Below are 68,178 nucleotides of genomic sequence, written 5' to 3'. Positions count from 1 at the left end.
GGCTAAGTACAGAAAAACACAAGAACGCATATAAGGTATATAACATCAATACAAAAATGGACTAAGATATGCAATTTAGGGTGCTTGAATATGAAATATTTGCGCTTATTAGTACCATAAGAGCAAACATGATATCAAAAATTAAAATTTACCCCTAAATGATCCTAGAGCATACAGGAAGTATTAGACTCTAATAACTTGCTTTTCAAAGGTACTATGCTTCAAAAGTTCGAAATCATTGCCAAATATATCTCAAATCTCAATCATATATTTAAAGCTCAAATTAAAGTAGAATGTAACAAGGCTACCTTACCCCCAAACCTAAACTGCACATTGTCCTCAATGTGCAATGAGAACAATGAAAGAAATGGAAAGAGTATACCGTGATTGCAAAAGTCATTGAAGCTCGGTAATGATCCATTATGAAAGAGTTCTCCCCCAAACTTAGATGTAAAAACCTACTAGAAAAGCCACACTAGCAACCCACATCAAATATCAAATGGGATAAGCAAATCATACATTCCAAAACAATATAGAACAAGATGCAAAGAGATATGAGGCCAAGCCCTTGGGAAGAATGAAAACATGCATAACTATGTAGAAGGGCAAAATGGTAAATTTATTTTTGAATTTTCTGTTTTTTATTTTTATTATATATATATATATATATATAAGCAAAGAAAAAGGTACTGTATATACAACCTACAAAATTAAAAATCAAATGGGCTAAGTTTAACGTCTCTAGCAAGACAGAATGCCACTTTAGAAAATTATTTTTATTTTTTATTTTGAATTGATGAATGCATAAATGTACAAAAAGAAAAGAAAATAAAATAAGAAGAAAAAGAAAATAATTTTTATTTTTTTTTATTTTATAAAAGCATGTATGTACAAAATGAAAGAAAAATAAAGAACAAAATGTATGAACAAAATGTAAAGGAAAATAAAGAAGCCAAAATGCAATAAACAATATGCATAACAATAGGAAAATAAAGAAATGAAAATGCAAGAAAAGACGCAAGAAAGAAGAAAAATGAAAGTAAAACATTTTATTTTATTTTTATTATTATTATTATTATTATTATTATTATTATTATTATTTTTTAAACTACAACAAAGTATATACAAGCAAAATAAAAATGTAAAGAAATGAAAAACAAATAGAAATGAGAGAGAAATAGAGTTGTGAAACTCTACGAAAAATACTAGTGTTTAACGTCTCTAGCAAGACATTGGGTTAACCTACTAGTCAAAAGAATCAAAGACTGGATATGAGACATCCTCATTGATCCGTTTGTCTATTTTCCCAAGTGGATCCTCTCTCATAACAATGTAATTATCCTTCCAAAAGAATTACTTGAAAAGAAATGATGTAAGATGTAATTTGTTTCCTTTCATCCATGATCTTGAAAATGAAATCAATAATAGGAGGCCTTGCACTTGGCAAAGCAATGTCTTTCAAAGACTCAATTGAATTATTAGGAAATGCACTTTTTGCATCCTTTTTCTCTTCCTCAACGATCACCATCTCTTCACTTTCAAGTTAGCTATGGAGTTCATTAGAGAGTTCACTTCATATATGGAGCTTTCAATGTCAAAACCACATCCTTCATACATTTTCAAAAGGCACGCCCTTAAAAGGGTCGTTGGAGATAATAAAAGAAAGGTTCTCTTTTACAAGTTCTTCCTTTTTTTCTCCTGCCTCTATAATGGTCAACAACTCCTCACTCTCTAAGGTATCAATGGCCTTATGCTCAAGATTATAAGGAATGTCCTTATAATTCATTCTATGCTCTATTGGATTAGTCACTAGCTCACTTGCTTCACCCTCTGCTATTATCATGTTTTGCTCACTTTGATTAGTCATTAATTGACTTGCCTCTTCTTCATCTTCCTCTTGATGAGAAAGAGTATTTACAATTTGCTCAACTTCAACTTTTAGCATGGCTAGCCTATGAGAATGAGAATGGATAAGTTGTCTCCTTTCATTAAGTTCATCAACTAGAGCTAACATTTTATCTTCAAATCTGGGAGAGTAAGGTGATGGAAGTGGTTCTTCATATAATGGTGGGGGAGGGTAGTAGTCATAAGAGGGATCATAAGAGTAAACAAGTCCATTATATGATGATGATTCATGAAATGTATTGGACTCACTCTCATAATGATCATGATATGATGGAGGGTCATAAGGATAATGGGTAAAAAATTTCCCCAAACTTGGATCAAACAAGGGCTCCATTCACATTCACAATCCAAAATAATAATAATAATAAATAAATAAATGCCTCCACACGGGCCGATGCTTTCAACTAGAAAGTATGCTTGGACTTAAAATAAAGCAATATAATGAGCCTCAAAAAGGGCTATCTCAAGCATAAAAAGAAGTGAGCAATTAAGCTACAAGAGTTCCAAGAATTGTTCACAAAGGTCCTTAAGCAACTTCAAAATCCAATGATAATATTAATCTCCAATGATTGCTTTAATCTCCAATGTTCGCCTTTCTTGTAGTCAAGTACCTAATTGAACAAATAGTAGTTAGAATGATAGAAGAATGGACAAAATAAAAATAAAGAAAATAGAACAAATATACAAATAATCAAATGAAAACCAATATCTAATTTATCTCTAATTAAACCAAATGATCTCCGGCAGCGGTGCCAAAATTTGATCAATCCCCTTTGTGGGGGTCATTTTTCCTTTAATCAAAATGAGATGTTTGAATGTGTGGTTTAGAAAAAGCCTTTTTGAAAGAATTATCAAAGAGTTAAATTTAAATTTATAAAAACTACTGCTACTATAATGAAGTATATAGTGAGAAGGGATCGAACCCAAGAGACCTTTCTTTGGCTTGGATTTAAATAAGACAATTGGTTTTAACAAGTGATTACCATAAGAGAGAGAAAATAAAAGAGATGGTTGGTTAATTAATCTAGTGAACAATAAAATTAAAATGCAATGAAAATAAACTAAGTTAGACTTAGGAGTTTAAGAGATAGAAGAGAATTCTCAGGGTTTGTTGGAATCACCACTAAGCTCATGCAATTAACCACTTGCTTCCATTAATGGGGAAAACATTATTGCAATTTAAATGTAGCTTCAATCACTAAATCAACTTGCAATCAAGTATGCATGAATTATTAAATGCAAGTATGAATTGTCTACCTAATGACATATAAACTAGGGTGTAGAACAACCCATCAAGCCTAAGCATACTCCATCAAACTAACGACCATTGCATCTAATGAGAGCATACATTAATCAACATGGTAATGGAATTTGTATATAATAAGTGTGGATTATCAATTCATGCATAGATTGTCTACCTAATGATAAGTAAACTAATATGTAGCACAACCCATTAAGATAAAGTATAACCTATTAAATTAATCAACAATCCCATTCAATAAAAATCATGCCATGGCCATCACTAAACCCAAATAACAATGGAATCTAGTGCTGAGTATAATCCTCTAATCACACATAAACATGCAATTAACATAGAGAATTAATGAAAGAATTAATCTTTAACATCTAATCAAGAGCATAACCCTAGATTAATCACACATAGACATGTAATCAACATATAGAGTTAATGAAAGAATTAAACCAACACAAGCCATAATTTGTTAAATCAAGCATGTAAATATGAATTACAATGCCATAACATCAACTATAACAATATATTAATCTCCCCAAAAATAAAAATTGCAAAGGTTTAGATTACAAGAGACTTAGGGCTTAACCAAGTCCTAAGTGGAGAGCTAGCCCATCATGGTTGTGGTGGTCAAGTGTCAACAAGATTCTCCTCCATGCTTTGCTCCTTCTTCTTCTTCTTCTTTGATGCTCAAGAGAGATGAGTGTGTAGATGCTCTTGAAACCCTTGTGCCTCCATTCTTCTTTTTCTTCTAACCCTCCTCTCTCACTTTTTTCCAGAGAACGTGATATGTCCATTATAGAATAAAATAAAACTTAATAAAACATAATAAAAACTAACCCTCTAAATAAAGGCCCTATTTTCCCTTTAATACAAAACCTAATAAAGCCCATAGGTTACAAAAATCAGCCCAAAAGGTTAAAACCCGTAGCCATAAAAACAGGTCAAACCAGTAACTAAAATTGTTACCAGTAGCATGGCGTTCTGGCGCAGCTTTTGGCGTCCAGACATAGTGTATAAAAGACTTGTGTCCGGACGTGAAAGATGGCGTTCGGACACAATGCATTCTGCTGCATCCTTGCTTTCTTCTGGAATTTGTCCTGATGCTCTAGCTTGACTCTAAAAGGCCATAATGGACCATTCTTAGCTCATTTTAACTTTATTGCCCTGAAATACACATAAACATAAATTAGGACTAAAATATGAAAGTAAGATAGATGCAAGGACTGAAATACCCTAGCTTAGGTGCTAAAATGTGCAACATTTAAGTACTTATCAGGGGGAAATTACATCCCTTCACCTTATGCTCCTCCATCATATTTTAATCCTTATGAGATTGAGTCTAATGTTCAATATGTATCATCTTATTATGGACTTGATCACTCTTTTTATCTTTCTTATGACTATTGCCCTCCTCTACCATTTTATGATGAACCAACTCCACCACCTTATAGGTACTCACCCGAATTTTAAGAAAAAAGTGTTAGTTCTATTTGATGTGCTTAATTCACAAACTCAACTTATTCTTTCGCATTCTCAAATCTTAGCCAAGCTTGATGCTCAAGTTGAGTAGCAAATGAAAAAATGGCTAGAACTTTAATTCATATAGATGAGGATGATGAGAGTGAAGAGGAAGAAGTAGCAAGTGAGCAATTTGAAGAATTAATGAGTCCACCAATGGCTAGAACTTTAATTCATATAGATGAGGATGAGAGTGAAGATATGTTGACCACTATAGAGGTAGGAGAGGAGGATGAGGAACTTGTTGAAGAGAGCCTTCCTTCTAATATCTCCAAAGACCCTCTTGAGACATGCCTTTTTGAAATGTATAAAAATTGTGATTTTGACCTTGAAAGCTCAAAAAATGAAATAAACTCTTTAATGGACTCCTTAGCTAACTTGGAAGGTGAGGAGATAGTGATTTTTTAGGAAGAGAAAAAAGATGAAGAGAAGGTGTTTCTTGATATTCCAAATGAGTCTTTGAAAGACATTGACTTGCCAATTTACAAAGGAAGTGATTCTTTGAATACACTTCAAGAGCACAAAAATGAGGCAAGGCTAACCATAATTGATTTTGTTTTTAAGACCGTAGACAAAAGGAATGAAATCATCTCTTTCATTTCTTTTCAAGTCATTCTTTTGGAGGATGATTTCATTGTCGTAAGTGAGGCATTAAATGAGAAAATTGAAAAGAGGGTCAATAAAGATGTTTCATATCCGGTCTTTGATACTTTCGACTAGTAAGTCTACCCAATGTCTTGCTAGAGACGTTAAACACTAGCATTCGTAGAGTTTACAACTCTATTCCTTCCCCATTTCTTTTTATTTTTCACTTTTTGCGGTGTCTAGATATGTTCCATTGCACTTCCTTGTCAAAAAATCAGGTTTTTAGACCATATTCATGCATTTTGGGGCCTTAGAAAAATTTCTTCCTTTGATTTTTTTTTGAAATTCAGCATTTTGTGCCTAGGCAACGCCTAGTTCGATCGATTGAAAACTTTCTCGATCTATCAACGCTTATTCCGATCAATCGAAAATGGTCTCAACTGATCTAAAATTTTTGATCCCAGGGCAATAATGTTCATGTTTTCGATTGATCTTGCCCCAGATCAATCGATTGAAGTAAATTTCGATCAATCAAAGTAAAAAAAAAAAAAAAAAAGGAGCAAATTTTTTTTTATTTTTCATTATTTTGTTTTTGCATCATTTCTTACTTTTTGCATTGTATATATCTTTCATTATATTCTACCTTCTTTATTTTTATTTTTCTTTTTATATTTTATTCTTTATTTTTCTTACATTTTGTCTATGCATTCCTTTCATAAAAAGAAAAACATAAAAACTTTTTACCATTGTGCCCTTGTGTGTATTCATGCTTTCATACTTGGTGTAGGGCTTGCTCTCTTATCTCTTCTATCTTGTGGTATATTGCCTTAGAGTGTATCATTTCATTTGTCTCTTATCCCATTTGATATTCGAAGTGAGTTTGCTAGTGTGGTTATTCAAATAGGTTGTTGATTCCAAGTTTGGAGGTGCACTCTTTCCCAATGGATCATTACCGAGCTTCATGTCTTTGCCACCACGGTATATTTTTTCCATCTTTTCCATTGTTCTCATTACATATTGAGGACGACATGCGGTTTAAGTTGGGGGGTAAGGTGACCTTGTTGCATTCTACTTAAGTTTGAGACTTAATTGAATGATTGAGATTTGAGATCAATGTTTGCGATGATTTTGATCTTTTGAGGACCATGATACTTAGAATTTAAAAATTGTTTGACTAGAGAGTTTAATACTCCTTGTATGCCTTGTGGATGTCATTTGGGAGTAAATTTTTTCGAAAGATTGATATCATACTTGCATTTGTGGTCCATATCATTCTGATTTGGTAATTGTTTTGAGATTCACTCTAGGATTCTACACTAGCATAGTCGCACACTAGCTTTCATTTGTGAGGTACATGCTTTGTTGATTATTGATGTGGTTATATCCCAATTAAGCTAGAAGTGTATTGAAAACTTTCATTCTTGACAAAGGTGGATAACAAACCCTTTTCACTAAGTAGCCGGGATTTTAGCCTCATCAAGCACTGAATTTCTCACGTCGAAAGGTAGAGGACACAAACTCTAGGTTAAAAATAAAAAAATAAAAAAAATGCAAATTTGTAAAAGCAAACAAAGTGAGGACTTCTCCCAAAAGGTGAAAAGTGGGAAATGATTAGATGGAGGTTGTTTTGATTTGTAGCCTAGTTGATTTGAGTTTGTAAGTCCTTAGGGGTGTTTTAACGCCTAGTACCCTAAAGCCGTCCAGTTTAGGAGTCATTGGCCTAACGCACTACCTCATGAATTGCTAAAAAGCTTAATAAATCAACATATTGCACCATACTTCCATCTTTGATCCTAAAAATAAAATTAAAAAAAAAAATCAAGTGAAAAGAATAAGTGCACCTAGATGAATAAAGTTTTAATAAAAGGTCCATTCTTTGTCTTGATGATCGGTACTAGATTTGTATGCTAGTTTGAGGGCAGATGTGATCATTTCTTTAGTTAGCTTAGATAGCAATATATTTGATGCCGGTTCACTTAAAAAGGATTCTAGATTTATTTTAATTTGCATGATCATTGTCTTAATATGTGGAGGACCATACTTGTTTGCTTGGTGTTGAGATTTTGGAGAATTGCTTAGAGATGGTTGAAATATTGCATACTTGAGGTAGTTTTCTCCCAATACTTGTTTTGTATGTTGGTGCCTCTTAAGTGAGAAAGAGCTTAATAATTGTGGGTATCATTTCCAAAAACCCTCATGAGACTTCACTTGTCCACTAGGGGTAACCTAGGGGTTTAAAAGGCTTGTCACATATGCTAAATGCAACCGTGTTCCCTACGAAAGTGGCGTTATCCTTTCATTGCTTTCTAGTTCATAGTTATATAGTTGTTTATTTCTTTATTTTCTTTATAGTTTATTGTTAGGGACTAGCAATATCTAAGTTTGAGGATGTGATGAGTGCGTAAATGTGATGCATTTTTGCACCTAATTAAGCTAGGGTATTTTAGTGCAATCATCTATCTTACTTTCATGTTTTAGTACTTATTTCTGTTTTTGTCTATTTCAAGTCAATAAGGTTCAAACAGGCTAAAAAGAGCCTTTTAGCTCAGTTTTGGAGCTAAGGAGAAGATCCGGAAGAAGTCAGAAAAATTGTTCTGAAGGAACTTTGATCGATCGAAGGAAGTCCCAATCAATCAAAGATATCTACAATCGATCGAGATCAAGTCAGTGCCAGCTCAATGGATAAGGTTGTTAGGTGTCAAAAGTGTCTTGCCACGTCAGTTTCGATCGATCGAAACAAGTGTTAGATCGATTGAAGTGACGGCTGGCAGTGTGCTGTCTAATTCCCGAGCACGTCCAGACTTTACCAACCTTTGTAGCTGTGAATTCCACCAATCAAATGCAGTATTTCTGACTTGTTGCTTACTCAAAGAGGCTTGTATAAAGGGGGAATTGAACCATTTTGTAAAATATCTTTTATCTTCAATTTTATTTTGTTTTTACATTGAAATAGTTAGTTTTTCTCTCTAGAAAAGTTAGAGATTAGGGTTAGACAGAAAAAAGAAGAGTTGAGGCACCAAGAACACATCTCAAAATCAACACACTCTCTTTCTAGAATTCAAAAAAGAAGGAGAGGAAAAAGATGGAGCCATGTTTGGGGATTGCCCTTGAGGGTTCTATGATGAAATTCACCTCCTCCATGATTGGCTAAACTTCTCCTTGGGGCTTGGATGAGTCCCAAGTTCGTTATCGAAACCTCTATCTCTTTCATACTTCTTGGGGAATAATATCTTGTGATTAGTGTTTTAGCCTTGTGAATTTAATGAATCTTGGGTTCTCCTTTAATTTTATGGATTAATTCTTTCCATTGATTCTCTATGTGATTACATGTTGTCTTATGTGTGATTATTTGAGAATTGATCTCTACACTAGTTTTTCTATATTAATTGCATGTTTATGAGTGGTTGATTGAGAATCTAGTGATGGCTAGACATGGTTTTTACTAGATGGGTTTGCCAATTAATTTGATGGATTATACTTATGCTTGATGGGTTGTTCTACAATTTAATTCATATTTGTAGGTAGGTGTAATACCCCTAATTTTAAAAAGGACTTAATTGAAATTAAGTTATTGTATTTGATGTGCTTATGTGGTTATGTTTATCGATTAATTGTTTTATTTTTATTTTTATGTGGATTGGTTGTTTAATTGACTAATTGTTATTTCATTGAATTGTTTGTTTAATTGGTTGTCTAATTATATTTTTATTTCCTTTACTTGAATTAAATTAGTTTTAATTATTTAAATGGTTTGTTTGTTTATTTAAATGAGTTAATTAGGCTTAATTATTGGTATTTTTAATTGTATTATAAAATTAGGGTTTTAGTCTTTTATGGATCACGTATTGGCCAACTAGACTAGGAGTTAATTAGGTTTTCCATCTCTGATTAGAATTGGACCTAGCGTTTTATTGGTGCCTATATATATACTGTGATATGTCTTCAAAAGGGTTTTAGAACCCTATGCACGTACAATATTATAGAGAGAAAATAGAGAGAGGGATTGTGAGGAAAATAAAGGGAGTTCAGCTAGGGTTTTTGGCTGTGGATTAAAGGACGGACAAAGGACGGACCTAGGAGGAGGGAAGGTTGAGTAGAGGATTCCTTGATGACAGTCACGATCGCCGAAAAAGCTTAGGAAGACGGTGGCAAGGTTTTGATTCCAAAAACCAAACAGGCAAGTTCTATTTCTTACTCTCTCTTTTTAACCTGTGTTCTGTGCAAGCCTAGGTAATCTCCAGGAACTAAACGGATGTTAAATGGATTAAGTATGGATGTTAAATCTGTTTTTAAACTGTAAAATATGTTTTGAATGAATAAATTTAATTATTTGAATAACACGGTTAAATTCTATATTAAATTTTTATTAATGATACATACTGTGTTTTAAATATTTTCTGGGCAACCTTGGGATGCAGATGGATTTCTGGGAACTTATAAAAGACATTACAGAGTGTTTATATCCTTGTCGGAGGCGAGAACGATGATAGAATGCAGGGACATAGCTGGCTCTCAAAGGAATGGAGTCGGCTACAAAGGAATTTGGACCACGGCTCTCTGTGAGAGAGAGAGAGCCAGCTCCACAGAACTAGGGAGCCGGCTCCCTAGCTCACAGAGCCGGCTCCCAAGGTAGGGGAGCCGGTTCTCAAGGGTGAGAGCTTGCTTTCTCATTTGTGAGAGCAAGCTTTTTTGCTAAATTTGTTACAAGAACGATTTTTTCTATGCTTTTTAGTAAAAGAGCTTGCTCTGTAGTTTTGAGAGTATGCTCTTTTAGTTGAGAGCTTGCTCTGTAGTTTTGAGAGCATTCTCTGTAGTTTTGAGAGCATGCTCTTTTAGTTGCGAGCATGCTTTATTAGGTTGAGAGCAAGCTCTTTTGCCAAAATACCTACTGGTGTGGTTTTCCTACGGTTTTGATAATTTTTTTATTTATTTCCGAACTGTTATAGGTTGATTAAGTTAGATTCTAAATGGTTCTTATGAGATATTAGGATCCCATTATGCATAATATTTATCAATATGCTAAAGTCTTGAACAGTAGGAAAGTTTAAACGATTTCGCATGCGGTTAACGGATAATAAATATTTAGTTGCTTAACCGTATTTCAGCAACTTAAATGACTGGAAACTAATTTTTAAATCTGTATGGGATGCATAATAGAGTCATATACATATTAGATTTTGTTATGTGTATCTTGGATTTTAATTGAAGAATTAATAAATTATATTCTATCAATTCATGGATATTAGTCTGGATTTTAATTCGACAAATTACTAAATTATATTCTATCAAATTACATGGATGTGAGTCTAGATTTTAATTGAAGAATTGTTAAATTATATTCTATCAAGTACATGGATGTTGGTCTGGATTTTAATCGTAGAGTTAATAAATTATATTCTATCAATTTCATGAATGTATTCTGGATATTTAATTGATGAACTATTCAATTTTGTCTCATCAATTACATGGATGGATTTTGGGTTTTAAACTGACGAACTATTCAATTTTGTTTCGTCAGTTACATGGATTTTGTTATGGATTTTTAGTTGATGAACTGTTTAAATTCTATTTTATCAACTATATGGATTATGTGGGTTGTATTTGATGTACTGTATGAGGTATTGCATCATTACAGATCATTTGCATTATATGCACTGGTATGGGACAGTGCATATGGAGGGACAGATTAGATCAAAATGCTAAATCCTACCCATTCATATATACAGAATGGATTAACTAAAATAGTTAAATCCTACATGATTTTATATCCTGTCAACTAAAATAGTTGAACGACATATTGGATGGTTGTTTATATTTTTGTATTAGGAAGGATAGGGATTTATTAAAACATTTAAATCCTAATTATATGTTTTGTTTTGAGCGACGAATAGTTGACCGGCACAACATTGTATTTGGATGGAATTTATATATATAATTATGGTACCGCGATCTGAGCTTGAGTCTCATAATCGATGGTTAGGGAGCATATATGCAGTAGGATGCATAGTTGGCTATGTTAGTTGAGGTATACCCTATTAGGCTTAGGTAATCATGCCCACTCAGGTGCGTTTTGCATGTTACCTTCTATTCAGGTTGAGGCCCTCATCATAGTTCAGTGAGAGTCCTGTAGTGTGAATATATATATATATATATATATATATATATATATTTGCAGACTATATAGATATGGTTAAGACATCTAAGATGTATCTGCGTATTGGGTCTCTGTTTAGATTATAGTTAGGATAAAACTTGTTCGTGGGCTTGACCCACTATTATTTTTTAGGTAACAGACGGTTTCAGGTCTTAGAGATTGTTCGTGCTGAGCAGAGACGGCTACTCATTCTTCCGGCAACGTAGGAGTTTTTTTCATGGTTTAGCATTGGAGTTCTTCAGTTGTTGTTTGCAGTGTTGGAGTTTTATTAGGGGTCCAGGAGATGGATTCCCGAGTTGTATTAGAAATGGAGAAGTTGAATGTATCAGAATAGTTTCTTATTTATAAAATTTATTCTAAGGTTTCAGTTTTTGGATTATCATTTTAGTTTCTTTTCAGTAATCTTATTTATTCCTGTGTATCTTAATTGTATTCTGTGTTCGTTTATTGCTAATTGGTTTGATATCATCGGTTAATCGGGCATGGGCCTGGCCAACTCGCATCCGAAGAGCCGGGGGTATCACAATTGGTATCAGAGCACTCCAGGTTCAAATGTCCTTAGGAGTGTCTTTCGTTATAGGACTTCCGCATTGCGTCTTTTAAAACTTAGAGCCATATTAGGATTCGTTATACTTTCTTTATGGTTCGTTAGGAGGAGTTGATGTCAATTATATTCCATAGTTATGGAATGGTTGACACTAGGAGGAGGATGGGGTCCAAGGGAAAAGCAATAAAGACCCAAAGGAGTAAATGAGTACGTTATCGAGTTCTTTGGCAAAAGTAGAACTTGGGATCGAAGATTTAATTCTGGGGTTGGTATTACTTAGAAAATATAAGCCAAGGAAGGATTAAGGTGTACGTATTAGGTCGTCGCTTGTCGGGATCAACACGACTTCAGTTGTTCTCAAATAGGAGACAAGTGAGGAGTAAGGTCCGAAGAGGATCCTAATAGAGGAAACTTCAGCGTATCCAAGAAAAAGGATACTAAATCTTGAAGATGAAGGATCACACGAGGGTGATCTTATTCGCTAGTAGTATAGTGAATGATATTAGTAGAGTTGGTGTGGATGAATCTACAAATGCTTAAATTTTCGTATCATCTCTAATGGAGATAGAGAAAAAGGTACTCTTTAGGAGTTTGGGAATTGGATGGAGTTCTTATCAGAACGAAGACGTGATTTTATATCACATTTCGGAGAGTATGGGGATTAGGTTGTGACATTCTAAGTTGCTTTATAAAGCCACGTTAGACGGTTTGCATTCCGCGTATAAGGAGGATGAGGGTTAAGCCCTTTGGTATTTGCTTAGGCAAATGAATGTTACTTTTAAGCTATGGTTAAAAGATATGTTTTGCAGTTGGATGAGTACCTACGAAATTATAAAAGGAACTTTTATGAAGTACTTTTGCAAGTCGTTTTCCAAGGAGGATTTCTTTTCTAGAATGGACAATGTCTTAAGTAAAATTATATTTTGTTCTTTTGCTATGTGGTCTTACGTGTTTCATTTTTGTTAGTTATTCAGGATTTGGATTATGGTTTGGTTAGGGACACAAGTATGTGATCAGCCAACTATTGTTTTAATAACATGGAAAAATAGCGTTATCTACGTTAGGATTGTGAGCATGTGGTCATAGGATTTGGTAGATATACATAATTCTAGCCAATCTATTAGACCTAGATACATATCACTATGGTATGTTACTTGGGATGGGATAGTTAAACTATTAACACGCGTCAAATAATCTGAAATGATTAGTTTGCTATGCTTTACACTAGATATGGATTCGTTTTTGCAACACCCTAATAATGGTGGATGTTAATGTGGTGGTATTCGTAAGGTGGTGGTAGATAAGGATCACTGTAATGCCACTATGGTTTATCAAGGGTGTCAGAGGTGCAGAACATCTTCTTGGAAATTTCAAAACTGGTCACCAAGACGGAAGGAGGATTTTGTGCTGGTAGGTACTTATTAGAATGATGCCGAGAGAGGATAGTGGACTGATTAAATCTTCATCAGTCTATACGTAACCAAGACACTATACACAAGGGTGTCATTTGGAGGGGTTGTTGGTGTTGCACTTGGAGGAGGAACTAAAGTTTCTACACTGTATAAAATGTGAATTTTTTTTTTTTAAGGTCATAGTTCGCAACAATTAGCTATTGCTATGACAGTTATGGCTGTATAGAAGATGAAAAAGTTCCATATTCATTTGAAGCAAGACAAGGAGTCAAATTGACACTTACTTATATTAAAGAAATAGGGTATGTCAAAGACAGAATGGTGAGACTGATAACCTATATCAAGAAGAGGTGCACGGTGTGTGCAAAACTCATAGTTTGTAGACTTTTGATATCGGTTGGTTTATCACGGAATAGTATGTAAGGATTCAGTTGCAGGGTTAACTTTTGATGATGCTCCAATTTAACCAATGGGTGCAGACGAAAGCTGGTGGTACCAGACTAATGGTATTTTCTGTAGAAAAATTGGAGAGAGGATGTAAGGACTGAGGTTCACAAGTCTTAGTTCTTTAATTGTTTTCTAGTGAAAATATGATACTTCACGGTATGAAGCAGACGTTTGGGGGACAGGCCGGATGAGGGACATAATGATTTGGTATCCAAAGTCTAATATTTGTTAGCTAATCGAGATGGACCATCAGAGATTACTAGATCCTTACTGACATTTTCTATACTCAGGTGGAAATGATAGAGCCTTTTCATGGATTTAGTTGAGGCGTTGCTGACTTTTCAAGAGGGTCAGGATTTTGGTTGGGATGTTGGTTGGTTTCTTTATTAAATCAGCTCAATTCTGGTTTATTTCGAACTGGTGGGATATTCGTTCGTATGACTAAAGTGGATTACAAGACGACTTAGATGCATCAAAGTGGTGATTCACACTTTGCATTAAGTTCTGTCTGGTGGAAAGGAATAGGGAAGTAAACGCTCTCAACAACTGATAGGATATTCATATCTTTCGATTCGTTGGGGAGTTCGCAGTTGAAGTTTTAGCCTGTATAATAATGGCACTAGCTGTAATCACGGAAATTATGGAAGTCAACTGCAAATATTGGGGTTGATCTTCATGGAGGTGTTACTTTACTCAACTAGAGCTTAAGGTATTGATGGAGGATTAGTAGTTTTGTTAGTGTTGTCAGGATGAATGCGATTTAAAATCGGCACTTCTTCTCAATGCACTCTGATGATTATAAGGTACACCAAGACATCGAATGTCTGGTCAAGTGAACCGGTTGATGAAGGGACGTGTTTAATTGGTATATCTGGATTGGTTAGTTTTAAATTTATGTCATGCGTATGATATGCATGCTAGGACTATGTGTGATTTAGTTCATGTTGAGTTTAAAATTGGGATATGGTTGAATTAAGGCATGGTTGATTTGCCAAAGTATAACTAAATATACTTCAAGAGGCATGGTTGATTTGCCAAAAGACATGGCTTGAATTGTTAACATGGTTGATTTGGCCAAAGTATAACTATAAATACTCTAGGAGGCATGGTTGATTTGCCAAACGTATACATAAATATACTTGAGGAGGCATGGTTAAGTTGCTAAGGTATGAATAAATATATTCATACTAACAGGGTTGAATTGCTAAATATAGGAACCTTGTTTATTCTGGGATGCATTGGAATTCGGTGGAGCCTATACACAGAGGCTGAGTCCACACGAGAACGGAAATGAATTTTAAAAATACATAATTCAAAGTTTTGTGAATTCTGAGGACGGAATTCCTTTTGTTAGGGGGGAGGAATGTAATATCCCTAATTTTAAAAAGGACTTAACTTGAATTTAGTTATTGTATTTGATGTGCTTATGCAGTTATGTGCTTTATGTTTATTGATTAATTGTTTTTTTTTTTTTTTTTTTTTTTTTTTTTTTTTTTTAATGTGGATTGGTTGTTTAATTGACTAATTGTTATTTAATTGAATTGTTTGTTTAATTGGTTGTCTAATTATATTTTTATTTTCTTTACTTGAATTAAATTAGTTTTAATTATTTAAATGGTTTGTTTGTTTATTTAAATGAGTTAATTAGGTTTAATTATTGGTATTTTTATTTGTATTATAAAATTAGGATTTTAGTCTTTTATGGATCATGTATTGGCTGACTAGACTAGGAGTTAATTAGGTTTTCCATCTCTGAATAGAATTGGACCTAGGGTTTTATTGGTGCCTAGATATATACTGTGATACGTCTTCAAAAGGGTTTTAGAACCCTATGCACGTACAGTATTATAGAGAGAAAATAGAGAGAGGGATTGTGAGGAAAACAAAGGGAGTTCACCTAGGATTTTTGGTTGTGGATTAAAGGACGGACCTAGGAGGAAGGAAGGTTGAGTAGAGGAGTCCTTGATGATAGTCACGATCGTCGGAAAAGCTTAGGAAGACGGCGGCAAGGTTTTGATTCCAAAACCACACAGGCAAGTTCTATTTTTTGCTCTCTCTCTTTGACCTGTGTTCTGTGCATGCCTAGGTAATCTCCAGGAACTAAACAGATGTTAAATGGATTAAGTATGCATGTTAAATCTGTTTTTAAACTGTAAAATACGTGTTGAATGAATAAATTTAATTATCTGAATAACACGGTTAAATTCTGTATTAAATTTTTATTAATGATACATATTGTGTTTTAAATATTTTCTGGGCAACCTTGGGACGTAGATGAATTTCAAGGAACTTATATAAGATATTATAGAGTGTTTATATCCTTGTCGGAGGCAAGAACAATGATAGAATCCAGGGACAGAGCCGGCTCTCAAAGGAATGGAGCTGGCTGCAAAGGAATTTGGACCACGACTCTCTGTGAGAGAGAGAGCCGGCTCCATGGAACTGGGGAGCCGGCTCCCTAACTCACAGAGCTGACTCCCAAGGTAGGGGAGCTAGCTCTCAAGGGTGAGAGCTTGCTCTCTCATTTGTGAGAGCAAGCTCTTTTGCCAAATTTTTTACAGGAACAATTTTTTCTATGGTTTTTAGTAAAAAAGCTTGCTCTGTAGTTTTGAGAGTATGCTCTTTTAGTTGAGAGCTTGCTCTGTAGTTTTGAGAGCATGCTTTTTTAGTTGAGAGCATGCTCTATTAGGTTGAGAGCAAGCTCTTTTGCCAAAATACCTACTGGTGTGGTTTTCCTACGGTTTTGTTAATTTTTTTTATTTATTTCAGAACTGTTGTGGGTTGATTTAGTTGGATTCTAAATGGTTCTTATGAGATATTAGGATCCCATTATGCATAATCTTTATCAATATGCTAAAGTCTTGAACAGTAGGAAAGTTTAAATGATTTCGCATGCGGTTAACGGATAATAAATATTTAGTTGCTTAACCATATTTCAGCAACTTAAATGACTGGAAACTAATTTTTAAATTTGTATAGGATGCATAATAGAGTCATATACATGTTAGATTTTGTTATGTGTATCTTGGATTTTAATTAAAGAATTAATAAATTATATTCTGTCAATTTATGGATATTGGTCTGGATTTTCATTTGACGAATTATTAAATTATATTCTATCAAATTACATAGATGTGAGTCTGGATTTTAATTGAAGAATTGTTAAATTATATTCTATCAAGTACATAGATGTTGGTCTGGATTTTAATTGTAGAGTTAGTAAATTATAATCTATCAATTTCATGAATGTATTCTGCATATTTAATTGTTGAACTATTCAATTTTGTCTCGTCAATTACATGGATGGATTTTGGGTTTTAAACAGACGAACTATTCAATTTTGTTTCATTAGTTACATGGATTTTGTTATGGATTTTTAGTTGATGAACTGTTTAAATTCTATTTTATCAACTATATAGATTATGTGGGTTGTATTTGATGTACTGTATGAGGTGTTGCATTATTACAGATCATTTGTATTATATGCACTGGTATGGGACGGTGGCATATGGAGGGACATATTAGATTAAAATGTTAAATCCTACCCATTCATATATACAGAATAGATTAACTAAAATAGTTAAATCCTACATGGTTTCATATCCTGTCAACTAAAACAGTTGAACGACATATTGGATGGTTGTTTATATTTTTGTATTAGGAAGGATATGGATTTAATTAAAATATTTAAGTCCTAATTATATGTTTTGTTTTGAGCGATGAACAGTTGACCGGCACAACATTGTATTTGGATGGAATTTATATATATAATTATGGTACCGCGATCTGAGCTTGAGTCTCATAGTCGACAGTTAAGGAGCGTATATGCAGTAGGATGCGTAGCTGGCTATGTTGGTTGAGGTATACCTTGTTAGGCTTAGGTAGTCATACCCACTCAAGTGTGTTTTGCATGTTTCCTTTTATTCGGGTTGAGGCCCTCATCATAGTTCAGTGAGAGTCCTGTAGTGTGAATATATATATATTTATTTATTTACGGACTATATAGATATGGTTGAGACATCTAGGATGTATCTACTTACCGGGTCTCTGTTTGGATTGTAGTTAGGATAGAACTTATTCGTGGGCCTGACCCACTATTACGTTTCAGGTAACGGACGGTTCTAGGTTTTAGAGCTTGTTCGTGCTGAGCAGAGACGGCTACTCATTCTTCCGACGACGTAGAAGTTTTCTTCATGGTTTAGCATTAGAGTTCTTCAGTTGTTATTTTTAATGTTAGAGTTTTATTAGGGGTCCACCAGATGGATTCGCGAGTTGTATTAGAAATGAAGAAGTTGAATGTATCAGAATAGTTTCTTATTTATAAAATTTATTCTGAGGTTTTAGTTTCTGGATTATCATTTTAGTTTCTTTTCAGCAATCTTATTTATTCCTGTGTATCTTAATTGTATTCTGTGTTCGTGTAACGAGCCGGTCATTTACCTCCCTTTCCTTTTTCCTGAAATTTTACAAATAAATTTTTTTTTATTTAATTTTCCTTTCTGAACTCTATTTCTTGTCGCTTAGTGTCGTCTTGTGTGCTTGGAAATGATTTCTAAGACTATTTTGTTCGGATTGACAACTTCCCTTAAAGACCGAGTCATTTCTATATTTTTCGTTTTTCGATACTATTCACTTTTTCGTCCTTTTTCCCTATTCTCTCTTTTCCTCGTTTGTCAGTTTTTGGCACAACCTCACTTTTCATGCTCGGAGTTAGTTTTTGACTTCACCTATCTTCATTCGAAGTGGCTTCCATGAAATACGTATCTTCACTTTTTTAAGAAAGTATTCTGGTTGCTCCCGTTGTCCATAGGGGCATGGATGCATAGTTCTTTGGAATTATTTTATTTTCTTGGGGTGTTTTTCGTCAATATCTTTTGAAGATATTTTATTTTAGGGGTTTTTAAGAAAATATTTTTGGAAGATATTTTCATTCTGGGTCATTAGTACAGTTAACCCTTTTTGGAGGGACCATTGTGCAATTAACAAAAGTTATTGCAAAATACCTCGTCTGGAGCCTGGATCCTTGTACGGGATTCATTTTCACATTTTGTCAAGTTGTGTACTCTTAGAATTTCGTTCTGGTCGTTTTTCTCCAGTTTCAGCGTTTCTGACCCTAGTTGCCGCCGAACTTGTTCGGGCCATATCTCTCTGTTCGGGACTTAGTTTTTGACGTCGTTTCTTCCATTATTCATATTTTCTCATTTTGAACCTTTTTCATTCACGGATTTTTGCCATTTGAGCGCATTTTCTCAAAATCCACTTTTCCAGACCCGGCGGGGCCCTTTCGGGGCACTTTTAGGGTTTTTCTATAAGTAGGGGACTTAAAGAGAAAAATCAGAATTTTCTTCTCTCTCTCCTCTCTCTTGGCCGGCAGCCATGGCTGCCAAGGGACTGCCATGCTTCTTCTCCATTTTTCGGCCACTTCCCTCGAGTGAAAACTCTTCGGCCTTAACGTTTAATGCTTGTCTTGACGACGCGCACCTTTCACCCTTATTAGAACCTATTTCTGACCAAATTTTGAGTTTGGGTTTGAAGTCAAGTTGTGATTTTCATGGGGCTTCTTGGGGATTCTTGTTCACCGTGTTGTCCCTGACAAAACCCTTCGGTATTGTCGAATTCGGAGCACTTTTATTTCGGTGGGCCTTTGAGGTTTTCATCTCAAATTGAGGTAGGGGGTGTTATAGTTTATATTCTTGCTATATTACATGCCATGGATGCTTGTACTACTTGTTTACATGCTTGAATGTCAAATCTAGAATTTTTAATTAATTCATTGTGTAAGATTTAATTTTCCTGGTTGCTCATATCTTTGTTTAAACATGTAGCATGATATTAAATTACCCCTTGACATGATCATTGACATATATTAAACCTAGATCATTTGGACAAGTAATGAAGATTTTATTTAATATTTATCTTAGGTAAAAGATTAAATCATGTGGCCTTAACTAGTTTGAAATCAATATGTGTTAGCATATTAAATTAGGCCCTAGCATACTCTTCAACATATGTGAATTTGAGAATATTTGATGATGTTTTAAAATCTAGAGACAAATGATTAATTTGATTAATTAATTTATTCCGAGTGTATTATTCACTCCATTGGATTTCCGACTTGATAATCTTGGTATGCATGCCATATAGTTTCACATATATTTAATCGAGAACATTTAATTAAGTTTTGAAAACCTTTTGTTTAATTATTTTCTAGTATTAAAGTTTAATGCTCATGGTCGTAACTTGCATGTAATTCGCTTGTAATAGGTTATTAAATCAAGTCCTGGCATGTTGTATAACATATATTAATTTGAGATCATTTAGATGAATTTCAAAACCTAGAGATTTTAATTAAATGGAATAATTAAAATCCATTCAATAGCTTCTTGGTCTTGATTAAGTTTCTAAATTGGAATTCATGCTTTTCTTGACAAGTTCCTTCACATATATCAATTGAGAATAATCGGATAAGTTTTGAGACTTACATTTGCTTATTTTTTTTGTATGGAATTTAAATCACATGGTCGTGTCTTGTATGAAATGAACTTGTAACTTGATGTTGGACTTGTATTTCACGAAGCTTTTAGCTTTTCATCATGTATCTAGACCCCTTGTCTCTTGATCTCATTAAGGTAGTTAATGAACTAGCATGGTTGTCTTAGAATGATTTAAGTTACTAATGTGTTGTTAAATAAGTAATTGAATCATGTGTCTTATACTTGTGGTATATGTACTTCAATGGATTTCTTATGCTATATATCTTGGTTATAATCTATATAGATGCATACTATGTTTTCTTGACATTTCACACGCCATTATTGTTGATGAACTTAGGGCATGACTTGTGTGTTCCAAAATCTTGGTTGTGCATGAAACATGGTTAATGCATTTCTTGTATTTTAATACAATCTTGACTTGCACAACTTGTTGATTTTGGGACTTGGGATATCAATCAAGAATTGTCATGGCTAGGACTTGGTTCTAGTACAGGGGAAGGTACCCTTGGGTTGATAGCCCTAAAGTGATCCCAAGAATAGGGGAAGGTACCCTTGGGTTGATAACCCTAAAGTGATCCCATGAGTAGGGGAAGGTACCCTTGGGTTGATAACCCTAACGTGATCCCAAGAGTACGGTTTTAATCCGGGTGATATCCAAGTTTCCACATTGTTTGATTTCACTCTTTAGATTTCAAGCGTTGCATTCCTCGAAATTTTAAAACTCCTTCGTGTTATAGGAAATGTTCCATCCTTAATTAATTACATAGATATTATGCCTTGTTCTCATTTTCGTGTGTTACTCCTATCGTGTTAATTAAAATGCTCTAACCATGTTATTGTATTGATAATGTAATTCTTGTTAACTTGTATCCAAGTATGCTTCTTGTTGTGTTAATTGGTATGTTCCAGTCTTGCTTAATTGTATTGATAATGCAATTCATGTTAATCTATTTTCAAGCATCTTTCTTGTCGTGTTGTATGGATTGTTCCAAACCCTGTTTAACTACATTGATAATGTAATTCATGTTAACTTATAAACTTCTCGTGTTCGTTGGATTACCCCAACCTTGACTTGTTTCATACATGTATATGTATCATGATTCTTGTTGACATTGCTCTAGGATAGCTTAGGATGCTCCCTGAGTGTCACCTTTGACATAGAAGTTAGGTGACATGATCCCTTTTGAACTGATTCATGTTAGTCTAAAAATCTCTAAAGAAATCGAGTTGATGCATGCTCATTCTCTACGAGTAAACTTTTTTACTCACCCCGAAGTTACTGGGGGATTTGTTCAGGTACGAAGACTTGGTTCGTGATGCTTGTCGATCATTCTGTGGATGACTTGTAGCTTTTAAGTTTCCATTTCAGGCAAATGTTAGCAAGAGATGCCTTTTGTAGCTTTATTTGACAAAATGTGTATATTTGATTCCATTTATGTAATGTGTACATAAGTACACCCTTTTCATTGTATTCAACATATATAAGATGAGGCCGAAGGCCAATGACATGTACCTTGTATCCTATGTAACTTTTAACTTCATGAAATATTATGAAAATATTGAAAAATGTCAAGTGTTTGTCTCACTATGGTTGCATCGGGTGTGGGAATTTCATTTTCATTCTTTTATAGGGTCTCATTAATCATGTATGAAGTGTGGCCTAGGGCCAAATGGTAACTTGAAACCATTTCCTAATTTTGGTTTTCACTTTTCTCATTTCAAGTTAATTTTCGCCTTTTTAGCATTTGGGAGGTCCGATTTTGACTCGGCCATTTTTGGGAGCCACGGACCCTTCCCACACACTTAAAATCATCATTTACGTTTGTATGAATGACCGTTTCCATGAAAAACCATTTCGTTTGTGTTTTGAGCCTCCTATGGATTCATTTCACCTTTTTATTGAAAAACTCGGCCCAAGGGCATTTTGGGGATTTCCTTTGGGAAATAAATTCTGTTCTCAACTCCGTCACATAGAAAATGTAATTTTAGGGGGATTTTCTTCATGACATTTTTCCAAAAAATGTCAGCTTGACCTCAAAAATCGTGCTCCAAACTCATTTTTCTGCTAAAACACTGTTTCTGCTGCATTTTTAGCATTCTGTTCAAGTTGAACCAGTTCAAGAATAGTTGAACTGGTTCAAGGTGTCATTTTAGTTCAGCTTGGGCATACTACCAATGTTGAACCGGTTTAAAAATGCTGAATCGGTTCAAGTCTTCCAGAGTTTTCAGTTTTGGACTTCCAATTTCAATCTGACATAACTTCTTCGTTTCAACTTGGAATTAGTCCATTCTTGAGTCTAAACTGACCACGTCGAAGTAAGCTTTTCAATGGTACCAATTTCAACTTCATATTCTTTTCCTATCTTAAGATATCCTCATTTTAGTGAGAGGGTGTTGGATTTGGTTCGAACCGGGATAGGGTTCAACTGGGATTTCAGTTCCTTTAGCCTTGGGACTTCATGTGAAGTTTCCAAAGGATGGTTTTGGATGTTTTTAATCTAATTTGACTTGTTGAAAGTTAAATTCCTTCGTCCTTGGGTAAAATGACCATTTTTACCCTTGGTCCTTCTTCCGGTAGGGTTTTGACACCCTTGTCTCTGTTTTGCTTCCGTTGAGTTTCGAAACTCCTCGAAGGGCCATTCTTGTGTCTTAGGGATGACATACATCTCTAAGGACTTGTCTTTGTTTTGCTTCCACATCAGTTCTTATTGAGTTCCATGACCTCATGGAAGGTCATCTTAGGGTCTTAGAGGTGTTTTGTGCCTTGGGAGACCGTTGTCTTATTTCTAGCTTCCGCATCTTGGATCTAGTTTGGGTCATCATGGTACACATTGGGTTGGAAAAATCTAGGGTCTTTACAGTTCGTTTATTGCTAATTGGTTTGATATCCTCGAGTAATCGGGCGTAGGCCTGGCCAACCCGTATCCGGAGAGCCGGGGGTATCACAGTAGGTAAACAATCTATGCTTGATTTGATATTCCATGGCTTATTATTGCAAATTTCATAATTTTCTAGATTGATGTGTGCTACAATTGTTACTAATTTGATGAGTCATGTTTAGAATTGATGGTTATGCTACACTTAGTTTATTTATCGGTTAGGTAGACAATTCATTCTTGAATTTGATGGTCCATGCTTAATGTAGCAATTGGTAGTCGCATTTTGCTCACAAGAATGTTTTCCCCAATTAGTTGATAGTGTGTCGTTTGGTGAACGAGCTTGTTGGCGATTCCTATGTCCCAATACTTCACTTCTCATCTCTTAAATACCTATCTCAACTTTAGTTTTATTTTAATTGAATTTGAATTTCATTGCACCTTAGTTTAATCAACCAATCTCTCTTTGCAATCTTTTGATCCACTAGAGTTGAAGTTGAATCCCAACTACATGTTTAATCCCTGCGGACGATCCTCTACTCACTATGTTTCATTAGTTGTAATAGTGGTTTTATAAATGTAAATTTGACTTTTAAAAGCTTCCGAAACCACAATCATATTTTGACCTTGTGAAACGACCTCTCGCATTACAAAATTTGTTTTCTAAACACATAGAATGGGGCTCGTCACTTCTCTAGTAATAAAAAGGCTCAAGGCCTTAGTAGTGTTAGTTCTAACTCTGTTTGTAAACAAATAATGTTTTGGCATTTAAGACTAGGACATCCTAGCTTTCCATATCTTAAACATTTGTTTCCTATTTTATTTAAAGGTTTGGATTGTTCATCGTTCTATTGTGAAAGTTGTTACTTATCTAAGAGTCATTGTACTACTTATTTGCCAAACCTTATACTTCTTCAAAACCATTTTATTTAATACATAGTGATATTTGGGAACATTCAAGAGTCACTATTATCTCTAAGAAAAAATGGTTTGTTATTTTTATAGATGATCAAACCCGTTTATGTTGGGTTTATTTGATAAATGAAAAGTCTGAGGTTGAAATTTTTTTTAAAGAATTTTTACACAATGGTTGAAACTCAGTTTCAAGCAAAAATTAGCATTTTTCACACTGATAATGGAACCGAGTATTTCAATGAAATTTTGTGGAGTATTTTGAAAGAAAAGGGTATCTATCATCAATCTACTTGTGTGGATACCCCTAAACAAAATGGAATTGCTGAAAGAAAAAATAAACATTTACTTGAAGTGGCTAGTGCTATAATGTTTTCAATGAATGTCCCAATATATTTTTAGGGGAAAGTTGTTTTAACAGCTTCATTATTGATTAACAAAATGCCTACACGTGTTTTAAAATATAGCATGCCATTAGAATGTTTCAAAAGAAATTTTCCTTTATCAAGGATATACTCGGATTTACCTTCTAAAGGTTTTTGGCCGTGTAGCTTTTGTGCAGATCGGTCCAAACTTAATCCTCGAGCTGAAAAATGTGTTTTCTTAGGATATGGTTCTAATCAAAAGGGATATAAGTGCTATAATCCCTAAACAAGAAAATTTTATGTGAGTATGGATGTCTCTTTCTTTGAAAATAAATCCTACTTTCACAAAAATTCTCTTCAGGGGGAGAATGAGGTGGTGGAAAAAAATATTTGGGATTTATCTCCTACTCCATTACCAAATGTAATTTTGACTACTTCTCCTCATCCTACTTTTATTCCTGAAATTCAAAGTCAAGAACAATGTGATAAAACCAATGAAAACAATGAAAGTAATACTAGTCATATAGTGCCAAACATTACTATATCTGAAACAGGGGAAGAATCTCTACAACCGGGCACAAATGTTCCAAATACTGAGCCTGTGGTTTATACTCGGAGAAGACCTCATGAAAAGAGTCAAAGTCAACTTATTCCTCTTGGAAATGATCAATCTCGATCTTCGGGAATTGGACCTCTAGATATCACAAGTATTTTTGTTCCTAACTCATCTTCAGTTCCTGTTGCTTCTCCTAACCAAGAACCATCAGACCTTGATATTCCTATAGCTGTTAGGAAAGGTATTTGAATCAAATATCCAAATCCAAAATATCCCATTGCCAAATACCTTTCTTATGAAAAACTCTCTCACACTCATAAGGCTTTTACCTAAAAAATCTCATGATCCGAATTGGAAGTTAGCAGTGATGGAAGAGATGAATGCTCTTAGAAGAAGTGGTACTTAGGAGATAGTTGATTTACCTAAGGAGAAAAGAACAGTAGGCTGTAAGTGGGTCTTTACTCTGAAATGTAAAGCTAATGGTAGCATAAAGAGGTACAAGGCAAGACTAGTAGCAAAAGGGTTCACCCAGACCTATGGAATTGATTATCAGGAAACTTTTGCTCCTGTAGCCAAGATAAACTCAATCAGAATCTTGTTATTTTTGGCTGTGAATTTTAGCTGGCCATTACACCAGTTAGATGTAAAAATTGCCTTTTTAAATAGAGATCTTAAGGAGGAGGTCTTTATGAATCTACCACCTGGGTTTGAGGAAAAATTGGAACCTAATAAATTCTATAGACTTAAAATCTTTATATGGTCTCAAACATTCCCTTAGAGCTTAGTGTAAGATATTCTTTAAGATGAGGGATTTGGGTGCATTAAAATACTTTCTTGGAATGGAGTTTGTTAGATCCAAATAAGGTATATTTGTGAATTAATGTAAATATGCTCTTGATTTACTTGGTGAGATAGGTCTGCTAGGATGTAAACCAGCCGAGACACCTATTGAGCCTAACCTTAAGCTGCAACCTTCTAAAGATGAAGAAGTTCGGAATAGAGAGTAGTATCAAAGACTTGTTAGAAGATTGATCTACTTGTCACATACACATCCAGATATAGGTTTTGCAGTCAGCATAATTAGCCAGTTCATGCATTCACTTGGATGAGAACGCTTTGATGTAGTCTACAGAATTCTCAGATACCTAAAAGGGACCCCTAAAAAAGGTCTACAGTTAAAAAACTGTGGGCATTTGCAAGTTGAAGCCTATAGTGATGCGGATTGGGCTGGGAGTGCTACTGCTAGACGGTTAACTTCTGGCTACTGCACATTTGTTGGAGGTAACCTTGTCACCTGGCGGAGTAAAAAACAGAATGTGGTAGTAAGAAGCAGCATAAAGGCTAAGTTTAGATCAGTTGCTCATGGAATTTGTGAGGTGTTATGGATTAAGAGACTATTGGAAGAATTAAAAGTCTCTAGTCCGTTGCCTATAAAATTGTACTGTGACAATAAAGCTGCTATTTCAATCGCTCACAACCTAGTGGTTCATGACAGAACAAAGCACGTGGAGGTAGATAAACACTTCATTAAGGAAAAGCTCGAAAACGGATTGATTTGTATGCCATACATTCCTACTACCGAGCAAGTTGCAGATGTGCTTATAAAGGGACTTCTTACAAGACAGTTCGACAGAATAATTGGCAAGCTGGCTATGGAGGATATCTTCAAACCAGCTTGAGGGGGAGTGTTGAAAAAGAAAGATTCGGTAATACTACCAAATATTATTAGCTGTAAATATAATATTCGGAGGATATTTGCTGTAAATAGAATATTGGTCAATGCTATAAATTAGGAAATTATTAATTAAACAAGCTAGCTATTGTAATAAGTTTTCTGATTTTGTGCTTGTATTTTCTCCTATAAAGAGAACTCGTGTAAACTTGTGAATATTGTGAGCTAATGCAGAAAAAAGGTTTATTCCATATTTCTTTCCCTTTCAAGTTTATACCCCCAAATCGAAGCAATCATTTCCTAATAAACTTCACTATTTTGACTCTTACTAAACTCAGAACTCTCTCCCTATATATATCTTTGGGTAAATTATATCTACCTCCCTTGAGGGTTGGGCAAATCTCATATGGGTGAAGCGTTTGAGGTTTATTACTCTGACCTCCCTTAAGACTATAAAAAGTCAATTATACCCTTATATGTAATATATTTTTATAATACAAAATATATTATAAAATATAAAAAAAATTAATTATTCTATCTCATCTCTTTTATTGCTTTCTCTCTCCTCTCTACCACCGTTACCCTCTCTTAATTAAAAAAAAATCTTGTAAAAATAAAATAAAAAATGAGTGTAAGGGCAACTTGGTCATTTTATGAATTATTTTTACAAGTTTCGATGGAGGGGGGCGGGGGGGTTTGTTGAGCATAAACCCAAATCTCAATGAGGGTCAAAACAATAAATCTTAAATGCTCCACTTGTGTGAGATTTGTCCAAACATCTGGGGACGTCAATGTAATTTACTCTATATCTTTCTAACATTTTTTCTGTAATTTTTTATTTTATTTTATTACTGTTCACACGGCCCCTCCTTTTTTTTTTTTTTTTGACTACATCACTGCTCATGAGTAAATGGAGAGTTGAATTAGTGTTGATGCATGGAAGTCCTTTGGGAACGGGTCAGAAGACATCATACCTTCCATCTTCATTAACAAGAAGAACTCAATAGAGTTATTGGACTGGCCATGGTACGTACAAGATTAATGACTCTTCTTCCCATCCATGTTCTCATATTTTACTGTTCTTGTACTATAGAATTTCACACTGCCATAGACATAATTACATCAACTCAACCCTGAAACTATAATCTCCAATGGTTACACCTTCAAACCCCACAAACCAACTGATAACACTCAAGAAATTAAACAAGAATTACATTACTTACAAAAATTTAAGTGTTTATGTCCATGGTCAAGATCCGGTAAACATTTCATTATGCCACAAATATGAGATTTCAAGGTTTAGCTCCCAAACCTCCCCTCCCTTCTCTCATATCACACTACAAACTCTAACTTTTAGTGTTCTCTCGTATCACACTACAAACTCTAAATGCCTTTACATACTGGGTACAAGAGAATCTATAACATGGATTCACGACATGCAAGAGAAAATAGGTCAATTTTTTCCCTTCAAATTTCCAAATCATAACCGAATAACAACGCGACCCAAGCCAAAACAAAATTAGGACCACAATAGAGATAAACCCCTTAATGATTCTTCTGTGACTCCGACCAACCTTGTAGTACATGTCATAAATGGACAGAAACAGATTGTTTGGTCGTTAAATGTTTCAAAAATATGTGTTTAAAACTTTAAATTACCCAAAGGTTTTTCTCGACAAAATGAAAATTCAAACTACCAATTAGTATTAGTTCATATGGTATAGTCTCTCCACTACAAATGGGAGGTTGGGGCAATATCATCAACGCTTGCGTTTGCTTGAACTTTGAAGGATAAAAAAATTTCAAACCAAGGGCCACCAAGGGCTTCAAGAAATAGATTTGACTATGACTTAGTCCAATCTCAAGATACCATGTATATGGGAAAAAAATACCTAGGGAGGTTGGGGCAATGTCATTGGTGTGCGCTTGCGTTTGCTTGAACTTTGAAGAAGAAAAAAAAAATCAAACCAAGGGCTTCAAGAAATAGATTTGACTATGACTTAGTCCAATCTCAAGATACTTTGTGTATGGAAAAAAAATCCGGATCGTATACAAAATAAAAATATTTGAAAGGAACAAAATGAATTTCTAAAACATTTCAGGGGGCACTTCCCCCCTAAACTCCACTTAGCTAGATCGTTAATTTGACCTTTATACAAACTCATTATTTAACAATTTTTATCATATACTAAGGTCTATATAAAGAGCATTGAAAGGGAGAGCAAGTAAAAGTTTTTATATTTGTTCAGACAATGTATGGTCAAATAGAGACGATTGACATGTACTATGCAACATGGGAGCAAAGATTTTTAAACCTTTAATCTTTCATTTTATTTTCTTAAAAAAATAATCAGGTTGTGAAGACTGTTTCAACCATCAAACCAATCCATTTCATTTGTTGAACCATTTCTAGTTGAAGTATAGTTTAGTTGACATATAACAGAGTCAGATATAGAAACCTTTGCAATTTAAAGATTAAAGGGTCCATTTAGTTAGATAAAAATTATTAGTAAAAAGCCAAAGAAAGTAAAAAAGAGAGAAATAATTGCATAACTCTCTCTCTAGGTCAAATTTAAGTAACTAATTAGTATGTGCTTTCACCATGCTAATTAAGCCTCTTATTACTATTAGTCAAAAAATTGTTAAAAGAGTAGAAGAATTGATTCGTGATTAGATCTCATTGTTTATAATATGGTTTATAAATTAATAATGCTTAAACTGCGCATGATCTTTGATTTATATTGCAGACGACATGAATTTGATAAAATTATCAGTAATGCGCAACCAAACCAATAATGAAAGAACAAAAAATAGTTTTAAATTCACAATATCAAGTATTTATTTATTTGCATAATCGTGTTGATCTAATATATATATATTTTTTTGATATTATTTCTTTTGTTTATAATGTTAATAATTAATAGGTTTGCAACAAATTCTTATCGTGCCACAATAAATATATGGCTTATTTTTTGGTATTTGCCACAATATATATTTTAGGCTATTAAATTAAATTTTATTTTATTAATAATAGAATAGTCATGGATAAACTCCGTGGCCTATTTTGGATAGTTGCCACGACATATATTCGTGGGCAATTATAATTATAGCCACGAATAAACTCTGTGGCCTATTTTGGATATTTGCCACGACATATATTCGTGGGTAATTAAATTAATAACCACAAATAAATTCCGTGGGAAAACACCTATTCTACCACGATAAATATTTTAGTTGCAAAAGGATTGAATTAGCCACGACTAATTCTTATATCGGGATTGCTAATTGCCATGGAAATATTGTTATTTAGTGACGAAATAGCTTGTGGCAATAGAAGGTATTTTTACTACGGGGTCAAATTTGTTGCAAAAGGTTCACATTTTGCCACGGAAATTTATAGTCGTGATTATTGGCATTTTGTGATGGGGCTACACCCACGACCGAGCCACGAGCTATTTCTTGTGGCTAAAAGGCCTTCTCCACGAAATTTGAAAGTTTTTGCCAAGAAGTGTCTTGTGGCAAGAACCCAAATTTATTGTAGTGACTTTTTAATTATTTTTTTTTAATTCTTTTATTTTACACCACAATTTTATATATATACAAATATCAAATCACATCCATATAAAACAAATCAAATAAAATATATGAGATGCAAATGGGTTCAACCAACACCCCCGTACGCGACAATTCTTGTAGTGGGTCCCACACGAGACCGTCCAACCCAAAAAAATGAAAAAAATGCAAAAATGGCAACCTTGGCATTTCAAAGAGTCATAGACTCAATGAAATGTCCCAACCAACTCTCGGACACAACCGGCACACTCCACGGTGTCCGACACGTAAAACGAGAAAAGGCATCACTGTTCAAACGGAAAATGGCGAAAATTCAGAAATATTACATTTTCTATAATTTTTTATTTTATTACTGTTCAAGTGGCCCCTTCTTTTTTCTGACTACGTCACTGCTCATGAGTAAATGGAGAGTTGAATTAGGGTTGATGCATGGAAGTCCTTTGGGAACGGGTTAGAAGACATCACACCTTCCTTCTTCATCAACAAGAAGCACTCAACTAAGTTATTGGACTGGCCATGGTACGTACAAGATTAGTGACTCTTCTTCCCATCCATGTTCTCATATTTTACTGTTCTTGTACTAGAGAATTTCGCACTGCCATAGACATAATTACATCAACTCAACCCCAAAACTATAATCCCCAATGGTTACACGTTCAAACCCCACAAACCAACTCATAACACTTAAGAAATTAAACAAGAATCACACTACTTACGAAAATTTAAGTGCCTATGTCCACGGTAAAGATCCGGTAAACATTTCATTATGCCATAAGTATGAGATTACAAGTTTTAGCTCCCAAACCTCCCTTCTCTCATATCACACTACAAACCCTAAATGCAATTATACACTGGGTACCAGAGAATCTACAACCTAGGCTCACGACCTGCAAGAGAAAATAGGTCAATTTTTTCACTTCAAATTTCCAAATCATAACCGAATAGTAACGCGACCCAAGCCAAAACAAAATTAGGACCACAATAGAGATAAACCCCTTAATGATTCTTCTGTGACTCCGACCAACCTTGTAGTACATGTCATGGATGGACACAAACAAATTGTTTGGTCGTCAAATGTTTCAAAAATATGTGTTTAAAATTTTAAATTACCTAAAGGTTTTTCTCGACAAAATGAAAATTCAAACTACCAATTAGTATTAGTTCAGGTGGTATAGTCTCTCCACTACAAATGAGAGGTTGGGGCAATATCATCAGCGCTTGCGTTTGCTTGAACTTTGAAAAATAAAAAAATTTCAAACCAAGGGCCACCAAGGGCTTCAAGAAATAGATTTGACTATGACTTCCAATCTCAAGATACTATGTATATGGGGAAAAAATACATAGGGAGGTTGGGGCAATATCATCAATGTGCGCTTGTGTTTGCTTGAACTTTGAAGGACAAAAAAAAAAAAAAAAATTCAAACCAAGGGCTTCAAGAAATAGATTTGACTATGACTTAGTCCAATCTCAAGATACTATGTGTATGGGAAAAAATCCGGATCGTATACAAAATAAAAATATTTGAAAGGAGCAAAATGAACTTATAAAACATTTAAGGGGGCACTTCCCCCCTAAGCTCCACTTAGTTCCATCGTTAATTTGACCTTTATACAAACTCACTATTTAACAATTTGTATCATATACAAAGGTCTATATAAAGAGCACTAAAAGGGAGAGCAAGTAAAAGTTTTTATATTTGTGCTGACAATGTATGGTCAAATAGAGACGATTGACATGGGAGCAAAGATTTTAAAACCTTCAATCTTTCATTTTATTTTCTTAAAAAAATAATCAGGTTGTGAAGACTATTTCAACCGTCCAACCAATCCATTTCATTTTTTGAACCATTTCTAGTTGAAGTATAGTTTAGTTGACATATAACAGAGTAAGATCTAGAAACCTTTGCAATTTAAAGACTAAAGGGTCCATTTGGTTAGATAAAAATTATTAGTAAAAAGTGAAAGAAAGTAAAAAAGAGAGAAATAATTGCATAACTCTCTCTCTAGGTCAAATTTAAGTAGCTAATTAGCATGTGCTTTTACCATGCTAATTGAGCCTCTTATTACTATTAGTCAAAAAATTGTTAAAAGTGTAGAAGAATTGATTCGTGATTAGACCTCATCTTTGTTTATAATATGGTTTATAAATTAATAATGCTTAAACTGCGCATGATCTTTGATTTATATTGCAGACAACATGAATTTGATAAAATTATCAGTAATGCGCAACCAAACCAATAATGAAAGAACAAAAAACAGTTTTAAATTCACAATTTGTCTTATATAGCATCATAGCATACTGCTTCCGCTTACCGGGATTTCCATTCAAAGCTTATGACTGGTCGTAGATTTGAATCCTTCCATGCAATATGTATTTGTGATGTGGAGAAGTATGAGGAAAGAATAATGATTTTTATGGAGAGTTGAATTACTGTTGATGCATGGAAGTCCTTTGGCAACAGGTCAGAAGACATCACAGCTTCCATGGTCACCAACAAGAGCCACTCAACTGAGTTATTGGACTTAATTGCCATGGTACAAGCCACTCTTTTTCTAACCCTTGTTCTCATATTTTACTGTTCTTGTTGTACTAATGAATTTTGCACTGCCATAGACACAATTACATATACTCAACCCATCAGTGACACTGAAACTATAATCTCCGATGGTGACACCTTCAAATTGGGATTTTTTAGCCCTGTTAATTCTAGTAAAAGGTACGTTGGTATCTGGTACAATGAGATCTCTGCGACGGCTGTGGTATGGGTAGCGAATCGGGATAAACCTCTTAATGATTCTTCTGGTACTGTGACAATATCCAAGGATGGCAATCTTGTGGTCTTGGATGGACAGAAACAGATTGTTTGGTCATCAGGTGTTGCACATTCTTCTGTGAGTTCAAGTGCCCAGCTTTCTGATTCCGGAAACCTTGTATTGCGAGATGACTCTAATGGAAACATAATGTGGGAGAGTTTTGAACACCCTTCTGATTCTTTCTTGCAGGGGATGAAACTTAGTACCAACAGGTTTACAGACAAGAAGACTCAGCTGACCTCATGGAAAAGTCCTTCAGACCCATCCAATGGAAGGTTCACTTTGGGCATCAATCCTCAGAATATTCTGGAAATATATATATGGAACGGCAGTCGTCCATACTGGCGGAGCGGTCCATGGGATGGGCAGATTTTTATCGGCATACCTGAAATGATTTCGGTGTACCATTTTAGCACATATGATGTTGCAGAGGATAAAGAAGGGAACATGCACATGAGTTATACGTATTTAAAAGTGTCTCCTCTGTTATATATTGCCTTAAGTTCTGATGGAAATCTAATGAAGAAGAACAAGAGTTGGGAAAATGTGTGGTCGGCTCCAAATACTGAATGTGAAGTTTATGGCAAGTGTGGTCCATTTGGGAGCTGCAATGAGCACGGTTTACCAATTTGCACCTGTTTACAAGGGTTTGTTCCAAAGCATATCGAGGAATGGAGTAGAGGAAATTGGACCAGTGGATGTGTAAGGAGGATACAGAGACAATTGCAGTGTGAGAGAAACAACAGTGGTGGTGAAAAGGGCAAAGAAGATGGGTTTATAAAGCTAATGATGGTGAAAGTGCCGGCCTTAGCTGAGTTGCTGCTATTTGCTCCTGAAGACAAGTGCAGAAGTCAGTGCTTGAATAATTGTTCTTGTATAGCTTATTCATATAAAATTGGCATTGGTTGTATGCAGTGGAGCGGAGACTTAATTGACATACAGGAATTCTCCTACGGTGGAGCAGATCTTTACATCCGTGTTGCATATTCAGAACTCGGTAAGTGTTTTTCATCATCCTTCAAAATATAAGCAAATAACAATAATATGTGCTTCAAATCCTCTTTTTTTTCTTCAAAGTTTAAGCAAATATCACTTGAATTTGAACCATTGCATATTCTAAACATGTTAGCCACCCGACATTTGTACTTTAGTTCAGAAATGCGTTTGTTGTCTATATTAATAGCTTAAGTATAAAACCTTTTCCCATTTGCCCACAGAAAAAGAAAGCCACGGAAAGTGTCTAAACTCCCAATTCTTTAATCTGTATTAACACGAGTACTCTCTCAAAGTTTGTTGTGTTTTACAGAAAAAAAGAGAATAACAAAACTAGATATCACAATTGGAGTGCTCATAGGCTCATTGACCATTGCAATCTGTACCTTTCTTTCCTGGATGTGGATGGCTAGACCACGAGGTATATGCCCATTAAAATTAGCTCAAGAGATTTGCACATATTGCTGTTATTATATAGATTACTTATTACTAAATTTTGAATCAGGAAGGAAGAAAAAGAGGGCGAAGTTATTATTTAAAAGAGGGGTAGTGAATCCAGATTGTTCAAATGAAAGAATGCTTGGAGATAATCTCGGCCAAATTAAACTTGAAGAGCTACCTCTTTTCAGTTTTGAGAAACTAGCAATTGCAACAGACAATTTTGATGTGGCCAATAAGCTTGGGCAGGGTGGTTTTGGTCCCGTGTACAAGGTAATGTTTGTTCATCGAAGCTCTATGCTGTTTAAAATATAAAAAAAATTCACTTTCATCTTTAATTTCAGGGAAAACTATCTAGCGGACAAGATATAGCTGTCAAACGGCTTTCGAGATCCTCTAGACAAGGGCTGGAGGAGTTTATGAATGAGGTTGTGGTAATTTCCCAACTCCAACATCGCAATCTTGTTAGACTTCTTGGCTGCTGTGTGGAAAGAGAAGAAAAAATGTTGATCTATGAATACATGCCAAATAAAAGCTTGGATGCATTTCTCTTTGGTTAGTTCATGATAAAGCTTTTTTTTGTTATTTCAATTAGCAGGAACTTCATTGTTTTGAGAAGACAGAAAGCCTTTTCTTTTGTAGTGTTTGTGAACATATTGATCTACTATAAGTCTAAAACTATAAATCTTATCTCAACATCAATTTTAATTTTCCAAAAAACTTTCACATACTTGTTTTTTCTTTTCTTCAATATTGTTTCAGATCCAATCAAGCGAAGACTCCTAGATTGGAGAAAATGTGCTATCATTATTGAAGGGATTGGCCGAGGCCTTCTTTACCTTCATAGGGATTCTAGATTAAGGATTATACATAGAGATCTGAAGACAAGTAACGTTCTGTTGGATGAAAATTTAAATCCAAAAATTTCAGATTTCGGCTTGGCAAAGATTTTTGGAGGCAACCAAGAACAGGCCAACACTAGAAGGGTTGTTGGAACCTAGTAAGTAGCTTTTGCTTTAATTTGTCCAAAATGATTAATTATTCATGTGATAATTTGTCTTTCTCATGGCAAACTTCAACTCAAATAATTTTACTATTCGGGCTGTCATGATGCAATGTAGTGGCTATATGGCCCCCGAATATGCAATGCAAGGAAGATTCTCAGAAAAATCTGATGTCTTTAGCTTTGGAGTATTGTTGTTAGAGATAGTAAGTGGGCGAAAGAACACTAGCTTTTACCATGATGAGCACTCTTTAACCCTTCTAGGATTTGTAAGTTCACTCGAACTATTGGCTCAGTTACTACGTATAATTCATTTTAATCTTTCTAATTTCAACTTTTGGTGGTTGTGTCATTGTGTCCAGGCCTGGAAGTTATGGAATGAAGATAGGATCGTAATGCTAATAGATCCAACAATTTTCGATCCATGCTTGCAAGTTGAGATCTTGAGATACATACATATAGGATTGTTGTGTGTGCAAGATTCTGCCACTGATAGGCCAACTATGTCGACCGTTCTTTTGATGCTTAGTAGTGAAATTGCAAATCTTCCAACTCCAAAGCAACCTGCATTTACTGAAATATGCAGGTCTTCTCAACAGAGCCAAAGGGGATGTTCTGCGAACAATGTAACTATTACAACCATGTATGGCCGTTAGCACGCAACTTCTTCTAGTATTCCTCTTACTATCATCCATTAAGTACACTTTAATTGGTTATGCAAAATGTTGTTTTGTTTTACAAAATGTGTTCATCAACTCTATGAATTGGTGTAGGTATTTATACTATTGAAATGTAGTCTCCTTCTTGAGATGTGCCTAGGTTGTCTTTGAAGAAATGCTAACATTCAATGATTGGTGTGTTGATTGTGTCAAAATCGATTTGGTCTATGGAGCTATGCAAGAAAAGTAAGCAAGGGTTTGGAACCTTTGGGAGCCCTAAACCTGAGTGGTTGTGTCACGTGGCTTGTGAAGCTGATGAAATTTAATTACTTAATTTATCATTGTTAATTACTTATTTTATTGAGACATGTAAAAGCAGGAGATTTTAACTACTTTATTTATTTGATTTAATTTTATTTTATTTTGGATAGTTGAATGCTCAATTTTAAATATTTTGATGTGTCTGGGGTTAGATTGGAGTTATATAAATAAATTGGGCATTGGAATGTCAGTATGAATTGCACTTGTGAAATGACTATTACAAGAGATGAGTAAATTCTTGGATTTATAGAGGTAATGGGATTATGTGACCTGAGAAATCTATACCATCACACATATGAATAATAATAATATACATGGTCACTTGTATTTTTATATCTGTGTGTGTAGGTTGCAATTATGTATCATATACAAGGTATAGAAGTTAAATTCAAATATAGAATAATTGAAATATAAATATCATAGAATTATTAAAATTATCTACTAATCCCCTCAAGTACATAAACTATTATATTACCCAATCACGTTTTTTAAAATATATCATATCAACCCCTCCCTGTTAGTTGACCATCTAAAATTAATGGGATCTTATCACGCGACCATCACGTGCACCATATATTGCATTATAATGGCCAAAATACCCTTGTTCTCTTGAAATGACAAAATTGCCTTTCTCTACAGTCTTCTTTCTTTCTCTCTATCTATCTTTCTCTCTCTCTCTCTCACTCACACCCAAACACAAAGATACGACTTATAGAAAGCTCCTTTCTATTAAGATCGTCTTATCATTATCATATATATCGCTTTGTTTTGATCTTTTCTCTCTACTTTAACCCCTAAAACATATCCAAAACCCTAAAAATTGAATCTTATTTTTATTCTCCTTTCCCAACTTTTTACTCTGGCTGTATATTGGATTTTCCTATTTACCACCATCGTCCACTCGACATAACCCCTCTCCGCACCGGTCGTCGGCCGAGATGAATGTTGGCAGTGATGAAGTCAGTAAAGTTGACGACTTCGCCCCACCATCATCAACATGACGACGATAACTATATCAGCTGATTGCGAAGCCGCCAGTGGAGGTAGAGCCGTACTGGCACCGCCGTCATCGTAGTGGTGTCATTGCTCATTGCCACTGCCGCATGGCTATCATTTTTCTTTTCTGGGACCACCACACCTCGCTGGTACAGCTTCTTGTGCTGGGAAGGAAGCCCTAATGGAGTAGAAGGATTGGGGAGAGTGAGGGATGAAGATGGGCAGCAAGAAGGCCCAATTGCCTGCATGCAGGTTATAAATATTGAATAATGGGTTGGGGTTTAAAAAGGGGAGTGAATAATTAGAGATCACTTTCGGAGTGAAAGGAATTAGGTTGTCGCCATATACAAGAATTATTATATGTAAAATTTAAAGAGAGAAAGGGACATACAATTTCCATACATACCAGAGAGAGAGGGAGGGAGAGTCAAGTAGACCACGTGGAAGACCTCCAAAGATGATGAAGAAGGCTGCCCAATACTACATCGTTTCACACAGGGGCATAATTGTCATTTTAAATTCACAATTTCATTTTAATATAATATTAATATAATATCAAGGGCATTCGTGTCATTTCACAGTCACTTAACGGTTCTGTAACGGAAAGGGGGGCAATGTGATAGTTTATGTTAGTTTAGAGAGTTTTTTTAATAATTGAGGGTGTTATATGTAGTTGTTGTAAATAATAGGGTTTTTTATTTATTATTATTTTTTAAAATGTTTTTAGCCCTTATTAAAAAGAAAGAAACAATAAGAGTGACAAAATTTTGTACGAGCCTCCCCCGTTCCCGTGCATGAAAAAGCTATACAGTTTCAAGATACAACCCAACTTGTGAGTTGTTTTCTTAAAAAGTGTTTGAAGAAGACAATTGGGTTAGTCAAAATTCCCCTCAAAATATGTAAACTATATAAGATTGCTAGAGAACATTAAAAGAGAAAGCAGTGTGTTCATTTGATTTGTGAATCTGACCCATGTTGTTCATACTATCGGTCCGGTCGCAGTTTCATAAATAAGTGATGCATAGGAATCAGTTTGATTCATGAATTGGGGTATAGAAAAACTTATTTCATCTATGAATCTGATCCTATTTGTTACTCATATAATATATATGAATATATATAATACTATTTAACCCAAAACATAATAGGCTAACCCCCATCCCCTTATAATATATATTTCTATAATATACATAAATTATATTACTATATATTTATGTAATTCATGAATCAAAGTTCAGTATTGTTTTTGAGCTTATTTTCTATTTCTCCAATTATGGGAGGCCACTGAAATAATTTGGTGAGTATAAACCACATGATTTATAATTCTTCATCATGTAGTTACAACTTGCAGTCACTATATTGTCTTAATTCTTTCATTTCAATCTTATATCTTGGGATAAATTGCGTTGTTTATAAAAGTCTAATTCGTAAAATCAATCCGATGTTTCACAAATTGGGCTGGCGTTATTTACAAAAACACAATTCAAAAATCAATGTGATGGTTTACTAATTGTGTTGATTCAAATTTAGACTCTCATCGGTGCAGTTAGAATTAGTTTTGGTTTTTATGAAAGCGTGGGACATGATTGGTTTTGATTTTAGGTCTAAGTGGAACCAATCCGATCCGTCTACACCACTAAAAAATGGGGATATTGTGAATTTGCGAGAGAGAATATATATATATATATATATATATATATATATATATATATATATATGTGTGTGTGTGTGTGTGTGTGTATGTGTGTGTGTGTGTGTGTGTGTGTGTGTGTGTGTGTGTGTGTGTATGTGTGTAAAGCCTATTTGATAGCCCACCTTATATATTACATTTGATTTTTTCAACATGAATCTACCTTATGATTCATGTGTAGTAAAAAGAAGCATCTTTTAGCCTGGATGCAAATTTGGGCTTCAGGCATGACCCCTTGGCCCGCTGAAAAGTCAAAACCTAATAGGCTCGGGCCTAAGTTCCCTAAACTGCAGGCCTTGGATGGACCTAATGTATTATATTTTGCTTGCATAACAATATATATATATATATATATATATATATATATATATTTCATATCATAATAAAATACTATGTTGTACGCTAGGAAGCATGGATAATTTTACGAAGGAGCCGTACCCATGCCGGAGACACACACTCTGTGTCCGACACTTCATATACGTGTCGATAAATAAAAATTATGTTTTCTTTTTCTTAATTGATACTCACACGCACATACATCCATCGAGACTCGAACCTTTGACCTTCCTTTGGAAAGTAAGAGCCTGGTACTGCTAGGCCATTGGCATATTGGTCAACATAATTATGTTTTCATCAACCAAACCTCCATGACACATATTAAAGATATACACGCTAATTTGTGTCTAATAACTAGAACATGGATAGAAGTCCATCTTGAATTGTGGTCAGAAGTTACGATCTTGAATTATGGTCACAACCGTCGGTAAAGGGAGTTGTTGGTACCATCACCATGACCGTCCCTTGCCATATATCAGCCTGTCATGAAAAAATTTGAATTTTGATACTCTCAACTGTAACTTTAAGTTCTAGTCTAACCAAAATCATGAATGTAACTTTAAGTTCTAGTCTAACCAAAATCATGAATGTCCTAAGGCAGAGAAGGTTTTTTTTTTTTTTTTTTTTTTTTTTTTTTTTTTTTAGGACTTAAATTCAAGGAATTTTAAATTTGTATGCTCAATCTTCATTTAAACCTTTATGGAAATATTGCAGAACAGACTCCTAAAAGGTTGATCCTTATAATTAAGATGCATAGCAACATTTCTGTTTTGCTAGTTTTTGCCTGTTGGTAAGAAAATGAATGATACTTTGGGAATAAATAAATAAAAAAGAATGAAGTCTATAAACATCTCCAAGAATAAATCAACAATGATCACTTTTTAACTACAATTAAAACGACCCTAAAATGCTACCGGTCATAACAAAAAATATTCGGCATGACCTCTGCTAAAAAGGGTCCTACCACAACCTGTTGAAATGCATAAAAAAATATAATCACCTCAATTGGCCATAAACTAATCTATCATGTCCTAACGTAGAACGCAAATAATATAAAACATTCCCAAAACATCAATATACATATAAAAAGAGTCCCGTTCCTCCAATTCCATCAAAAAAAAAAAAAAAAAAAAAAAAAAACATAGAAGCACCAGTCTACTACCTAGTCCCATACTTCTTTACAAGGGACATACTCTAATTCCATCAATTTACAGTTCGTGAAATATAGCTGAAATCAAAAGTCCATAATTTATAACATTATACAAATTATACTGAATTTTTATAGAATAGTCAAGATTTACATTTACAAAATATTAAAATTCTAAACAAAAATAGTAAAAATATAAATGTCCAATCCCGTCTAATCTTGTTGTGGATGGTCATCCGCCACCTCCTTCCCGTGTCCTGAAAAATATTAATAATAAAGGGGTGAGCACAATGACTCAATAGGACGTGCCTAAGACACACCTCTTGTGACTCTGTGAATCTAAACAAGGAATAAGAAAAAGAACCGAGATCATGCCATTTCCAAAAAAAAAATAGAACCATAACATCAACAACATAATCCAAGTTATAAACGAACTATGTCATGCAATGTCGCTCCATATTTCCAAAACATTTTTCCGTCATCATTTTCAAACCGTTAGTATAACCCGTCCCATGGCATCATTTGGGCCCAGGTAACTCAACCACACTAGAAAAATCACCCCAGTTCTCTCTAGGCCATACTAACGGCGCGATCCCTAGGCAACTCCTAGGTGGCCGGGTTTTCGCAAATCCTTTCAAAACTTTTTTTCCAAAACCTTTTTCATTCCATTTCAAAATAACTTTCCCATTTTCCTTACCCAATGCCTATGCATGAAACGCATCATGCCTTTTCATACCATGCCAATACTCATTTTCATATAATTAATTCAACTGAAAGCACATAGCATGCTTTACAAGTAAATAAATATATATATAAAAAAAAAGAATACTCTCATTCAATAATAATCTATCATGGTAAGCGTATAAAACATGAATTTTAGTCCACACAAGCATGCTCGATCATAACACATCATTCAACACCTAATTAAACATTCCATATGCAACATTTAAGCAATTTTTGTAAGAATTTATACAAATTGAACATGCTAGGTAACAATTTATACAAGATAATTTACAAAAGCACAAGAAGATTATGGATTAGGGATCCCTACCTCACTTAGATGCAAAAACTCTCAATTTGCCCAAATCCAAGCCCTAGAATTCGAAACACCAAAATTACCTTTGCTTCGATCAAATCGAAGATCTCGACAAACTCTCCGTTTTGTCGCAAACAGCACCCAAGGGTGTTGTGGACACGGGAGAGTGCAAGAGTGTCTTATATGTGAGGTTGGTGAGTGAGATTGAGAGTTGGTGTACTCTATTTCATTCATAGTGGTTTTTGAGTTGGGTTTCACAGCCCCGAGGACGTTTCCCCCACACTGGGGGTTTTAGCTCGTATATCTGGCGTGAAACAAATCTTAGCATTTCATTTGATGTTCCATCACCATGCATTAAGATGAAAAGTTGCAGAAATCTCATAAGATACCAATTCACCCCCCTTTTGGTATCTTCAGTTTTACAAATGTAAATTTAACTTCTAAAAGCTTCCGAAACCACAATCATATTTTGACCTTGCGAAGCGACCTCTCGCATTACAAAATTTGTTTTCTAAACACATAGAATGGGGCTCGTCACTTCTCCAGTAATAAAAAGGCTTAGGGCCTTAGTAGTGTTAGTTCTAACTCTGTTTGTAAACAAATAATGTTTTGGCATTTAAGACTAGGACATCCTAGCTTTCCATATCTTAAACATTTGTTTCCTACTTTATTTAAAGGTTTGGATTGTTCATCGTTCTATTGTGAAAATTGTTACTTATCTAAGAGTCATTGTACTACTTATTTGCCAAAACCTTATACTTCTTCAAAACCATATTATTTAATACATATTGATATTTAGGGACATTCAAGAGTCACTACTATCTCTAAGAAAAAATGGTTTGTTACTTTTATAGATGATCATACCCATTTATGTTGGGTTTATTTGATGAATGAAAAGTCTGAGATTGAAATTTTTTTCAAAGAATTTTTACAAAACGGTTGAAACTTAGTTTCAAGCAAAAATTAGGATTTTTCACACCGATAATGGAATCGAGTATTTTAATGAAATTTTGGGGAGTAATTTGAAAGAAAAGGGTATCCATCATCAGTCTACTTGTTTGGATACCCCTCAGCAAAACAGAATTACTGAAAGAAAAAATAAACATTTACTTGAAGTGGCTAGTGTTATAATGTTTTCAATGAATGTTCCAAAATATCTTTGGGGGGAAGTTGTTTTAACAGCTTTAAATTTGATTAACAGAATGCCTACATGTGTTTTAAAATATAGCACGCCATTAGAATTTTCAAAAGAATTTTTTCTTTATCAAAGATATACTCGAATTTACCTCTAAAGGTTTTGGCCACATAGCTTTTGTGCAAATTGATGAGCGTTGAAAAGTGTGCATTCAAACCCCTTAAACTTAGGTATTCTAGTACCTTTATCTATCTTACATTCCCGTTTCAGACTAATTTCATGTTATTGCCTTTTTTAGGTACTTATCCCAAAAATAAGTTAATTCAGCCAAATAAGAGCATTAAAGAAGCGATCTCAAGCTGAATAGAAGAAAAGAGCAAAGTGGAAGCAAAGTGGTGGAAAAGCAGCAAGTTCAATCGATCTCAACAATTCTTCGATCGATCTGGATGTAATCGATTTAGACATTTCAAGATGAATCCAAGGCTTTGTCCTTATCTAAAAGATTCCACCATCTTCGATCGACCCAACTTTTCTTCGATCGATTGAAATTGTTTGATCTTATCCTCACCTACCACCCCACCTACCTCTTTTATCTCTTTCCCAAAATATCTCAGAGATTTATCTTTATTCAAAAAGGTGCCACTAAGGATGATCGATCTCTGCAGCATTCGATGGATCTCACTTAAGTTCGATCAATCTCACCACAGTTCAATCGATTGAACCTCCTCAAGTCTGAATTAAAACAGAGTCCAGCTCATTAAAAGTTAGCTCATAGTGCAATCATTGAGGGAGCCTTAGTGCACGAGTCCAGACCATTGGGTGTGACACTTGAGCCTCCTATATAAGGATTTTGAGCCACTTTTGCTAAAAGGAATACACATATCATCATATCTTGAGATATCTCATAAGATTCAACATATATCTTGAAGAGGATGCTAGAGACTAGAGAGTTTTTACACATTTTGGGAGTTCTTCCATTCTTCTAGGGTTTCCATCAAGACGGAGGTCATTCCTACCATGGAGATAGCCAATGAGGGTTGGATGACTACTTCAATGAGTGGCTAAACATCTACTTGGGGCTAGAGTAGCCCCTAAGTTTGCTTCCTAGACCTAGTGCTTTGTATATTCTTGGAGATTTACTTGTAATAAATGTTTTGATCATAGATTTATATATATATATATATATATATATATATATATATATATATATATTGTGATTTCTACTTGATGTGTATGGATTAATGCTTTCAATTGATTATCTATTTCTAATCGTATGTCTATGTATGCCAGAATGGATGATTCATGTGCTTTTCTCTAGATTTAGTGGAATTTATGCATGTCTATGTGTATGAATAATCTAGTGATGATCAAAACATAATGCTTAATTGAACACTCTTGTAATTTAGTTGATGGTTCACACTTGTTTCTTGATGGATTGTGCCATACCTTTAGTTTACTTAGTTTAATTTCCATGTCTTTAGTGTAGATGTAGTGTAGTTGCTTTAGAATTATAGATAGGTGGACAATCTATTCTTGTTCCTTGGTGTTCCATACTTATAAATACAAAGGGTGTATGTTTCTAGATAGTTGTGTGTGCATAAATTATGGTTTCATTGAATGGATTTTGGTCTCATTTGATAGGTTGTGCTTATTATTTGAATTGGTTAGACAATCTATACTTATTTACCATCCATGCCTAATTTCAATTAATGTCACACACACACAAATTACAATTAAATTTCTCTATTAATGTACAATTGCTAGTGTCTAGTGAAGTCAAGCTTAGTGGTGAGCTCTAGTACCCTAAGTTCTCTCCTCTATATCTTTTTCCCTATCTTCTAAATTATTGTATTTTGCTTGCTTTAATTTCAATTGCATTGTACTTTAATCAACCAAACAAACCATCTTTTGATCACTCGACCTACTAACCCTATATATTATTTCCATTGCAAATGCGCCCACAAATCCTTTGGGATGATCCCTACTCACCCTAGCTATATTTTTAGTTAGAGGTAGTAGAGGCATTTATAAATTAAAAACTTAGTCACACTATTTTGCACAAATTTGGTTGCATCGTGATAGGCACACCAAGTTTTTGGTGCCGTTGCCGAGGATTGAATTGGTAGCGCCGTGTTTTGGAAACAAATAGGAATTAGTACTATTTTCATCGTGTCTTTATTTATTTTATTTTTGGTTACTTATTGTGTTTAATCTCGATTGACTAGGTGAAGTGGGTAAGGAAATATTGCAAAGGAGAATTCAAAGAAAGGAGCTAAGCTAAGCATAAAAAGGGCTAAAATTAAAAATTTGCAAAGCATAACAAGGCTTGAAAATTGAAAAAATATATTGAAGTTGCTTAAGGACCCTTTGTGAGATCTTTCTGACTCAATCTTTAGTTAAATTGTTGGTCCGCGTGGATGGATATTTTTACATTCTTAGATAGATTGTGAGCCCGTGTACATGAAATTTAATTTTTCGTGCATATTGTTGAAAGCACGGGGGTATGGGATCATTGTATGTGGCGGAAGTTTGTTGATTGATTTGTTACGAAGATGAAGTGATTGTTACTTGTTACTTGTTTGTTTTTGTTTTGTTTATGCATGCATGGTCGTAGATCAGTAAATCCTACTCTTGTCCCTCCTAATTTACATCTTGAATCTGTTATTCGTAATCCTAGGGGAAGAGGTAGCTCTAATCATTCCATTTCATCAATGGATAAGCAAAATGAGGACCATGTGGAGGACCTTGGTCACATTGACCAACAACGCATCCTCCACCCTAATGTGCATCACAACAACATCCAAGTACCATTAGGCATGCCAAGGCCATTCATCCCACCACAACAACAAGGCCAAATTCCATTGGGAATGCCTCGGCCAATTTTTGCCCCACAACCTCCCATCATTCAAGGCAATCAAGGTGCCTATGTTGCACCACCAATTGTGAATCCTCCTCTTGCTTTAAGAGACCATTATGTTCCTAAATAATACAATGCACCCACTTGCATTCAATTGCCCCCATTTAGAGCACATCACTATGAGATTAAACCACAAACCATTTAAATTCTTCCTAACTATCATGGACTTTCAAGTGAAGAACCTTACTAGCATTTGGATGAGTTTTTTGAGGTATGTTCACCGTGAAATACACGGACATGCCGGAAAAAGTTTTAAGACTTAAACTTTTTCCTTTCACCCTTAAGGACAAGGCAAAATATTGGTCCAACAATCTTAGGCCTTTTTCGATAACTTCTTGGGCGAAAATGCAACAAGAGTTCTTGAAAAAGTACTATCCGGTTTCAAAGACCAATGCCATGAGAACTTCAATTAGAGAATGTTCTCAAGGGGATGGAGAAATGTTTCATGAGGCATGGGAAAGGTTTAATGACTTGCTTAGAAAGTGCCCTCATCATGACATACCTAAGTGGCAATTAGTCTAATACTTCTTTGAAAGTTTGCTGGAAAATAAAAAAGGAATGATAAATGCATCCATGGGTGGTTCTTATCTTGACAGGCATGTAAATGATGTATGGCAATTGTATGAAAGCATGAGTGAAAATTTAATGCGTAGATCTCTATCTTCTAAAAATGGTAGAAATCTAGGTGGAAGGAAGAATGTTGGCTTATATCAAGTTGACAATTCCAATGACATAGCCGCCGAAAGGAAATCATTATCTCAAAGGTTTGATCAATTCTTGATCAACTACAATTCGGCGAATCAAGTGTCTTCCTCCCCTAACCATTCTCATCGTGCATCTAATGAATCTTGTATGACTTGCTTTAGTGTCTTATATTCTACTTCCAATTGTCCCCATGGACATGTGCAAAGTGAACATCATAAACAAGTTAATGCTACATTTTTTAACCAAGGGAATAATCCCTATGGCACTCATTACAATTCGAGTTGGAGGGACCATCCAAACTTCTCTTGGAAAAGCCAAGGAGAAGGCTTAAACCCTCCCCAATGTGGTTTTCAAGGGAAGTATGTTCTACCTCCAATGCAAAACCAAGGATCCCAAGATTTTAGATCATCATTTCAATCGCATAGCAATCAATTCTCTAATTCTCATTTTCTTAACCAATCATCGTATTCTCAAGGAAACTCTAGGAGTCCCACTTTTAAGGAGAAAGTGTTGACCGCTTTAGGCACTCTAGAGGCGAACACTCAATTGCTTCATCCCCATTCTCAATCCATTGCTAAGCTAAAAACCCAAGTCGGGCAAATAGCTAGTACTTTGAATGCTCGAGAGAAAGGCAAAATGCCTTTGAATGCCCCACCAAAGCAACAATGTGTTGTGGAGACTCATTCCTCTTCGGAAGGTCCCAAAATTGAACATGTCAATGTGGTGACAACCTTGAGAAGTGGGAAGATTATTGACAACCAAGTAGGTATTTCCAATGAAGAGAGTAAACCGGTGGAACCCAAAGTTAACACCTATCCCGTTTCATATTCTATTCCTCCTTCATTGCATGTGCATGATCATTTTGTTGAGAAAGTTGTCAAAAATGATTTGAAAGATGAATTAAACAATGATTTGAAAAATGATTTTAAAAATTCTTGTGTTGAAAATTCTTCAAATAAAGATTTTGAAAAGGTTTTTGAGCCAAAAGCTCCATCTCTGGATGCCTTAAAAGGATCCATTTCTTTTGACAAACAAAAGACTAAGACCAATGAAATCATTGAAATGTTTAGGTAAGTGAAGATTAATCTTCCACTTTTGGATGCAATTAAGCAAATTCCAGCTTATGCCAAGTTCTTGAAAGATCTTTGCACCCAAAAGACGAAGAACAAAAGCCAAGCACCAAAGAAAGTAGTCTTAACCGAGCAAGTGAGCTCCATTTTGCAACACAACACTCTCCCAAAGTTTAAGGACCCCAGTTCACCTACTACCTCTTGCATTATTGGTGACCATGTCATCAGTGTATGTCAAATTAGGCTTAGGTGTAATGACCCGGATTTTGATTCAACTCGGTGTGTTAGTGATGAACCGAAGATTGACCTGATAACAGATCCAGATACGGAAGCAAGAATTAAAATGACGGTCTCTCAAGGCACTACGCACCTCTAAGACACTTTGATGACCTTCCATGAGGTCATGGAACTCAATGAGAACTGATGCGGAAGCAAAAGACAAACCAAAGTCTTAGGAGATATAAACCATCTCTTAAACGCAAAAGTGACCTTCCATGAAGTCACGGAACCCAAGGAAATAACAAGAAGCAGAAACTATGATAAATGAAGTCAACTAGCGCCCTATGGCACCAATGACACCCAAGGGAACAAGATCTAGTTCAAACTAGACCACGTACACCATTAAATGGCTTAACAAGATAAACAAAGTCAAGTGGGAATGAACGAAATGAAGTTAACCTGTCTGGGTAACAAACCAAACAAGACCCACACGATAGCTTCATTTCGGTCGACCGAAATGGAGCATCGGTCTGCCGAAATGAGCCAAGAAAAGAAGGGGAAATGAACCTTCAGTTCGGTCGACCAAAATGGCAAACCGGTCAACCAAAATAAGCCTCTACAATGAGAAAGGCTACTGGAATTGGAGTTTTTGATGAACCATTGAAATCCAAAGGGGTTCGGTCGACCAAAACAAGTCACCAGTCGACCGAAACAGGTCAAAAATGTGCATATGAACCTGTTATGCACTTGAAGTAAAGAAAAGACTCTAAGTCTCATTGAAAATCCCCATGGCATGATCAAACTTAATTATATGCGAATGTGTGATGATGTGAACATACACGCAAGTGTAATATGACATTTTAAACATGTTACAATGGTTTATGGCCTTATTACATCACATTTACAAGATTTGACATGCCAAACCTCAAAGTTATGAAAAATTACATTTTTAAACAAAAGGTGGCGCCAAATGAGTACAAGTGCAAATATAAACATACTTGGCCCTTGGCCTCATGTTATACATGTTGAATACAATGAAAAGAGTTTACTTATGTACATAATACACAAATGGAATCAAAGAATACAAGTTTGATACATAAGGCTACCAAATGATATTTCATGCTAACACTTGCATGAAATGGAAGCTCAAAGCTACAAGTCATCCCACTGAATGACAAGCATCACGAACCAAGTCTTCGTACTTGAACAAATCCCCCAGTAACTTCAGGGTGAGTAAACAAGTTTACTCGTCAAGAATGAGCATGCATCGACTCGATTTCTTTAGAGATTTTTAGACTAACATGCAATAGTTCAAAAGGGTCATGCCACCTAATGTTTATGTCGAAAGTTAGACTCAGGGAGCATCCTAAGCTACCTTAGAACAATGTTAACAAGAATCATGATATACATACAAATATGCAACGAATTAGGTTTGGGATAATCCAAAGAACACGATAAGGTGGATGCTTGAAAATAGATCAACATGAATTACACTTTCAATACAATTAAACAAGTTTTGGAATAATCCATACAACACAACGAGAAGTATACTTGTAATCAAGGACAAGGCATAAGATCTATGCAATTAAACAGGGATGGAATATCTCATATAACACGAAATGAGGTTATACATGAAATCAAGAATAAGGCATAATATCTATGCAAAGACAAGGCATAAAATCTATGCAATTTGACAAGATTGGAGCATTTCACATAACACGATAAGTTTAAATCTTCAAGGCATAGCAACTTGAAATTTAAAGAGTGAAATCAACCTATGTGGAAACTCGGATATCGCCCGGATTAAAACCGTACTCTTGAGATCACTTTAGGGCTACTAACCCATGGGTACCTTTCCCCTAGTGCGCACTATAGTGTAAGAAGACATTCCCCCATACTAGAACCAAGTCCTAGCCATGTCAATTCTTGATTGATATCTCCAAGTCCCAAAATCAACAAGTTGTGCAAACCAGGATAGTATCAAAATACAATAAATGCATTAACCACGTTTCATGCACAACCAAGATTTTGGAACACAGAAGTCATGCCCTAAGTTTGCAACTATGATGGCATGTGAAATGTCAAGAATTCGTAGTATACATCTATATAGATTAGAATTAAGATATATAGCATATGGAATCCATTGAAATAAATATACCATAAGTATAAGATACATGGTTTAATTACCTACTAAGCAACACATGAGTAATTAAATCATTCTAAGACAAATGCACAAGTCTATGAAGTACATTAATGAAACCAAGATACAAGGGGTCACGATACTCGATAAAAAGATACAAGTCCATGATTAAACCGATGGAAGCATAAACGGGAATTTAACCTACTTAAGGGATTAAATTATCAAGATTACAAGACAAGTCCAAATATTCTATGAATAAGGCATGCCAAGGATCATGTTAAGGACAAGTTCAGTATCATGTTACAAGTTCATTTCATACAGGACACAACAATGTGAATTAATTTCCACACAAAGGAAATAATTAAATAAAAGTTTCAAAACTTATCCGATTATTCTCGAGTTGATACACGTGAAGGAACTTGTTAAGGAAATCAAGAATACAAGGTTAGAAATTTAATCTGGCTCGTGGAACCATTGAATGGATTTTAATTAATTCTTTTAATTAAAATCTCTAGATTTTGAAATTTATCCAGATGACTTCAAATTAATATATGTTATACAGCATGTCAAGACTTGATTTAAAGGCATGATACAAGTACATTTCACGCAAGGCACGACCATGAGTATTAAACTTTAATACTAGAAAAATAATAATTGAAAGGTTTCAAAACCTAATCAAATATTCTAGATTTAATATATATGAAACTATACGACATGCATATCAAGAATGTCAAGTCAGAATTCCAATGGAGTGAATAGTACACTCGGAATAAATTAATTAATCAAATTAATTAAATACTACTAGATTTCGAAACTTCTCCAATTACACTGAATTTAAACTATATTGAAAAGCATGCTAGAGCCTAATATAATATGCTAACACATGCTGATTTAAAGCTAGATAAGGCCACATGATTTAATATTTTATTCAAGGTAAATATTAAATAAAATCTTCGTTACTTGTCCAAATGATCTAGATTTAATATATATTAATCAACATATTAAGTGATAATATTCTATCATGCCACATGTTTAAAACAAACTATGGACAACCTGGAAAATTAAATCTTACACAAAGAAATAATAAATCAAAGTTTTTAGATTTGATACAAAGACATGTAAATGAAGTATATAAGCATCACAAGCATGCTATATAACAAGAAAATAAATTATAACACCCTCTACCTCAATTTGAGATGAAAACCTTAAAGGCCCATCGAAAAAAAAAAAGTGCTCCGAATCCGACGATATCGCGGAGTTTTGTCGAGGACAACACCGTGAACAAGAAGCCCCATGAAAATCACAACTTGACTTCAAACCCAAACTCAAGAAATGGTCAGAAATGGGTTCTAATAAGGGTGAAAGATGCGTGTCGTCAAGACAAGCATTAAACGTTAAGGCTGAAGAGTTTTCACTCGAGAGAAGTGGCCGAAAAATGAAGAAGAAGCATGGCAGCCCCTTGGCTGCCATGGCTACCGGCCAAGAGAGAGGAGAGAGAGAGAGAGAAAAATCTGATATTTTATCTTAAGACCTCCTATTTATAGAAAATCTCAAAAAGTGTCCCGAAAGGGCCCCGCCGAGTCTGGAAAAGTGAATTTTGAGCAAACGCGCTCAAACGGCAAAACTCCGCGAATGAAAAAGATTCAAAATGATAAAATATGAACAACAGAAGAAATAGAATCAAAAACCAAGTCCCATGCAGAGAGATATGCCCCGAACAAGTTCGGCGGCAACTAGGTCCAAAAACTCTGAAACTGGAGAAAAACGACCAGAACGAAATTCTATGAATTTACAAGTTGACAAAAAGTGAAAATCGAATCTTGTACGAGGATTCAGGCTCCAGACGAGATATTTTTGCAATAACTTTCGTTAATTGCACAATGACCCCTGCAAAAAGGGTTAATTGCACTAATGACCCAGAATGAAAATATCTTCCAAAAATATTTTCTTAGATACCCCTGAAATAAAATATCTTCAAAAGATATTTACAAAAAATATCCCAAGAAAAGAAAATAATTCCAAAGAACTATGCATCCATACCCCTATGGACACCGGGAGCAACCAGAGTACTTTCTTGCAAAAGTAAAGATACGTATTTCGAGAAAATCACTGAAGATGAAGGCACGTGAAGTCAAAAACCAACTCCGAGCACGAAAAGTGAGGTTGTGCCAACAAAGTGACAAACGGGGAAAAGACAGAATAGGGAAAAAGACGAAACAGGGAAAAAGACAAAATAGTGCATAGTGTCCGGAAAGTGAAAATGTGGAAATGACTCGGTCCTCAAAGGAAGTTGTCAATCCAAACAAAAGAGTCTCATAAACCATTTCTGAGCACTCGAGATGCCACTAAGCGACGAGAAACTGAACTTAGAAAAGAAAATTAAACGAAAAAAATTCATTCGTAAAATTTTAGGAAAAATGAAAGGAAGAAAAATTTCTGGGTCGTTACATTAGGAGACTTAAAACCGACGTCGGTAGTTTTCAACTTGCCGACCAGTCCATCAAAAAACCCCGGGGTATCATAGAGGATGTCTTGATTAAGATTGATAAATTCTTCTTTCCGGTCGATTTCGTAGTCATAGATACGAAACCGGTTCCGAACCCCAAGAGCCAAATTCCCATTATCTTTAGCCGTCCCTTCTTGGCAACTGTAAATGCCAACATCAATTGTAGGACGGGGATAATGAAAATCTCATTTGGGCATATGAAAGTGAAGTTGAATATCTTTAATCCGACCCTAAATTCCATAGACAAGCATGAAGAAGTGTGTGTTGTTGAAAAATGCATTGCCAATGAATTAGATAAAGTTAAGTCTCTACTTGATATTGAACATTCCCATGGTTTGCTTTCCAAAAAGAATTCAAAGAAAATTGTTTTAAAACCAAGTGTTCCAAGGGCATGGAAACCCAAGAGTTGTTTTGACCATGGACTGTTAATCTCTTTTGAGCTAAATCCAACGAGTTCTTTAGAGAACCATTCGTTGGGTGGGGTTCAAAGTGTTTTTCACCCCGCCAAAGAGGGGATGCATAACAAGATATTTGAACTGGGCTAAAAGAGCCCAACGTCTTGCTAGAGACGTTAAAGACTAGCAATGCTTCATAGGGTTTACAACCCTATTCCTCCCTCAATTCTATTTTACCTTTCATTTCTTGCTTCGTCTAGATATATTCTGGGTTCATACACATTGTTAGGGATTGTGATTGAGAATGCATGCACTTTCATTCTGAAAATAGGCATTTTGTTACTGTTTGATCGATCTCAAAAGATATTCGATTGATCGAACTTCATACTTGCATCATACCTACATCCAATCACCTTTTTGTCCCATCGTGTGAAGTTTTTTGTGATCCATCAGAAATTACAAGATCAATCCAACTTCTTCTTGGATCGATCTTCAGTTCCAACACTTAGAAAAAATTTTTAGACCCTGCATAAAATAGCTCTTTGTCTAATCGTTCGAACTTGTCTGCTAGTTTTCACCTGTTAAATCGATCAAAGTCTCTTCCAGATCGATCTTGGATTAATCGATCTGTGTTCCTTTGTTCCTTTGACTTTGAATTTGACTGCCCTTTGAATTTTGAATATAAAAAAATAATAATAAAAAAAATATAAATATAAATATATATATATATATTTAGTTTTAAGAAATTTTTCAAAATCCAAAAAAAAATTTAATTTTAATTTTAATTTTCAACCAAAAAAAAAAAAAAATACTGTGTCATTTTGAAGCTTAGATCGATCTGTGTTCCTTCAAGATCGATCTATGTTCGATCGATCGGATATTTTTCCAAATCGATCGAATATGTCGGGGGCACTTTTTAAAATAGAAGCCAAAGGTCATTTGGATCGATCCTAAAGATCGATCCAAGATCTTTGCGTCTCTCCCATCGCTGCAACCTTCTTCCCAACCTCCGGCGAGCTTCCAAAGCTTCGAATCCCTCTTCTTCACTTCAGATCTCATCATCTCTCTCTCGTCTTCACTTCTCTTCTCAGATTAGGTAAGTTTTGAGTTTTATTTTTGATTTCGATCTTCAATCTTGTGCTTTTTGTGCTTTCTAAGCTTAGATCTTGAGTTTCTATGATTGATTATTTCCTTTTTGAGTTGTTGAAGTTTATGTATATACATGTATATATATATTTGTATATATTTCATTTTCGTTTTAATTTTGGGGGTCACGTGCCAAGATAAGTGACCATTCTTGTGTTGTTGTGGTGTGAGAGGGCCCACGAGCTTGCTTGGGAGGCTCCCGTGTCATCCACGTCACAGATCTGTGACTTTTCAAGTTTCTCACAATAGTTCGATCAATCGAATTTTTCTCTGATCAATCAGAGAAAGATTGATCTCACTTAGTCTTGATCGATCCTACCTGGATTGATCTCATATTTTCCTGATCGATTGAAGATCACAGATTTGCATATACGCTTCACACACCATCTCTTGCGTTCCATGCTATCTTAATCATGCCCAATGCCTGTATTTTCCATATTGGATGCATTCTATACTTATACTGTTTAGCATGTTTCACTTAGTTACTATTTATTTGGCTGTGTCATCACTTACATAGATTCATGTCAATTATTCTGAGTTGTCTATCTTATTTGACATACATGTTTCTATGTTACGCTTCAATTCTTTATTATCTATTACTGACTTCTATTGCAAATGTTTTCCTTTTTCTTTTGTAGGCCATGGCCCGAGTCAAGACTGTTGTCCGTAGGCAGTATGGCCACAGAGTCAAGCCTAGGATAGAGGAGCAGGCAGGACCTTCTCATGCTTAGGTCCCAGCTCCAGAGCCAGCTCCAGCTTAGTCCTCATCATCTAATTCCAGACTACAGTCTTCAGCTTCTGCATCATCTTCTTCTTCAGATGAGGTTGAGCATATACCATTTGCTTATCCACCACAAGCACAGCTAGGCCAGGTCCGAGACATTCCTGCCTGGAGATACTCACATCTTTCTGTGGCGCATGAGTTGGTGTTTGATATTACTTTCTTCTCCCGGTCAGTCCTGACCAGGGCAGCTTACGATGATATTGACCGAAGGGGCATTTCAGCTATTTTGGCCCCTATAACATATCCAGTTTACCAACGGCTTGTTCGGTTGTTCTACCAGAACTTCCGGCCGACCCCAAGTAACCTATCAAAGCTGCAAACTACTATTAATGGCCACCCCATCCAGATCACGGTTGACATATTAGCCAGATCTTCTTGGTACTCTCATGTCTGGCTTCCCGACCTTCATTATTCTATCTTGAGGAGGCCTTCTGACGCAGACATGGCTGTTGCACTAACTGGCCACTACGCAGATGGTGAGACTTTTGCCACCCGGACTTATCTGCCCGATGATTTATGGTTCTTCTATTCAGCCTTGTACCGAAACATATTTATGGCAAGCTATAAGATCTAGCGACGTTTGAACTTTTTGGCTGCCCTCTACGTATTCTATACAGGCCAACAGGTATCTATTTCGGCACTCTACTGTAGTGTCATGATGAAGCTTTATATAGATTACATCAATAAGGAGAAGCCCAAGCGGGCTAAGTACCTCCCATTTGCGCACCTTATCACTCAGATCCTCCGAGATCAGCGCTACCCGTTCCATCTAGATGAACGTCCTGAGGTAGAGGCTTGCAGCTTCGTCAAGAAGGATTGGAATGAGAGCTACAATGCTCTTATTAAGAGTTTGGAGGAGGATGCTGTCTTAGCAGCTGAGGAGGCAGCTGAGTTAGAGGAGGCAGAGATGGCGGCAGCAGCAGTAACAGTAGCAGCAGCTCCAGCAGACCCACCTGTCGCTGCGGATGCACATATGTAGATAGACCTGTAGCAGCAGCCTCCAGAGGAGATACAACATCACTTTCCGGGAGGGTCGCTAGTTCATTCTTAGGAACACAGTTAGGACATACATCAGTCTCCTGATCCAGTCATACCTGACGCTCCAACTCAGACACCTGGCCTAGAAGAGTGTATCCAGACTTTAGAAGATGCGGTAGTCTCTCTTAGAGTTGATGTGGCATCTCTTTGTTCTGATGTTTTGGTTGCGCTACAAAGCATATCCAGAGATATCCGAGGATCACGCCTCGCTCGCCCTACTTCCTCTGCCTCTATACCTCTCTTTCCTCTTTATATATATGTGATACTTGACTGCTCTTTTGATACTGTTATGATATTTTTGCGGCCAGTCTGTTGGCCCTGATACTGTGATGTACTGTACTTTATTTTTATTATTCTATGCATGATATTTTTAGATGTCCACTTCTTATATTGATACATTTATCTGTGATTGACTCCATTTAGCAGGTACATCCCAGTGACTTTAGTGAGAAAGAGTGCTGCCCAAATTTTTAAGGACCACCCTTTTTCCTTTCTTCTTATTTCATTTATTATCCTATTTACACTTGCATGTCCACTGTGCACTGTTATTATCCCCTTCGTTACCTGATCAGCTTTTATCTAGTGCCATCGTTTCAGGACCACAGTTAATCCCAAGTTTAGGGGGGTTGTACCACCCACTTTGGATACTTGTGTCCCATTCATTCTTTGTCATAGCTGCATTGGTGTACTCTTTTATTTGTTCTCTTTGCATATTGAGGACATTGTACCCTCTAAGTTTAGGAGTAATGGTGTTATTTACAGTACTTGTTTTTAATTCAAAATTTTGAGCATGACTAGTGTATTTGAGGGATTTTCTATGATTGGTCTATAATTAGCTATGATTTTGATCTTTTGAGGACTATATTGCTTAAAATTTAAAAATTGCTTGACTAGAGAGTCCAATACTCCTTGTGGATGCCATTTAGGAGTAAATTTTTTGAAAGATTGATATCTTGCTTACATTTGTGGTTCACATCATCTTGATTTTGTGATTATTTTGAGATTCACTCTAGGATCCTACACTAGCACAGGTGCACACTAGTATTCATTTATGGGGTACATGCTTTGTTGATTATTGAATTGGTTATATCCCAATTGGGCTAGTAGTGCATTGAAAGGCTTTCATTTTGACAAAAGTGGATAACAATCCCTTTTCATTGAGTAGCTGAGATTCTAGCCTCATCAAGCATTGAATTTCTCGCGCCGAAAGGTAGAAGGCCCAAACTCTAGGTTAATAACTTGTGTAAAATAATAATAATAATAATAAATAAATAAATAAATAAATAAAATGTTGGAAAAACAATAAAAAAGTGAGGACTTCTCCCAAAAGGTGAGCAGTGGGAAATGATTAGATGGAGGTTGTTTTGATTTGTAGCCTAGTTGATTTGACCTTGTAAGTCCTTAGGGGTGTTTAAACACCTAATGCCCTAAAGCCGTTTGGTTTGGGAGTCATTGACCTAACGCTTGACCTCATGGATCACTAGAAAGCTTAATAGATCACTACATTGCACCATGCTTCCATCTTTGATCCTTAGGATAGTTAAAAAAAAAATAAATAAATAAATAAATTGAGTGAAAAGAATAAGAGCACCTAGATCAACAAGGCTTAAATAAAAGGTCTACTCTTTGTTTTGATGATCAGAACTAGATTTGTGTGCTAGTTTGAGAGTAAGGATGTGATCATTTCTTTAGTTGGCTTAGATAGCAACATATTTGATGCCGGTCCACTCAAAAAGAATTCTAGTGTTGTTTTGATTTGCATGATCGTTTTCTTGATGTATGGAGGACCATGCTTGCTTGCTTGATGTTGAGATTTTGGGAGACTAATTGGAAATGGTTGAAAAATTGCATACTTGAGGTAGTTTTCTCCCAATGCTTGTTTGCAATATTGGTGCCTCTTTAATGAGAAAGAGCTTAATGCTTGTGGGTATCATTTCTGGAAACCCTCACGAGACTTCACTAGTCCATTAGGGTAACCTAGGGGTTTAAAAGGCTTGTTGCATATGCTAAATGCAATCGTGTTCCCTACAAAAGTGGCGTTATCCATTTATTGCTTTCTAGATTCATAGTTGTATAGTTGTTCATTTCATTCCTTTACTTTGTAGTTCATTGTTAGGGACTAGCAATATTTAAGTTTGGGGGTGTGATGAGCGCTGAAAAGTGTGCATTTAAACCCCTTAAGCTTAGATATTCTAGGACCTTTATCTATCTTACTTTCCCGTTTTAGACTAATTTCATGTTATTGCCCTTTTTAGGTGCTTATCCTAAAAATAAGTTAATTCAACCAAATAAAAGCATTAAAGAAGCGATCTCAAGCTGAATGGAAGAAAGGAGTAAAGTGGAAGCAAAGTGGTGGAAAAGCAGCAAGTTCGATCGATCTCAACAATTCTTCGATCGATCTAGATGTGATCGATCTAGACATTTCAAGATGGATCCAAGCCTTTGTCCTTATCCAAAAGATTCCACCATCTTCGATCGATCCAACTTTTCTTCGATCGATCAAAATTGTTTGATCTTTTCTTCACCTACCACCCTACCTACCACTTTTGTCTCTTTCCCAAAATATCTCAGAGATTTATCTTTATTCAAAAAGGTGCCACCAAGGATAATAGATCTCTGCAGCATTCGATGAATCTCACCTAAGTTCGATCGATCTCACCACAGTTTGATCGATCAAACCTCCTCAAGTCTGAATTAAAATAGAGTCCAGCTCATTAAAAGTTAGCTCATGGTGTAATCATTGAAGGAGCTTTAGTGCACGAGCCCAAATTATTGGATGTGACACTTGAGTCTCCTATATAAGGATTTTGAGCCACTTTTGCAAAAACAAATACACATATCATCATATCTTGAGATATCTCATAAGATTCAGCATATATCTTGGAGAGGAGGCTAGAGACTAGAGAGTTTTTACACATTTTGGGAGTTCTTCCATTCTTCTAGGGTTTCCATCAAGAATGAGGTCATTCCTACCATGGAGATAGCCCTTGAGGGTTGGATGACTACTTCAATGAGTGGCTAAACATCTACTTGGGGCTAGAGTAGCCCCTAAATTTGCTTCCTAGACCTAGTGCTTTGTATATTCTTGGGGATTTACTTGTAATAAATATTTTGATCTTGGATATATATATATATATATATATATATATATATATATATATATATATATCCATACACATCAAGTAGAAACCATAAGATATATATATATATATCTTGTGGTTTCTACTTGATGTGTATGGATTAATGCTTTCAACTGATTATCTATTTCTAATCATATGTCTATGTATGCTAGAATGGATGATTCATGTGCTTTTCTCAAGATTTAGTGGAATTTATGCATGTCTATGTGTATGAATGAAGTTAATCTAGTAATGATCAAAACATAGTGCTTAATTGAACACTCTTGTAATTTATTTGATAGTTCACACTTGTTTTTTAATGGATTGTGCCACACTTTTAGCTTACTGAGTTTAATTTTCATGTCTTTAGTGTAGATTTAGTGTAGTTGCTTTAGATTCATAGATAGGTGGACAATCTATTCTTGTTCCTTGGTATTCCATACTTATGAATACAAAGGGTGTATGCTTCTAAATAGTTGTGTGTGCATAAATTGTGGTTTTATTGACTGGATTTTGGTCTCATTTGATAGGTTGTGCTTCCTATTTGTATTGGCTAGATAATCTATACTTGTTTGCCATCCATGCCTTGTTTCAATTAATGTCACACACACACAAATTACAATTCAATTTCTCCATTGATATACAATTGTTAGTGTCTAGTGAAGTCAAGCTTATTGGTGAGCTCTAGTACCCCAAGTCCTCTCCTCTATATCTTTTTCCCTATCTTCTAAATTATTGTATTTTGCTTGCTTTAATTTCAATTACATTGTAGTTTAATCAACCAAACAAACCATCTTTTAATCACTCGACCTACTAACCCTATATATTTCCATTGCAAATGTACCCACAAATCCCTTGGGACGATCCCTACTCACCTTAGCTATATTTTTAGTTAGAGGTAGTAGTGGCATTTATAAATTTAAAACTTGGCCACACTATTTTGCACAAATTTGGTTGCATCGCGACAGGCATGCCACACATCGGTCCAAATTTAATCCTCGAGCTGAAAAATGTGTTTTCATAGGTATGGTTCTAATCAAAAGGGATATAAGTGCTATAATCCGTAAATAAGAAAATTTTATGTGAGTATGGATGTCTTTTTCTTTGAAAATAAATCATACTTTCACAAAAATTCTCTTTAGGGGGAGAATGAGGTGGTGGAAAAAAATATTTAGGATTTATCTCCTACTCCATTACCAAATGTAATTTTGACTACTTCACCTCATCCTACTGTTATTTTTGAAATTCAAAGCCAAGAACAATGTGATAAAACCAATGAAAACAATGAAAGCAATCCTAGTTAAATAGTGCCAAATATTACTATATCTGAAACAGGAAGAATCACTACAACTGGGCTCAAAAGTTCGAAATAATGAGCTTGTGGTTTATACTCAGAGAAGACCTCATCAAAAAAGTCAAAGTCAACATATTCCTCTTGGAAATGATCAATCTCAACCTCAGGGAACTGGACCTCTAGATATCACAGGTAGTTCTGTTCCTAACTTATCTTCAGTTCCTAAAATTGTTAGGAAAGGTATTTAAATCAAATATCCAAATCCAAAATATCCCATTGCCAAATACCTTTCTTATGAAAAACTCTCTCAAACTCAAAGGGCTTTTACCTCAAAAATCTCACACTTGTTTATCCCAAGAAACATTCAGGAAGCTCTTAATGATCTGAATTGGAAGTTAGCAGCGATGGAAGAGATGAATACTCTTAAAAGAAGTGGTACTTAGGAGATAGTTGATTTACCTAAGGAGAAAAAAATAGTAGGCTGCAAGTGGGTCTTTACTCTAAAATGTAAAGCTAATGGTAGCATAAAGAGGTATAAGGCAAGACTAGTAGCAAAAGGGTTCACCCAGACCTATGGAATTAATTATCAGGAAACTTTTACTCCTGTAGCCAAGATAAACTCAATCAGAATCTTGTTATTTTTGGCTGTGAATTTCAGCTGGTCATTACGTACACCATTTAGATGTAAAAACTGCCTTTTTAAATGGAGATCTTGAGGAGGAGGTCTTTATGAATCTACCACCTGGGTTTGAGGGAAAATTGGGACCTAATAAAGTCTGTAGACTAAAAATCTTTATATGGTCTCAAATATTCCCTTAGAGCTTGGTTTAAGATATTATTTAAGATCAAGGATTTGGGTGCATTAAAATACTTTCTTGGAATGGAGTTTGCTAGATCTAAATAAGGTATATTTGTGAATTAAGGTAAATATGCTCTTGATTTACTTAGTGAGATAGGTCTGCTAGGATGTAAACCAGCCGAGACACCCATTGAGCCCAACCTTAAGCTGCAGCCTTCTAAAGATGAAGAAGTTCTGAACAGAGAGTAGTATCAAAGACTTGTTGGAAGACTGATCTACTTGTCACATACACGTCCAGATATAGGTTTTGCAGTCAGCATGGTTAGCCAGTTCATGCATTCACTTGGACGAGAAAACTTTGATGTAGTCTATAGAATTCTCAGATACCTAAAGGGGACCCCTAGAAGAGGTCTACTGTTAAAAAACCGTGGGCATTTGCAAGTTGAAGCCTATAGTGATGCGGATTGGGCTGGGAGTGCTATTGATAGACGGTCAACTTCTGGCTACTGCACCTTTGTTGGAGGTAACCTTGTCACCTGGTGGAGTAAAAAATAGAATGTGGTAGCAAGAAGTAGCGGAGAGGCCGAGTTTAGATCAGTTACTCATGTAATTTGTGAGGTGTTATGGATTAAGAGACTATTGGAAGAATTAAAGGTCTCTAGTCCGTTGCCTAAGAAATTGTATTGTGACAATAAAGCTGCTATTTCGATCGCTCACAATCCAATGGTTCATGACAGAACAAAGCACGTGGAGGTAGATAAACACTTCATTAAGGAAAAGCTCAAAAATGGATTGATTTGTATAACGTACATTCCTACTACCGAGTAAGTTACAAATATGCTTACAAAGGGACTTCCTACAAGACAGTTCGATAGACTAATTGGCAAGCTGGCTATGAAGGATATCTTCAAACCAGCTTAAGGGGGAGTATTGAAAAAGAAAGATTCGGTAATACTACTAAATATTATTAGCTGTAAATATAATATTCGGAGGATATTTGCTGTAAATAGAATATTGGTCAATGTTGTAGATTAGGAAATTATTAATTAAGCCAACTAGCTATTGTAATAAGTTTACTGATTTTGTGCTTGTATTTTCTCCTATAAAGAGAACTCGTGTAAACTTGTGAATATTGTGAACTAATACAGAAAAAAGATTTATTCCATATTTCTTTCCCTTTCAAGTTTATACCCCCAAATCGCGGCAATCATTTCCTAATAAACACACCATTTTTACTCTCACTAAACTCACAACTCTCTCTCTATATATATCTTTGGGTAAATTATATTTACCTCCCTTGAGGTTTGGGCAAATCTCACATGGGTGAAGCGTTTGAGGTTTATTACTCTGACTTACCTTAAGATTATAAAAAGTCAATTATACCCTTATATGTAATATATTTTTATAATACAAAATATATTATAAAATATAAAAAAATTAATTATTCTATCTCATCTCTTTTATTGCTTTCTCTCTCCTCTCTACCACCGTTACCCTCTCTTAATTTAAAAAATCTTGTAAAAATAAAATAAAAAATGAGTGTAAGGGCAACTTGGTCATTTTATGAATTATTTTTACAAGTTTCGATAAGGGGGGGGGGGGGGGTGTTGAGCATAAACCCAAATCTCAAGGAAGGTCAAAACAATAAATCTCAAATGCTCCACTTGTGTGAGATTTGTCCAAATATCTGGGGATGTCAGTGCAATTTACTCTATATCTTTCTAACATTTTTTTTTTTGGTAATTTTTTATTTTATTTTATTACTGTTCAAGCGGCCCCTCCTTTTTTTCTGACTATATCACTGCTCATGAGTAAATGGAGAGTTGAATTAGTGTTGATGCGTGGAAGTCCTTTGGGAACGGGTCAGAAGACATCACACCTTCCATCTTCATCAACAAGAAGCACTCAACAGAGTTACTGGACTGGCCATGGTACGTACAAGATTAATGACTCTTCTTCCCATCCATGTTCTCATATTTTACTGTTCTTGTACTATAGAATTTCACATTGCCATAGACATAATTACATCAACTCAACCCTGAAACTATAATCTCCAATGGTTACACCTTCAAACCCCACAAACCAACTGATAACACTCAAGAAATTAAACAAGAATCACACTACTTACAAAAATTTAAGTATCTATGTCCACGGTCAAGATCCGGTAAACATTTCATTATGCCACAAATATGGGATTACAAGTTTTTGCTCCCAAACCTCCCCTTCCTTCTCTCGTATCACACTACAAACCCTAATTTTTAGTGTTCTTTCGTATCACACTACAAACTCTAAATGCCTTTATATACTGGATACAAAAGAATCTACAACCTGGATTCACGACTTGCAAGAGAAAATAGGTCAATTTTTTCCCTTCAAATTTCCATATCATAATCGAATAACAACGCGACCCAAGCCAAAACAAAATTAGGACCACAATAGAGATAAACCCCTTAATGATTCTTCTGTGACTCCGACCAACCTTGTAGTACATGTCATAAATGGATAGAAACAGATTGTTTGGTAGTCAAATGTTTCAAAAATATGTGTTTAAAACTTTAAATTACCCAAAGGTTTTTCTCGACAAAATGAAAATTCAAACTACCAATTAGTATTAGTATGGTATAGTCTCTCCACTACAAATGGGAGGTTGGGGCAATATCATCAGCGCTTGCGTTTGCTTGAACATTGAAGAATAAAAAAATTTCCAACCAAGGGCCACCAAGGGCTTCAAGAAATAGATGTGACTATGACTTAGTCCAATCACAAGATACTATGTATATGGGAAAAAATACGTAGCCGTTGGGGCAATATCATCGGTGTGCACTTCCGTTTGCGTGAACTTTGAAGGAAAAAAAAAATTCAAACCAAGGGCTTTAAGAAATAGATTTGACCATGACTTAGTCCAATCTCTAGGTACTATGTGTATGGGAAAAAATCGGGATCGTATACAAAATAAAAATATTTGAAAGGAACAAAATGAATTTATAAAACATTTCGGGGGCACTTCCCCCCTAAGCTCCACTTAGCTAGATCGTTAATTTGACCTTTATACAAACTCATTATTTAACAATTTGTATCGTACACTAAGGTCTATATAAAGAGCACTGAAAGGGAGAGCAAGTAAAATTTTTTATATTTGTTCAGACAATGTATGGTCAAATAGAGACGATTGACATGTACCATGCAACATAGGAGCAAAGATTTTTAAACCTTTAATCTTTCATTTTATTTTCTTAAAAAAATAATCAGGTTGTGAAGACTGTTTCAACCGTCAAACCAATCCATTTCATTTGTTGAACCATTTCTAGTTGAAGTATAGTTTAGTTGACATATAACAGAGTGAGATCTAGAAACCTTTGCAATTTAAAGACTAAATGGTCCGTTAGATAAAAATTATTAGTAAAAAGCCAAAGGAAGTAAAAAAGAGAGAAATAATTGCTCTCTCTAGGTCAAATTTAAGTCACTAATTAGTATGTGCTTTCACCATGCTAATTAAGCCTCTTATTACTATTAGTCAAAAAATTGTTAAAAGAGTAGAAGAATTGATTCGTGATTAGACCTCATCTTTGTTTATAATATGGTTTATAAATTAATAATGCTTAAACGACGCATGATCTTTGATTTATATTGCAGACTACATGAATTTGATAAAATTATCAGTAATGCACAACCAAACCAATAATGAAAGAACAAAAAACAGTTTTAAATTCACAATATCAAGTATTTATTTATTTGCATAATCGTGTTGATCTAATATATATATATTTTTTTTGATATTATTTCTTTTGTTTATAATGTTAATAATTTATAGGTTTGCCACAAATTCTTATCGTGCCACAATAAATATATGGCCTATTTTTTGGTATTTGCCACAATATATATTTTAGGCTATTAAATTAAATTTTATTTTATTAATAATAGAATAGCCATGGATAAACTCCGTGGCCTATTTTGGATAGTTGCCACGGCATATATTTCGTGGGCAATTAAAATTATAGCCACGAATAAACTCTGTGACCTATTTTGGATATTTGCCACGACATATATTCGTGGGTAATTAAATTTATAGCTACGAATAAATTCCGTGGGAAAACACCTATTCTACCACGATAAATATTTTAGTTGCAAAAGGATTGAATTAGCCACGACTAATTCTTATATCGGGATTGCTACTTGCCATGGAAATATTGTTATTTAGCGATGAAATAGCCTGTGGTAATAGAAGGTATTTTACTACGGGTTCAAATTTTTGGCAAAAGGTTTACATTTTGCCACGGAAATTTTTAGTCTTGGTTATTGGCATTCTAGAACGGGGCTACATCCACGACCAAGCCATGAGCTATTTCTTATGGCTAAAAGGCTTTCACCATGAAATTTGAAAGTTTTTGCCACGAAGTGTCTTGTGGCAAGAACCCAAATTTGTTGTAGTGACTTTTTAATTTAATTTTTTTTATTATTCTTTTATTTTACACCACAATTATATATATATACAAATATCAAATCAGATCCATATAAAACACATCAAATAAAATATATGAGATGCAAATGGACTCAATCAACACCCCTGTACACGACAATTCCGGTAGCGGGTCTCACACGAGACCGTCCAACCCGAAAAACGAAAAAAGTGCAAAAATGGCAACCTTGGCATTTCAAAGAATCATGGACTCAATGAAATGTCCCAACCAACTCTCGGACACAACCGGCATACTCCACGGTGTCCAGCACGCAAAACTAGAAAAGACGAGAATGCCCTTGCATGAACGAAAAATTCTAAAAAAATGAAAAATGACGAAAATTCAGAAATATTACATTTTCTGCAATTTTTTATTTTATTACTGTTCAAGCGGCCCCTCCTTTTTTCTGACTACGTCACTGCTCATGAGTAAATGGAGAGTTGAATTAGTGTTGATGCATGGAAGTCCTTTAGGAACGGGTCAAAAGACATCACACCTTCTTCATCAACAAGAAGCACTCAACAGAGTTACTGGACTGGCCATGGTACATACAAGATTTATGACTCTTCTTCCCATCCATGTTCTCATATTCTACTGTTCTTGTACTATAGAATTTCGCACTGTCATAGACATAATTACATCAACTCAACCCTGAAACTATAATCTCCAATGGTTACACGTTCAAACCCCACAAACCAACTGATAACACTCAAGAAATTAAACAAGAATCACACTACTTATGAAAATTTAAGTGCCTATGTCCACGGTCAAGATCCGGTAAACATTTCATTATGCCACAAATATGAGATTACAAGTTTTAGCTGCCAAACCTCCATTCTCTCGTATCACACTACAAACCCTAAATGCTATTATATACTGGGTATAAGAGAATCTACAACCTGGGTTCACAACCTGCAAGAGAAACTAGGTCAATTTTTTTCCTTCGAATTTCCAAATCATAACCAAATAGCAACGCAACCCAAGCCAAAACAAAATTAGGACCACAATAGAGATAAACCCCTTAATGATTCTTCTGTGACTCTAACCAACCTTGTAGTACATGTCATGGATGGACACAAACAAATTGTTTGGTCGTCAAATGTTTCAAAAATATGTGTTTAAAACTTTAAATTACCTAAAGGTTTTTCTCGACAAAATGAAAATTCAAACTACCAATTAGTTTTAGTTCAGATGGTATAGTCTCTCTACTACAAATGGGATGTTGGGGCAATATCATCAGCGCTTGTGTTTGCTTGAACTTCGAAAAATAAAATAAAAATTCAAGCCAAGGGCCACCAAGGGCTTCAAGAAATAGATATGACTATGACTTAGTCCAATCTCAAGATACGGAAAAAATACATAGGGAGGTTGGGGCAATATCATCAATGTGTGCTTGCGTTTGCTTGAACTTTGAAAAAAAAAAAAAAAAAAAAAAAAAAAAAAAAAAAAAATATTCAAACTAAGGGCTTCAAGAAATAGATTTCACTATGACTTAGTCCAATCTCAAGATACTATGTGTATGGGAAAATATCGGGATCGTATACAGAATAAAAATATTTGAAAGGAACAAAATGAATTTATAAAACACTTAAGGGGGCACTACCCCACTATGCTCCACTTAGCTCCATCGTTAATTTGACCTTCATACAAACTCATTATTTAACAATTTATATCATATACTAAGGTCTATATAAAGAGCACTGAAAGGGAGAGCAAGTTTTTATATTTGTTCGGACAATGTATGGTAAAATAGAGACGATTGACATATACTATGCAACATCGGAGCAAAGATTTTAAAACCTTTAATCTTTCATTTTATTTTCTTAAATGAATAATTAGGTTGTGAAGACTGTTTCAACCGTCCAACCATTCCATTTCATTTTTTGAACCATTTCTAGTTGAAGTATAGTTTAGCTGACATATAAGAGCATCTCCAATTGGGTTGCTATATTGGCTGCCAATTCAAAATATAGTAGGTGAGTTAAAATTGGACTCTCCTGCAATATTGGATGCCAAAATTTACCTTTGCCATTTTTTGTGCCAAATCTAGCAAAACAAATAGCAATACATGTTTCCATATTTTGTGCCAAATCTTTTGAACTTTTGATTACAAAACAAGAATTACAGACCTTGATATATATATATATATATATATATATATATATATATATGCATACACAAAATCAAGAATTACAGACCTCGATTAGTTGATTTAGAAAATAAGTTAAAACAAAACCCATACATACAAGTTAGCAGTTGCACACAGAGAGAGGGGGCAAGCTTGAGAGTTGAGAGACAGTGGTTGAAGCTTGCGAACAGCGAATCCGAACTGGAACAGCGGGTGATGGAAATTGAAAGATATGGGTTTTGATTTTTTGAACAATCTGAAATGATACGCCGATATGGGTTTTGATATAGGTAATAGGTTTTGAACTTTGGATTCTTGCAGACAGATAGATAAACTGAAATATATGGGTTTTGAACTTCTGATTCTTGTAGATTTTGTAGTTTGCAGTGGCAGGGAGGGAGAGGGAGAGAGAGGTGAAGTTCTCAGAGTTGGGAACGAGAATAGAGATGGAGGCGATTAGGCTGAAATGATTTGCCCTAAAAATATATATATTTTTAATAATAATATAATCAAATATATATAATATATATAAATTTTCGAAAAAGAAAAAAAAATATATTGTATAAAAAAATTAATTCACAAATAGTGGTAAAAAAAAAAAATAAAAAATTTGTTTTTTTTTTTTT

General features: G+C 35.0%; 1 protein-coding gene and 1 pseudogene across 1 annotated transcript; one reads left to right on the top strand and one right to left on the bottom strand.

Annotated features, from left to right (window-relative positions):
* Nucleotides 1-32,751: 32,751 nt before the first annotated feature.
* LOC132273298 (G-type lectin S-receptor-like serine/threonine-protein kinase At1g11330) lies at nucleotides 32,752-36,171 on the top strand. The gene is made up of 7 exons (XM_059774287.1): nucleotides 32,752-34,078; nucleotides 34,388-34,495; nucleotides 34,580-34,785; nucleotides 34,857-35,067; nucleotides 35,275-35,512; nucleotides 35,634-35,784; nucleotides 35,878-36,171. The coding sequence occupies exons 1-7, from the start codon at nucleotides 32,752-32,754 to the stop codon at nucleotides 36,169-36,171; spliced, it is 2,535 nt and encodes an 844-aa protein (XP_059630270.1).
* Nucleotides 36,172-46,153: 9,982 nt separating this feature from the next.
* LOC132283203 (small nucleolar RNA R71) lies at nucleotides 46,154-46,252 on the bottom strand (annotated as a pseudogene).
* Between the last annotated feature and the right edge of the window lie 21,926 nt (nucleotides 46,253-68,178).

Source organism: Cornus florida, unplaced genomic scaffold (genome assembly GCF_030987335.1).
Source record: "Cornus florida cultivar Cherokee Brave unplaced genomic scaffold, ASM3098733v1 CherokeeBrave_3.0.0_Hap2_Chr01, whole genome shotgun sequence".
NCBI classification, from domain to species: domain Eukaryota; kingdom Viridiplantae; phylum Streptophyta; class Magnoliopsida; order Cornales; family Cornaceae; genus Cornus; species Cornus florida.
This window is presented reverse-complemented; position numbering and strand designations above follow the sequence as displayed.

Coding starts and splice junctions, on each gene's coding strand:
- LOC132273298 (XM_059774287.1), top strand. CDS start 32,752: ATGGTCACCAACAAGAGCCACTCAACTGAGTTATTGGACTTAATTGCC. Junction 34,079..34,387: donor TGTTGCATATTCAGAACTCG/GTAAGTGTTTTT, acceptor TGTGTTTTACAG/AAAAAAAGAGAATAACAAAA. Junction 34,786..34,856: donor GTTTTGGTCCCGTGTACAAG/GTAATGTTTGTT, acceptor CTTTAATTTCAG/GGAAAACTATCTAGCGGACA.